Source organism: Echeneis naucrates, chromosome 13 (assembly GCF_900963305.1).
Source record: "Echeneis naucrates chromosome 13, fEcheNa1.1, whole genome shotgun sequence".
Lineage (NCBI taxonomy): Eukaryota > Metazoa > Chordata > Actinopteri > Carangiformes > Echeneidae > Echeneis > Echeneis naucrates.
In genome coordinates this window covers 2800978-2870580 of record NC_042523.1, presented here as the reverse complement: position 1 = coordinate 2870580, position 69603 = coordinate 2800978, and the positions used below count along the sequence as shown (strand labels likewise).

At 40.8% G+C, this 69603-nt stretch overlaps 5 protein-coding genes and 2 non-coding genes across 13 annotated transcripts; 5 read left to right on the top strand and 2 right to left on the bottom strand.

Moving 5' to 3' along the window:
- Positions 1–1335: 1335 nt before the first annotated feature.
- LOC115052750 (protein phosphatase 1 regulatory subunit 14A-like) lies at positions 1336–10199 on the bottom strand. Of its 4 annotated transcripts, none has more exons than XM_029517057.1 (4): positions 9880–10199; positions 2206–2286; positions 2100–2132; positions 1336–1473 (listed from the first exon to the last, which is right to left on the bottom strand). In XM_029517057.1, exons 1-4 carry the CDS (start codon positions 10078–10080, stop codon positions 1336–1338), a joined length of 453 nt encoding a protein of 150 aa, XP_029372917.1. In that variant the 5' UTR covers positions 10081–10199. The 4 variants fall into 4 exon arrangements, 2 of the variants coding, with proteins under 2 accessions (XP_029372917.1, XP_029372918.1); XR_003841389.1 differs by lacking the exons at positions 1336–1473; positions 2100–2132; positions 2206–2286; positions 9880–10199 and adding exons at positions 5458–5746; positions 5838–5939; positions 6026–6124; positions 6227–7286; XR_003841388.1 differs by lacking the exons at positions 1336–1473; positions 2100–2132; positions 2206–2286; positions 9880–10199 and adding exons at positions 5458–5746; positions 5838–5939; positions 6026–7286.
- Positions 10200–15825: 5626 nt separating this feature from the next.
- Positions 15826–24901, top strand: LOC115052741 (papilin-like). 2 transcript variants are annotated; one of them, XM_029517045.1, is made up of 10 exons: positions 15826–16380; positions 19747–19917; positions 20991–21050; positions 22267–22290; positions 22640–22801; positions 22907–22960; positions 23076–23243; positions 23325–23363; positions 23558–23651; positions 23768–24901. In XM_029517045.1, the coding sequence occupies exons 1-10, from the start codon at positions 15960–15962 to the stop codon at positions 23856–23858; spliced, it is 1284 nt and encodes a 427-aa protein (XP_029372905.1). In that variant the 5' UTR covers positions 15826–15959; the 3' UTR covers positions 23859–24901. The 2 variants fall into 2 exon arrangements, with proteins under 2 accessions (XP_029372905.1, XP_029372906.1); XM_029517046.1 differs by lacking the exon at positions 20991–21050.
- A 2265-nt stretch (positions 24902–27166) lies between these two features.
- On the top strand, positions 27167–53848 carry LOC115052735 (autophagy-related protein 16-1-like). Of its 3 annotated transcripts, XM_029517034.1 has the most exons (21): positions 27167–27334; positions 34572–34683; positions 35087–35180; positions 36839–36944; positions 37229–37302; positions 37402–37471; positions 39138–39319; positions 39385–39450; positions 39533–39619; positions 41098–41157; positions 41269–41313; positions 45387–45489; positions 46123–46228; positions 47286–47356; positions 47491–47562; positions 51306–51426; positions 51554–51659; positions 52098–52247; positions 53075–53122; positions 53214–53315; positions 53436–53848. In XM_029517034.1, exons 2-21 carry the CDS (start codon positions 34578–34580, stop codon positions 53527–53529), a joined length of 1863 nt encoding a protein of 620 aa, XP_029372894.1. In that variant the 5' UTR covers positions 27167–27334; positions 34572–34577; the 3' UTR covers positions 53530–53848. The 3 variants fall into 3 exon arrangements, with proteins under 3 accessions (XP_029372894.1, XP_029372897.1, XP_029372896.1); XM_029517037.1 differs by lacking the exon at positions 41269–41313; XM_029517036.1 differs by lacking the exon at positions 41269–41313 and having other exon boundaries at positions 45384–45489.
- LOC115053668 (small Cajal body-specific RNA 6) lies at positions 45771–46035 on the top strand. Its single transcript, XR_003841486.1, has one exon.
- LOC115053671 (small Cajal body-specific RNA 6) lies at positions 47733–48006 on the top strand. The gene has a single exon (XR_003841489.1).
- A 2201-nt stretch (positions 53849–56049) lies between the features above and the next one.
- On the top strand, positions 56050–61953 carry LOC115052744 (S-arrestin-like). Its single transcript, XM_029517051.1, has 15 exons — positions 56050–56097; positions 57147–57207; positions 57569–57613; positions 58380–58579; positions 58864–58923; positions 59280–59347; positions 59425–59560; positions 59767–59851; positions 59933–60005; positions 60101–60238; positions 60343–60420; positions 60698–60712; positions 60976–61028; positions 61341–61350; positions 61595–61953. Exons 1-15 carry the CDS (start codon positions 56050–56052, stop codon positions 61686–61688), a joined length of 1164 nt encoding a protein of 387 aa, XP_029372911.1. The 3' UTR covers positions 61689–61953.
- Positions 61954–62817: 864 nt separating this feature from the next.
- Positions 62818–65486, bottom strand: LOC115052738 (collagen alpha-1(VIII) chain-like). Its single transcript, XM_029517040.1, has 4 exons — positions 64934–65486; positions 64645–64725; positions 64470–64550; positions 62818–64390 (listed from the first exon to the last, which is right to left on the bottom strand). The coding sequence occupies exons 1-4, from the start codon at positions 65286–65288 to the stop codon at positions 63438–63440; spliced, it is 1470 nt and encodes a 489-aa protein (XP_029372900.1). The 5' UTR covers positions 65289–65486; the 3' UTR covers positions 62818–63437.
- Between the last annotated feature and the right edge of the window lie 4117 nt (positions 65487–69603).

The window sequence follows — 69603 nt, the reverse complement described above, 5'->3', positions numbered from 1 at the left end:
CCCAACCTTTTGTGTGAACATGCACTGATCTAGACAGGAAGACGTCTGGGTTCAATTAGCCAGTTGATAACTTCCTGGCACAGATAATCCAGATTACAGATGTCTGGTTAAGTGAAGCCAGATAATGGAAAGAGATCCTGGGCATGTTAATCCTGCTTCGTGCTACAAGACCCAGGACTATTGATCCTCTTCTTAATAGGGCACGGGGGAGTGGGGGGGGGCAAACAACTACAACACAGGTAAAAATCTCCATCCCTCCTGTTGAACGAAAATTGGGACTAAGAAAGGTCAGGACTAGGAGTTCACTTCTTTAACACTGAAAAAGAGACACCAGATGCTCTGATTACAATTCTCTTCTCAATCGGAGACAGAGAAAAATACAACTTAAAACCTAAGAGACAAAGTTGGCCATGATGGAGAAATCCAGTTAAGGGTGCAGGAAAGCCTTGCATGCTGCAGAGAAACAAACTGGCATCAAACAGTGGGAGAGTGGAGTTTATATAGTGAGGAAAACATTTGCTGCCATTTGGGAAGTGGAGCAGGTGTGTGATTGACTGGAGAGTGAATGATCCAGAGCTGCGTTCAGAGTTGCCAACAGCGAGCAGGCAGTAAATGAAAAAATCCAAAACTGTGGCACATTTAACTCTTTATTATACTATATTATTTTTTATGGTAAACCATCTATACCCCAGTGGTATGAATGGACCTGTTGGGTTTATTAAAATTTCTAAATTAATCCAAATTATTTCCTGGGTTTTCCTGTTGTTTCTATATTGTACCTGATCACACCCTGTCAGTGTGGTAACTAGATATATCCCACCCCGACAGGTGCCATGACAGGTAATCAATGTTAATCATGTCACCAGTGATCATAATGTTAAGTGTACATTTTTTGTGTTTGCTGAAAATTAAATAGGTTTTCATTCAGGACACATAATTCCAAAGGCTGTGATTTATTTCAAGTCATGTACAAACAATAGAGGATATTAAAATGATAGCTACAAATACAGTTAAGCAGGAGAGAGAGAGAACCAGGATTAATCATGTGACTGTGATTAATCATGTAACTCATCAGTTTGAATTAAGTCAAGCATATGATTCATTATCACTCGTCTCTTTGCATTTTGAGTTTTAGATGTAACCAGGATAATTCAGGTGGACTCAGACCTTGGCTTGTTTCACTACTGTGTGATGTTGACTGGACTAGGAATGTGTCTGTTGATATATGTGGGTGGAGTAACATGTTGGATGTACATGGAACTGTCGGGTTATGTTTTGAAGTCCAGCTCCTCCTGATCCTGGGATTTGGGGTCAGGACTGTGTATGCTTGTTGTCTCAGTGCAGCACCTCCCTGTTGGTGGATCTGGACTGAGAGGAGTAGATGTGGAGCTGAGGGAGGTCAATGCCGTCATTGTGCAGCTCCTCCTGCTTCTGCAAACCCTTAAGTTTTAACACCAGCTCATGGATGAACACCTGACAGTTGGAGAGAGTGTGTTAGAGTCCCATGCAGCCCCCACAGGTCATTACAGTCACTGGATCCTCGCTATGTGATGAACACGGCTGCATTACATTGGTGAACAGCATTACAGTTGTTACATCAGACCACAAACTCTACAGACACATCTGGGCTCGGAAAAACAGATTAGATGGAGTCTGTAAACAGGACAAGGTGTTTACATGCTGCAGCTTTTTTGTTATTATTGAAACAGCTTAAGTCTCCTCATAAGGTCTTAGTGTTTACACTTAATGCCTGTCTGTGTCTCTCATCTCCAAACCTTTTGGGTAATACTGAAGATACAAATCACCTCACAAAGACATTGATTAGTTTTGTGCTCAATAATGAACTAAACCAGTTTTTATCAATCAAAAAGAAAGATGACTTTCAGATAGCAACTATTTTCAGTAGTGGATTAATTTGCCACCATTTTTTTGTTTAGTATTTGGAGCAGCAGTACAGTGTGTGTGATTGAATCTTGAGCCCAGAGGTAACAAAAATGCACGTGTTGTCACTCAAGTTTCCTAAGCAACTGGAGAACATCTCCACTTTCAACCCTGCATGCAGACTCTGCAGAAGCTGCAGCATCAGCCTTGTTTATTACCTGGGTGCTGTTGTTACAGGAATGAAGGATGAGCTGGAAAACAGAGAAAAACACATGAGTAACAGTGAGGATGACAGACTTGCTGATTGATCACATCATTGCTGACCTGCAGCCTATGTGTCCGCTCCTCATCTGTCTTCAGGTCCAGCAGGTCATCAATGTTCACCTCCTCTGGCATCTCCTCCTCCTGAACAACATCAAACAACTTCAGATTCCTGGGGCTTTTCATCTTTGGAGGATGCTATTTTGTACACCTTCTCACACCTTCGTTCATATCCTGTGTTTGATCTGTTTTTCATAGAGACTGGCACATTTTCTGAAGTTCACTAGAGGTGAAGCACACACAGAGCTTTACAAGTTTTAAGAATGCCTTGAACACACACGGCATTCCCAGCTATCTACACCTGGCTTGACATAACCATGCCTTTTCATCCTGGCTTGGCAAACCCCTCAGGAGTTGATCAGTTAGTTCAAGGTGAGCAGCCATCACACCAATGGGGTATTGCACAAAAGTAAAACAAAGAAATCCAGGATAACAGAGCAGAGAGCGGCTTGATCTGGTGTAGTTGGCGCATCTTAGCTTTCTTGGTTGCATGTTTGCTGAGCCAGGCTATGCTGTGCTAATTGACATTTCTTTTACAAAACTCACAGTCAGAACTGTCTACATCAAGCATCTTGAGATAGAGATAGAGCTTACAGAGGTAAAAATTAAACTAAAGAAGAGAAAGCTGCAAGAAATGGAGCTTGATTTGGAAATCAAACGCAGGACCCTCAGGAAACTGGACCAGCAAATGCAGAAACTAGAAGGAGAAGTGAGTATTTCAGTGCACACTGTAAATGTAACTGTTATACAGTGTATTAATATTTGTTACTTTTGCCTTCTATTCAAGGTTCCAGACAAATGAGGACTGGCAAAAACAAAAAAACCAAACTAGAAAACATTGTGGTGTCCCTTTTTCATGAACGTGTACACCATTGATTTTGTGAAGTACTGTATTTTTGATATATAGCCTGATATAGTTTTGTGGTCTAGGAGTAGAAAGAAAGTATATTTCATAGAGCTGACTGTGCCTTGGGAGGATTTAGTTGAAGAAGCATATGAAAGGAAAAAGCTCAGGTATGCAGATTTAGGTAAGGATGCTGAGCAGCGAGGATGGAAGGTTAGGATTTGTCCAGTGGAAGTAGGATGTAGAGGGTTTGTAGCAAGATCTGCTGTTGCTTTGTTGAGGGAGTTAGGAGGAAGGAAACAGAGGGTGAGGAAAATAGTGAAGGAAATGTCAGATGAGGCAGTAAGATCTAGTCAGTGGATTTGGGTTAGAAGAGGTAATAGTAGCTGGGGGCCCAGCAGGGGGAGCTCTTAGATAGACAGACTCTAGGGAGAAACAGAGGAAGAAATCCAGGATCGGGAAGTGTATTTAAGTGGGGGTGTGGCCTGTTTGAGCCTCTTTGCCACCATGTGGTTAGTCCAGGTGAGTTGGCCTGTGTTGGTGTGTTGATTTTACTTGAATATAGGATTGTTTAGATGAGGTTAGTCGCTGAATCTGCTAGTGTAGCTTGTACTGCATCCACCTCCTGCACCCTCTATACTCTCATGCCCCCTACCCGAACCAGGGTCTGTATCCCATCCCTACTTTTATCTCCACCTCTTCTATTTCTCCCCCCTACCCGAACCAGGGTCTGTATCCCCACCCCGCTTTCACTGGTGCAATTGGTGAGAGGTTAGAGTAGTTGACAGTGGTGTTGCTTGAAATAGTTCTTTGTGTTTGTGCCTTTTCGACACCATGCGGTTAGCCTAGGAGAATTGGCCTTTGTTGGAGTGTTGGCTTTGGCTGTTCAGGTGAGTTTAGTTGCTGAATCTGCTAGTGTGCTAGTGTAGCTTGTATTGCCTCCACTTCCTGCACGCTCTATACTTTCATGCCCCCTACCCAAACCAGGGTCTGTAGCCCCACCCCGCTTTCACTGGTGCAATTGGTGAGAGGTTAGAGTAGTTGACAGTGGTGCTTGAGATAGTTCCTTTTGTGTTTGTGCCTCTTTGACACCATGCAGTTAGTATAGGTGAGCTGGCCTGGGTTGGAGTGTTGTTTGAGTATAGGACCATTTAGGTGAGTTTAGTTGCTGAATCTACTAATGCAGCTTGTATTGCCTCCACCTCCTGCACCCTCTATACTTTCATGCCCCCTACCCGAACCACGGTCTGTATCCCATCCCTACTTTTATCTCCACCTCTTCTATTTCTCCCCCCTACCCAAACCAGGGTCTGTATCCCCACCCCGCTTTCACTGGTGCAGTTGGTGATAGGTCAGAGTAGTTGACAGTCATGCTGTTTGAGATAGTTGTCTTTGTGTGAGACAACTCACACAAAGGCTGGCATGGTGATGGCTGGCATTAGGGGGTGACTCTGGGACGCCAGTGTTCACGGTCTAGCCTTCTGGAGGTGTTGTGGGCCTAACTAGACGAAACACCGGTGAAAGGAGGTTCCCACCTGATGACCCCAAAGACATGATAGCTATCACCGCTCACTGGCCTAGTTGGATATTATCTGTAGGGAACATAGAGCAGGGCGAAAGTTTGTTGCTAGGAAGGTGATCACTGAGTCTGATCCATTTTTTTTTTTCGCGCTATTAAGTGCACTTAAAATCCTTACATTTTCTCAAAAATCGGCAGTGCACCTTATGTGTGAATTCTTGTTCTGCTTTCTGACCTCGAACCAATTTTATGTGGTACACTGCGCTCAAAAATATGGCAAAATGGTGTAGTGCGACTTTGGTAAGTGACGAAGCCGCTCCGCTTGATGGATTGTCGGAGCAATCCCAGCTGACACAGGGATGTTGTGTTAATGTTGGCCCTTGGTTGGATAGGGGTTGCAATGTCAGACGTTAGATAACTTATGTAGTTCTGGCAAGCAACCATCATCCAATAATTAATTAGAATTATAATTATAATTAGACGTCAAGCCAACATTAGGTTTTTAACGTAAAAACCAATTTTCAAATCCATATCAGGAATTTGAAGGATTTGTGGAAGACGAATGATTTAAAATTAGTGTATTTTTTCTGTATTTGTCACAACTGCACAATATTCTGAGTTATTGTGAGTTAAAGTTCAACTTACCTGACTGTTTCGTTTTGCTTTACATATGTTTTATCATGCACCTGATAACACAGTGTGCCTTATGTATGAAAATAGACCCGTTCATTGATATTGCGCCTTCTAATGCGGTGTGCGTTATGGTCCGCAAAATACAGTAGAATTTAAAAGATAACCCCACACTGTCTGCTACCAATGCAAGACAAAATGCACAGACACAGCAAAAAGTAATGTGAGATTGTTTTATTAAAGATGTGTTAAATCCAAAAATTAAGTGAAAAAAATTTCAATATGTTGCTCCCTGACCAGTCTGCCATTAATGTCTTCTGGCAAAACTGGGAGCATTTTCCCAGTCAACGTCGACAGCCTCTTGGGGGTCCCCTCCTTTCTCTGTGCATGCAACAGTGACATCACAGGCCCTGTCTCGATTCAAGTCCTGGTTTTGCCATGTGCATGGTTGTAGGCCTGCTGTGGTGGGGGCTTGGTGTCCGCAAGGGGAGTCAAGAGGAATGACTCACAGGCACAGCCTTTGTCCCCCAGCAGCACACCAGAGAATTCACCTGATAATACAAGATATAATTTATAAAACTACACAGCAGAGTTAAACACTCATAATGTCCAAGGTGCTTACAAATAAAATGTGTGGCTTACCTTGTGAGACTCTTTTGTAAATTGAACTAGCCCGAAAGACTGTGGTCATGCACTGAGCCAGGCCACTTTGCCTCTAAATCACATCATCGTATCACAGATCATCTGAAAGGATAAGATGGAACCTATTTAGGTCATTTAATGCACAGAATTCATTTATGTAGGTCACAGTAACAACAAATCACTCTTACATGAACATTGATGCTGTGGAAGGATTTCCTCGTGTTCCCCTGAGGGGCATCTGATTCCGACATGGGTGCAATCCACTGCACCAATGACTTTAGGGAAAGCTGTAACAAAAAAATTGTGATTATCCAACTCTGATGGGTAAAAATTAGAAACTAATGGTTCCAAATCACCATAGTAACTTGACCGGGATAAATTTGACCTACTTATCTTGGTGTTGTGCAATACCCCTCAAATCCACCAACTGATTTTTGCAGACAACAGGGACTATAGCAGAATTTGCGTGGGATTGTCAGGATAGCTGTGATAAGGGTTAAAAATACAGAAAACTACAGTTCAGTTCAATTAACAAAAACATTAAAGCTTACTTTCCATCATCTCCCAGTGCAAAAAACGTTGGCTTGGATGCTGCGTTCACGAAAACACTGAGAAAAACTGAGAAATCCATATTCCAACTCAGACATTTCCGACTTTCGATATCATAGTGTTCACGCTACAGATTAAGTCAGAGGATAAAACATAAGCTTGGCATATTGCCACCATTTGCTGAATGCTAAAATATGTGCAGCAGGCATTTATGTTTATTTTGGAAGCAGTCATTTCCAAGTTCGACAACTCAGAGCTCACTCATTCCCAAGTTGTTAGGAATGCAGCATCACCTGCTGCTGGATCTTAAACATGTTTTCCAAGACCCACCCCCACCCTTCTTCTGATTGGCAAGTGATGTTTATTTGGTTGAGAGGGGAAGCTGTTACATTCATTCCATTGGTAGGCGAATTCAATGGACTGCTCGGACCTGAAAATATCCCGCGTCAACAAGTTGTTTTTGTTTGGGTTTTTTTATGTATGTCTTTTTTTCTTTTCTTTTTTTTTAATCGCAGTCAGAATACTTTTAGGCCTGTGTTTGTAGTAGTAGTCCCTGTCTGTCTGCCCATATATGGTCAGAATAAGTAACATTTCACCCAGTGAGACAAAGAAACTGAGAAGTCTGAGCTTGGTAATGCCGTGTCTTAGAATAAATAACTCTTGATTTTGGGTCATGGTTACTTTACATTTGAGCAATTGTTTGTGAATGTAATTATAATTTTAAATAAACATGACACTCTTGAGCTTGAATGGTTTGACATGCATCCCATTAGTGTCAAGACAAAGATAAAAAATTGCAAACCAATAACCCAGACAAGCTGAAGGTGTTGTGAAAGCTACCTGGGCTCCAATCAGGCCTCAGCACAGATACAGTTGATTCTCCATGCCACTTCACACTGATATCACTCCAAACAGGCCTCAGCAGAGACACAGCTGATCCTCCATGCCATTATGCACTGATGACATCACTCCTAATGAAGGAGCCCCAGGAAATATTGGAAACTAAGTATAATTGTCATATTAACTTTTTTTTTTAATCACACCCAGCTTTATGTCATAAAAAAAAAAACACCAAAAAAGCAGTTCACACTCAATATTTCTACCTTGCTTGATTTTGTTAACTGTATTCAAAGTGATTTGCATTTAAAGCTTCAAACTGAACGTGACTTTTATCTTTTTTAATATCAGAAATAAATAGACTGTTCTCATAGCTCAGAGGCACGATGGAAGTGCCTGCAACTTCTTTTTGAGCCTCACCCTACACCACCTGGGACCAGGACACAGAAAGGAACTCTTCACATTCCCATTGTCATGCAAACAACAGCATGTGATGAGCACATGGGGTTTGGGACAGGAAATAAACCAAAGTGAGAGAGTTGATAATCTATTAAGCACACACACACTCACATAAAACCCCCATACCTGAGAAAAATTATCATGTTCCCCTTTTCCCCCAGAGAACAGTCCATTACACATACTTTAAAGCAGTGTGTTTGTGTGTTTGTGTGTTTGTGTGTGTGTGTGTGTGTGTGTGTGTGTGTGTGTGTGTGTGTGTGTGTGTGTGAGAGAGAGAGAGAAACCCAAGAACAAAGCTGAACCAACCCCTCCCCCCTGCGTTACTCTAAACCCCCACCATTTCCTGCATTTAGTGTCTCCAAATTCAATAACTCCTCACATCTTGGGGGTTCAGGCTGATAAAGTGCACTCAGCAGGTTTAGAGACCCTTCTGGAGATGGAAGGCTCAATGAAAGGGTGCAGATTGATGGTAGGATTAAGTGTCTGTCCTGCTCTGTTTGGAGATGAGCTGGACAAACAAATCCAAATCCATGAGGGCTCCACCTAATAACTTCCAGGACATAAAGGATCTATTGTTAAAATCTTGGTTCAAATACCACAGCTCACCTCAGAGAGGTCTAGAGGAGTCCAGACCTCCAGGGCCAGAGTAGTTTTGGCAGCAAAACACAGGATTATGCATGTGTTCATAACTTTGTGTCTGATTTTTGTTTAGTGATTGTTCAGTTCAGTTGCTCATGTTTGACCTTTAAGACACACAAACAGTTGTGTATCTCTAATTACTTAAGTGTGTTACAACTGAAACAGCATCAGTCTCATATTATCACAATCACCATTAAACAAAAATCTAATGGAAAACCGCAAACCTTATGACAAAGACAGAGAACAGCAAGTCAGACTTTGATAAGTCCATATTCGTATAAGCAACTGATTCTTGTACACGCAGACATAGACACCAAGGCATAGGAACACACACACAAATAGACATACACAGATACACGCACACAGCCAGACACACAAACACGCATTCCACTGCAGCAATGCTCATGCTGTCAGACCTTGTCATTTCAGCTCTGATCCTCCACGTCACTGTTTTTTCTCCCCCATGACCCTGACATATAAGTGGTGCAGATAATAAGATGTTGGTTATTATTTCAGTAATAAGTAATTGATTATACTACTTTTACTATAACAAATGCAGGTGACAAGGTGTTAAAAAATGGGAGTGCTGTGTTCGTGTGATCATGCTAGATGGCATTATTTTCTTCTTTCAGGAATCTTGGAGTTATTTTTGATCATGACATGACAGGACAGGCTGCACGAGTATTAACAGGAAATAAAAAAAATAAAATATCTAATTTCTCCTGAGTTTGCTTTTCTTCATTGGCTGCCAGTAAAATTCAGAATAAAATTTAAAATGATCCCACTTTCATTCCCACTAACCCTCTCTCTTAATCCAAAAAGATTCTTTTGTTAGGTCTCTTTAGTAATTCTTAAAGCAGTTTGGCTTAGACCTCCTTTATATGTCAAGTGTGCTGAAGTAGCTTTGTTATGAGTTTGCTCTATATAAATAGAATTTAGAATTTTTTATTTGAATTAATATATTTACTGCAGTTACTGAGGAGCTTCCTGACAAAAGATGACAAAAACATAATATGTGTTAACATGCATCAGTCATGTGCTGTTTCTGTTCAGAGTATTAAAATGTCTTTAAATGTTTTCACAGGAGATGAACTGAGTGTTTGTGTATTTACAAATCCACTGACTAACTACTGCGAACTAACCCAGAGTATAATTTAATGCACCATAATGTTCAGTTTACAGCAGGGTGCTAATTTTTAGCTAAAATTTGGTTTACTATAGGATGCTAACCTTCAGCTACCAGCAGTTTACATCAGGATGCTGATATTTTAAACTGGTCATACAAACAAATATCCTTAAAACGTGTCCCATTTGTTGACAGTCACAATCAAATATTTCAGATTTTCACAACATTTGAAATAATAATTACAGTTTAATTATTATGAAACGTTGGTGGTTGTGGGGAGGATAGGGGTCATGAAGTAAAAAGGGTGGGGCCCTGATTCTGTAGCCTGAGCCTGATCCTGAATCCTGCTCCCTTACAGTTTGATCTCTGGTCATTTCATATGTTGGTGTGCTTGCAATTAAGAAAAAACTGTGGTCCTGGATCCGGACTCACCCGGCCTCTGTAGAGCTCGTCCAGTCCACAGTCAATCCACTTCTCCACATCCAGCCTCCTTTGCAGCTCTTTGCGATTGTATTTGACTGTGATCCGGGCCTGGCGACGCCGCAGACTGGGATCCCGTCCTCCGCCAGCGCGGCTCTGTGACTGATCATTACACGCCTTATTTACCCGCCGCCCGACTCGGTTCGCCGCCATGTGGACCGAGCAGACGAGGACAAAAATCCCCAGATATTAAATTAGTTTTTAATGAAAAACAAAATATATCAGGAGGAAAAGGGAAATTTGTTCCACTCAGAGAAAAACACCGCTGGCGAAAACAGTAATATCAGACGATTTCTTAAAAAAAAAAAAAAAAAACTTCAAATTCTTTTTTAAATTAAAAAGTAAAGAATTCACTGACTCCGGGAAATACGTGTAAAGGCAGAAATAGCGAGAAGACTGAATCCTGACCGGACTCTGAGCAGGGATGGTGCTGCTGCATTCACGTGCTGTCGGGATTATTCCAACCCACTCAGGCACCGAAGCACGTGCAGTAACGGGTCTGACATTCGGCCACAACGAAAACTTCCAGTGAACCTCAAAAAGCAGATCTGATGAGTCTCCTGTTTGACGTCACAATCAAGATTTATTTATTTTATTTGTGTGTGTGTGTGTGTGTGTGTGTGTGTGTGTGTGTGTGTGTGTGTGTGTGTGTGTGCGCGCGTGCGCGAAATATAATCAATGTTTAAGTGATCACAGCCACACATCGTCTGGTCCTGGAAGAAAAACACATAAAAACAGCTAATGAAAACCATCTTCGTTACACATCGTTCAGATTTAACGTGGTTTAACATACACTCTTATGTGATGGTTACGTTTACAAACAGAGTCCAAATGCAGCATCAGAGGTATCCCCGAGGTCCTGTTGCTCAGGATCAAAGGTCGGGGTGGTCCTGGTGGTCCTGACTCCTGAATCTTTTGGACCTGGTGATCCTGATGATCCTGATGGTCTTACTTCATGAGACTGGTGATCGATAGTTTAAGAGCTATTTTTAAAACCCATCAGAGTCAGTGGGCGGGGCTAATGCGAATCATCTAATCGATTGCTTCGGTGAAGACTGGAAGTCTTTCATAACATTGTGGCTACGCAGGATGTGCGTCAACTTTCTCTGGAGTTGGTGATAGACATTTTAACAAAGCACTTGTTGAGTTCCCAAAGTGAACTGGCGCATTCGTTTGATGAAGGATGCAGGAGACGTCCAAATCAGTTTCACATGTTTTATTATAACATCTAACAGCAAAATAGACAATATAAAAAGAGATCTTTTACAGAGCTCTGGAACAGACTATGTCTCTCTGACCAGCAGACAACTCCAGCGTCAGTTCGCGAAGTCTGGTGCTCTATCTTTCCCTGGTCCAGCTTATGTTATGGTTACACAAAGGGAATGAGGTGTGTGGGTGGAGTCCTCTTCGAGTGCACACTTCCTCCTCGTGATAACTGGCTCCACTCTCGCGATCAGCTCCTGGTGGCTGCTGACAGTCCCTGTTTTTGTGCAAAAAGAGGAAGAACAGACAAACCACAATCCCCACAATCCCAGTGTATCTTCTGCATTCTGTCAACAATTAGAAGGCCACAGTTAAATAATATATATTGTATATGGATATTTCATAAGAGATGTTTTTCAATCATGCCTGTGTATTCTATCGTCATTACGTTGCACGATTGTTATTTGATTTATGTGAGTGTCACTCTCTACTTCATCATAAGCAGTTCATTATTCTAACAATATAATCAAAGCATATAATAGTTTATAATATATATTATCCCATATACCATTGCAGTAAAAACATAAAATCAGATATCCCAGCACGGTCTAAAGCATTTACACTAAATTCATGAGTTTTCAGTTTATGAATTGCTGGTCTCATCCTGATATTACTAAACCAGCAGTAAAGGAATTTTCACTGCATCTAACCTCTCATCATTGTGCCCTAACTGACAGCTCAAGAGCGAGTGAAGTATAAATACTGAATCCGCCCTATATACAGTTCATATATATAACCTTCACAATAATACAATCAAAGGGGAACCCCTTGGGCCTTCAAGGTATTCAGTGAAGGCCTAAGAAAAAAAAAATCAACTTTAAAAATCAACTTTAAAATTTGCCTTTTGGTTGTGTGAATTCCTTACTCTGTCACTTAATGCATATTGCCAATACCCCTTTCTCCTGTAGTGATCAAGACTTCTGATTTCTCTGGTCCACAAGGCACTGATAAGATAAACATATCTGTGCCTCCTATTTCCTGGGGAACAACAAGCTTTCCTCCTAAATCCACCTGCATCTCCCAGTCACTAGTATCCTCTAAACTGCCTTGCCTCCTCATAAGCTTTTTAAAACTTGGTTATGACGCCATGTATACCGTCCTTGTGACAGACTAACTTTACAACATGACAAAATGTGCTTTAGAGTGGCAGCACCTGAACACAACTAACATAACAGGTCTCCATTTACCCAGAGTTTTAGGTTCTGGGGAGTTGGCAATACATCATATGTTGCCCCTATCAAAAATCTAAGACTACTTTCCTCCATACTCCACAGCTCCTTCCAACTGAGCTTTTTCGTCTCTATACCTTCCCAGTTCAACCACTGTCCCTGTTTAGCCTGAGCCACTGCCCTCGCACCCCTTAATATTTCCCCCTGTCTATGAACCTGCTCTACAACTACCTTCCTCTTCTCTTTGGGACCTGCTCTAATCCACACCGGTTTGCCTGGGCTAAGCCCCAAGCCTCCACGGCCATATCTGTACATTACCCACAATCTCTGTATGCCTAAGAGTTGCTTTTGATTCCTGCACTGCCATTCTTGGATTCCATTTTCTCCCCTTGGTTGGGTATGGAACCACCTTACTAAGTACCACATCTTTACTCCCATATAACAGGAGCTCTGTCCTAACCTTAGCACATTTAAACTCCTCCATTCGTCTGAATACTAGGGCCCGACCAATATGGATTTTTTGGGGACTATGCCGATACCGATTATTAGGGGGAAAAAATCTGATAACCGATTAATTGGGCAATTTTGCTCTGGTCTTATCTGGAAACATGTAGCTGCCTCAGTGAGAGCTAGCTAGTCGATTACATAATGTGTACGGTTATGTTTATTCTACCGTTACTGGCACGGCTAATATGTGTAGCAAGGGTAACTAGAAAAATTCCTTGGCAGAAATTTTGAGAGTGACTCGGGGCGCTGCTGCTGCCGGGATGTCGACTTGGCAGATGTACAGATATACTGAACCGCGTATAACTGTGTACCAGAACGCACTCATCAGACCGGTGAGACCGAGGCGTTGGGAACTGACGAAGCCCTTTGGATAAGAGGCAAAGCTTCTTTGACAAAATCCAAGTCCTGAGTTCAGTTGCTTTCCATTCAGCTGTTGGACGGATGTGACTGTGATTTGTTTGAATGAGAATATACACAGACAGGCATATGTCTTTAGACACGCAACTATTTCTTTGAGACATCTATTTGGCACATGCACCCTGTGACACTATTGTAAAAACTGACAAATGCTGTCTATCTGTTGTGTGTCTGTGTGTGTCAGCTGTGTTTCTGTTTGTCTCATTATGTGCGTTGCTGCGTGCATGTGCATATTTTTCCATATATGTGTGTGAGTACGTCTGTATATTTGTCGCTGTGTATTGCTGTAAATGTGTGTGACTGCTCTCCTATCAGAGCAGTCTGATGACATCACTGACTGCAGCTGTGTGTCTGAGCTTGGATTGCGTCATCCTTCTCACAGAGCCCATTAGAAAACAGGTTCATTTCTGTCTGCCAGCCTCTCACTCTGAGGCAATTTGTGACAAAACGGTAGCTCCTATCAGAAAACCGAGCAGACGCTGAGCGCCACAACAAGTGTCTGAAGCTGTGTGTGTATTTTGGTGTTTCTAGGATGAATGTGGACAGGGGAGCGAGTTAAAAACACATGAAAATGTGAACTCTTCTCCTTCCGGCCAGAGAAAAATACATGGGGAGTAATAGGAGAGAGGAGGGATGAGCATGTCCTTTAGAGGGGCACAGTTCAAATTTGGTTTGTCCGACAGTTAAAGTAAAGACATTTTTCAAGAGAGGACAAGAATCTCTACTACATTGGAGAAAATGAGGCGCGTACCTTAAACTATGTGGCCGTGAGGGCGATTTAAAAATAAATTTTTAGAGAATCTTCAGCTCACTCACGCACTCTAACTGAAGATTCCTCCACTCTAAGCCACCAACATTCCGTGCAATACACACACACGGGAAACTAAAACTTTCAGGAGAAATGAGGTGAGACGAGCATCACGCTTGAACAATCGCTGTTCGAAAAGTATATCAGAAAGATAAAAACACCATTTGGAAAGACAAGTTTTCCTCCGTTTTGAAGGTAAAATGGACTGTGTAGCTGGATGTATGCCAAAGTATGAGAGGTTTGAAAAAGGTGAAGATTTTTGAGGATTTTCGCCGTCTCTCATAGGAAATGAATGACTGGCGGATGACTCTGGGCGGAGCTAGCTAATTCTAACTTTAGCTTGCATATTACATCGTGCTTAAACGTTAACTCAGCGTGACAGAGACCAACACAGCGGGGAACATCGTGAAGTGGGTTGAATTGAAACTGGTTGACCAATTGTTTATTTATTTCACAAACTTGTTCATTTATCTTTTGAGGCGGACCACTCTCCCCCGTGTGTCCCTGCCGCTGCCTGCTCCAGATCAGTCACTCAGCTGTGCTGTGAGGGGGTTAGTGGAGTTTGTCATGAGGTCGGTACGCCCTCTACAGGATAAATAGCCTGATGTCGGGGGATATTTTTAAGGGGGAGAATCTTTTCAAAGTAAAACCAAGTCTTATTCCCTGCATTTTATTTCTGAAAATATCGGAGACAAACCGCGAATTTTGGCCAATGACCGATGATTCTCAAACGGGCCATAATTGGCCGATTTAATGTCTTTAACAACTCCCGAGAAAGTTGTAGCACATCCTCCGTAGCCGCAATGTTTTGAAAGACTTCCAGGCTTCACCAAAGCAATCGATTAGACTCGATTCGCATTAGCCCCGCCCATTGACTTTGTTGGGTGAGTTTGACGGATAAAATAAATTCATGAAGCACTGCAGCAGGACCACGAAATAATTAGATACATAGTGAAAAAAATTATATACGTTTTCACATGAAATGAACTGGTATTTTAATGCATTAATGACACATGTAAATATTCATTTCCCATTTCCCATTCCCATTAATTAATCGCATATAGAAGTAATTATTTAAAGATGTATATATTTCATTCTGCCTGTTGGATCCTCCATACATTTTACTGCTGCCTATCCAAAGAAAATAAATTAATGTCTGTAATGTTATTAAGCCTCTCTCTTACACAATGTGGTCCATTTAGGTCGCCGGTTGGGCTTTAATTAAATTATTTGAGAGGCTAAATCGCTTTTTGGGGCTTGTTTCTCTTGCGAGATCTGGCAACACTGACACACACAAATAACTGGGAGAAATAAAACAATACAAAAGTAGCGCTTGCAAATTGGAAGTACAGACATTACAATCTTTTCTGTGTTTGATTTATTATGTTAGGTGTCCATTTGATTTATATTTTAGATATAATATTCAGGATAAAGAAAAATAAAATTAATTAGGAAAAAACTGTAGAAATGAAAGTCCCAGTAAAGGGAAAACGGTCAAAACGTTTTAAATACTGGTCCATAAAAAAGTTAGGCAATTGTGAAGTAACACTGTTGACTCATCTCTCAACACTCACAATGAAAACAACACCAAATACCAGTTTACCGATATAATCAAAACGACCGATCATCTCGTTCGACTTCGGTGCTATTTTTTTCTCAACTTGGAAGCCTTTTCCTGTGTGAGACGTAACGTCAGGTGGGCGTGGCTGCACCTGTAGCTCAGGTAATTTTATCTGCGACAACAAAAATCCGCTGAACCAGGAAGTGGCTCATTGTTCCCGCGGAGAATCCGATTAAGGAGTTAAATTTTAAGAAACGCAATCCGGATTAAATCTATATGAAGATCCAGATCCTGTTTAAGAGGTAAAATGAGCAGACATTTCAGAGTGGGCTTTCTGATGCTCTGTGTCCTGGTCTGGTCCGGCCTGGCTATTGAGTGTGACTGGGACCAAAGCATTGATCCAGAGCAGGGTGTGGACCTGGGCGCTCAGGGCGTCGAAGTGCTCCAACTTGATGGGCCGGCGGAGGTGACGAGCCCGGAGAGCTGCCGGGCAGCGTGCTGCGGCCAGCCGGGTTGTGACCTAGCCCTGGTGGGTTACCCGGCAGACGGAAGTCCGCAGTGCCAGCTGGTGAGCTGCGGGGCCCCGGGGCGGGATGCGTGCGTACTCCAGCCTAGTTCCCAGTTCAAGGTTTATCGGAGGACCGTGAGGAGGGAGGCGGCCGATGCGAAGCCACACATCGTTCCGCTGCAGAACTTCCAGGAGCCGCCGAGCAACGAGACCAACAACAGTAAGATGTGCAACATTCGTAGAATCAATCAGTCTGTGGGGCTGATCATTGATCATATATAGGCAGTCAGTGATTAATCAAGTGAGATGAAGATGACCTGATTGATGGAGGAAATTTCCTTTTATTTTACAAAAAGTGTTACACAGTGTCATCAATGAATCCATCAATCAACCAATCAGTCAATCAATCAATGTAACTACACAGAAACCACCCAGTTCTGAATCAGGGTTTGAATCTGTCCTGATTTCTCTAAGATTAAAGTTATTTCAGCTTTAGCGTCTGCTGTTGTTCACAGCTTAGACTGATTATGGAGGAGTCACATCAGGTTTTCATAAAACAATCTTATTTGAGATAGCTTTTCAGGTTTTCTGTAGGTTTGGGCCCTGGCCCCTTCAGGCCCCACCGTACATGTCAGTGTCCAGATTTACAGATGCAAACTTCAGTTCATTTAAACAGCTGTCAAAACCTTAATAAACAATTGATGATGTGTAGTAGCCACAGCCACAAGTAGTTTTATACTTATGTAATAGAAAATGGATCAAGTCTCATCAAGTGTCTTTTATTATATAACATGATCCTTGTCAGATTTTGATCTTCCAGAAGTTTGAGAAAAGATTAAGTTTGTTCAACCTTTTGCTGTTCTTACCTGAATAGGAAGTAGACCTACAGTCTACTTCCTCTTGACACCTGAGAGCCAGAACCATGTTTGGAGCATTAGACCCTCTCAGTCTGTGCCCCACACATTTAATACAATATTTCATTAGCTCTGATTACAACCACATTTACCCTGAGTTCTAGGAATGCAGGCTGTCCTTTTTATTTGAATGTTTTTTAGTGTCAGACATATTGTGACGGCTTTTAATATGAAACATAAAGAAGTGCTGAGCTTTGTGATGACATTTGTGTTTCTGATTAAGAATCAATAACTGTCAACATAAAGAATAATATAAGTGAATGTACCTTTGTACCCATCCAAGTGGATACTGAGTCATGTCAGGAAGGAAGAAATGCTCCTCGCTCAGGAATTTACAGGGTAACTCCAGGGTTGGATCTTCAGGTCAGACCAGTCACTCTGGTTTTTATCTGTGAAAAGGACACCTGTGAGGGGAAATATGACAACACCTGAAAACCCAACACTGGAGTTCTCTGACAACTGGAAAGTTGTTCCTGCATGGAAATAGATTTAGTAATAAATAATTTCAAAACGTTTTTGTGGCCTGTAACCTGTTCACCTCAGTTAAGACAAAAAAAAGAAAGTATCAAAATGTGGTTGCACAAGTGTGTACAGCCTCTTTTAATTGGGAATGTGGCTGTGTTCAGAATTAACCAATCACATTCAAATTCATGTTAAATAGGAGTAAGTGCACACCTGCCATAATTTAAATTGCCTCTGATTATGGAGGGCCAAATAAAATATGTAAATAAATCTAATTACTTAAATTAATCACTTAAAATAGGAAATAAATACTTAAATGTTTCATTAATGCATTAAAATACCAGTTCCCTTAATGTAAGAATGTATATAATTATTTCATGGTCCTGTTGCAGTACTTAATGAATTAATTGTATCTGTCAAACTCACCCAACAAAGTCAGTGGGCGGGGCTAATGCAAATTTAGCTGAATATTGCTTTTGTTAAATCTGGAAGTCTTTCAAAACATTGCAGCTACGCAGCATGTGGTTTAACTTTCTTGGGAGTTGGTGAAAGACATTTTAGACCTTTCAGAGTATGAGGAAGTGCGACCTGCTGATCCAGAGCATGTAGTGTGTAAAGCAAAATTATTGAAGTTGTTGGTGTTTTCTGTGCATGTTCTCATTCATCCAGGTTATAGTCATATGGAACGCATCAGTCTGACTAGTCCTCACTAGTCTGATTGATGTGTTCGAAACTGAAGCCCCTGGGATAAGGAGGCAAAACGTCTTTGACAAACTTAAGTCCTAAGTCCAGTTGCATTCGATTCAGTTGTTGGTCTTACTTCTGCACTTTCCGACCAAGATATTGAATTTCAAAGAAGTACTCCACCGCTTGAGACACAACAACACATACAAGGAACGGGACAGTGAACATTTAACATACCAACTGCAGTTCTGGAGCAGTGCATTCTTTCTAGTAAACAAGCTTGTCAAACTGCAGCAATGTTCAGAATGTCAACAAAGAATATCAGGAGGTGCATGCAATAATGCGGTCTGAAGTATTTATGTTATTGGTCTTGTCCAGATATTATGCCTCACCCCCCCCCCCCCCCCCCTTTTTTTTTTTTTTTTCTTTTTCCATTTTCTTCAAGAGGTGTTCGTGTGCACAGCACTAGTTCGAAGGGAGATTCCCAAGCATTCGGTTCTCATTGTCAGAAGGTATCAGTCATGAGAAGTGTACAAAAGAATTTCTAAGGTATTAGATATACCGTGGAACACAGAGAAGCCAGTTATCATTAAGTTGAGAAAATATGGCACAACTGAAGCATTACCAAGAACTGTATGTTCTGTATAAAATGAACTGTATAAAATTGAGGAAAAATATGAGAAGAAAACTGGTTAGGGGGGCTGCAAGGGAGGCCAACAGCAGCCTTAAAGGAGCTGCAGGAATTTTTGGCAAGTATTGGGTGTCTATTACATGAGACAATATATACCCCATATTCTTCATATGTGTGGGTTATGGGGAAGGTTGGTGAGATGGAAGCCTTATGAAGAAGAACATCAAAAGTAGATGGGACAATGTATTTATGGTTTGATAAAACCAAGGTTGAACATTTTGACATAAAAACAACACCACTGATCACCAAAAGAACACCAAACGCAACCTGAAGCATGGTGGTGGCAGCATCATACATTGGGGTGCTTTTTATTCAGCTGGAACTGGGACCTTAGTCAAGGTGGCGATAATTATGAAAAATTTCTTATACCACTCAATGTTGGCACAAAACCTTAATGATTCTGCCAGAAAGATAAAGAGGAACCTCATTTTTCAGCAAAACAACAACCCAAAGCATTACACCAAAATCAACAAAAGAATGGCTTCAACGTAATATTTCCATTTTGTAAAGGCCCAGCCAGACCCCAGGCCTGAATCTTAAAACCTTTGGGGGATCTGAAGAGGGCTATGTAAAGGAGATCCCCTTGCACTCTGAAAGATTTGGAGCATTTTTGCTAAAAGGAGTAGGAAGACTGGTAGCAACTATTCTGAAGTCAAGATGTACATGCTGATACCCAAAATGAGTAAGAGTTGTAATATAATCAAAAGGTGGTTCAGCAAAGTAATAGTTTAGGGGTGTATATATTTATGCAACCACAGTATTCTAGTTTTTGATGACATCAGAGCAATCAGGGCAAAACGAGCTGTGTTCACTATTTCTCCCTCTGTGTCTTCAGTTCGCTGTCGTTTGCCAATGAAGGTTGGGTCCTGTCGGGCAGCATTTCCAAAATTCTACTATGATGTGACCAGTCAGCGTTGCCGCAGCTTCATCTATGGCGGCTGTAATGCCAATGCAAACAACTTTGAATCTCGGGAAGCATGTGAGGCCGCATGCAATGGAGTCACAGGTAACAGACCTGATCTGTGACCCTCTTTCTCTAAAGGTTGTTTTGGGATTCTCTGTTGCCTTTTATTAAAACTGACACAATTACTGAATCCCAAATAAAATGAAATCTGAATGGCCTGCGCAATCAGATTGTGGAGAAACACCAGTCTTCTTTTAGATAAACTCAAGTCATATTCCTGTTTTCCAATAAACTTACCTTTTCTCCTACAAAAACACTAGTCCTCTTCAGGAAGCTGCAATTTCAAGCTGTAAAATAAGGGAAGTTCTGAGCTGAAAAATATCAGTAGAAGCTTGTTTTGAATCTTGAGGATCAAAGTTGACAGAACCAGTTTGACAATAGTAATTTGACACCACACACACACACACACACACAATCTGTTGTGTTTTTAAACAATTGTGTCAGTGTGTGTTTTCAACTGTACAGTTAATCCAAATATATTGACCAGAAATGCCCTGGGGCCACAGAGACAGTCTGCTTGTCATTTTAATAAGCCCAACAATTTCTTTTTTTCTACTTCACCCCAGCATGTGTCTGTGTGTGACATTATTGTCTAATGACAGCTCTGCTTTTGTGTCGTGTGTGGGTGGTTGGGTGGTGTTAATGATCAGCTTCCCTGGCTGTTTATTTTAGATTTAGAAAAGCACCACAACTTGAAGTCAACTCTGTCCGTATTGGTCTGTTGTGTGTAACCGTTATGACAGCCTGTCATGCTGTCTTCACCAAGTTTTTTTTTTTTTTTTTTTTTTTCCTCCCCCCCAACCATGACACAGACATTTGTGTTTGGTGTGTGCAGAGGAAACCAGAACCATTATGACATGGTGGATCAGTGTATGAGCCACTGTAGCAAATGCAGTAAACAAGGAACTTTACCCATTTTAATATTTAGTAGCATGCTGACCCCTCAAAAATCACGAGATGACCCAGACTGGACTCAGCGTGAATGCACTGATAACTCAATATTTCCTTACTGCATCTGTCTATTATTGAATTGTGGGACATATTCGTGGTGCTGGGTCCAACTGTGTCAGTGTCTGTTGTGTCTTTTTGAAATGTGTTAAACTGTGTGTGTGTAGGTTCAGTTCTTCCTGATGAGTCCACTCGTACTCCTCCCCATGATCAGTCTTTCAATCCAAGTAAGAATCTCTCATCTTATTGATTTTGCCAGTTATTGATTACACAAATTAACTAACCAGTTATTGCCCTAGCATTTCAATGCCACTGTATCTTTATTTAATGACATCACTTCCTGTCTTGCTGCTGATCAAGGGGCCTGTATCATGAGGCTGGATTAAACATGGCCAGGATGTCTTTTTGTTATTGGGCTTCACTTACCTAGAAGTCCGCAATCCTGATAAGCATTTCACAAACAAACAGAGCCAAGGATTTCCCATCTAGATCAGTGCATGTTTGCATATAAGGTTTTGCTACATGCGACCAATTAGACCATGGAAAAAAATGCAAAAAGGTGCATATTTCACAGTGTGACTATGATACTATGATATTGAACATATGAAGACTATAAGTCCATGATTCATTCAAAAATAACGCAGGTGCAGCTGCCAGAAGACACAAAAAATGCTGGCAAAAAAATTGCTGACTCCCTCATTGCTTAAATTCCCAGGATTATAATATTAAATCCCAACATTTACCTTATGTATGTTCCATAAATTTCTGCTTTTTTTCCCCCCTCCTCACTTCTTTGATAATTTTAACCTCATTATTTAATTTCTTTCTTCAGTGGAGCAAAGCAAATTTGGAAGCAAGCCTGTTAACCACGTCTGGGAAATCAAGTGTTTTAAGTTGGTCATGAAATCTTCCCTGTCTTGAAAGCTCCTTACATTTCTATCGCCCACATCAACAGGCTGGTCTGAGAATGGGTAGAACGGGTTGCAAGAGGACTGATTGGTCAGTAGGCCATCTAATATATACCTGCTGACCTCTTCTCCTGATCTTAACCTGCTCCGGGGCAGGTTAGGCATTCCATCTAAGTTACCATGGCAATTTATCCCAATAGAAAGTAAAACGCCTTCATGAGACTGAAAACCCAGGATTAACCTGGAAGTTACCCCTGTAAAATGAAATCCAGCTTTAAGATATAGGCCTCAGATATATGTAGATATTAGATGTCAACAACCAGCACCATTCAAACTGACTTCACTTCCTGCACTAGATATTTGTCTGCCTGGATATGTTAAATTAACCAACAATACAGATTAATACTAAATTATGTTCCATAAATGATCAGCTTGAAGGAGAGAAAAAGGAAGCACTGAAGCAACAGGAAGTTTATCCTGACAACACCACCTTATTCATGTGTTCACACTAATTTTCTCTCTCTCTCTCCAACAGTGATGTCTGCTGATCAATATACTGGTAGGTTTCAGTTTTACCTTCCAACATCATCTACTGTTAATGCAGTTTTCAGAAAGCGAAACAAAGAGATCCGGACTTAAACCTAAGTTCTCATCATCACACCTAATGTCAGAGCTAATGTCTCTGTCTCTCTATATCTGTGTTGCTGTGAGGATGTGCATATTTGCGTGAAGATTTACTTGGTTTTTGTCTCATTATGAATCTGTAAATGTTTTTTCTGTCTTTCGAAAAAAAAAAAAAAAAACCTTCCAGATGTTCAGCAACTGCATGAAAACATACAGACCTAATTAATTAAAGAAACTATGAGGGCAAACTTAACACGTCTTTCTATGCCTTCATGTCCAATTAGAGAGCTGTGAAGTGGAGCCTCAGGTAGGCCCCTGCAAGGCTGCATTTCACCACTGGTACTACAACAGTAAGACCAAGAAATGTGAGCCTTTCATATTTGGAGGCTGCAGGGGAAATAAAAATAACTACATCAGCAAAGAGAGCTGCATGGAAACATGTTCAGGTAACTAATACATCGGTCCGTGGCTGTACAGGTGAGATATATCTGTCTGTCCCTTTACAGTTAGGGGTTAAGTGCTAACTACAGATGTCTTTCACTATTGGTTAGTGTCAATCCTGCCGTCCTCTGAGAGGTCCTCAGCTGATGACGACGAATACAAATGTGAGAAACTGTTCAACACAAAAATATTAATAGATGTGAAGTTCTGACAAACTAATGATGTTCCCCTCTGACTCTCCATTGTCTGTCTCTTTGCGTCATTGTCCCTCGGTATCAGATCAGTGCATGGTGACCTCTGATCCTGGTCCTTGTCGTGCTGCCTTCACCAAATTCTTTTACAACCACGACACAGACACCTGCCAGACATTTGTGTTTGGTGGTTGCAGAGGAAACCAGAACCGTTATGACACAGAACAGGACTGTATGAACCGCTGCAGCAAAGGCGGTAAAATTGAAAACTTTCGTTTGATTTCTAGAAGCAAGGTTACCCCAATTGAACTGCCCTGATGTAGTTCTTCTCTTCCAGGTTCCTTTGAAAGTCAGCCTCGTAACATCTGGTTTTCAGGTGGGTTTCATGTGAACTGTTCTATCAAACAAAACATCTTGAATTTACTGTGCTACAGACAATAATTAATAAAATTAATAAAACCATATTGAATGTCCAAATCTGCGTTTCAAAATCAGTCTTTCACACAGGCATTTCATAATAGTAGCCTCATGTATGACAAAGTGCTCTTATCTTCATTTTTTCTCCTGCAGTCACTCTGGCAGCCCTGTCGGCTCTGTTGCTGGTGACACTCGTCCTCATCTTGCTGAGACGTCGCCGTCTGTCCCGCCGTCTGTCTTCTGTTAGGTAAGATTGCCCTGTGCAACCCTAGTGTCGCAACTGACACCTGCTGAATCAGAGACACGATGAAACCATCACTAATACTTTTAATGATGTGTTTCTACTACTTGCTTGGTCTTCAGTGATAAGGAGGAGCTCCTTCCAGATCTAGATGAACAGTCCTCTGTGGAGTCTCTGACTGTCCCAGAAAGTCCCAAACCTGACAAGGCCTGAGGCAAGAGCCTGGACCCAAAGTTTGCCGAGAGTATAGAGAGTGTACTCCTGTGATATTATGACTTTTGACTTGACTATGAAATTAAGTTTGACTCATCCTCAGATGAGCTCACTTTCACCTTCTCTAACTCCACATATTAGGAGGTCATAACTCTTGTTTCATTAACTGCAAGGTGAAACACTGCCCAGTATGCGTGTATACATAGATACACACACACAAACTTGTGTTGGAGGGCTATTGCCCTGCATGTTTTAGATGTTTCTCTTCTCCAAATGATCAGCTAGGCATCTGATAAGGAAGCCACTCATTTGAATCAGTGCGCTTCAGAGCTCAGCTAACCATACCCTGACTGCAGCTCTGTACTGGAGTTCCCAAAGTCTAAAATTGCTCCTTGTAAAGTCCTGATATTTAACAGACACCTGCTCGAATTCACCTTTCTATGTTTTCTGATGTTTAAAATCTGAACACATATATATATATAATCATTTGATGTTACTGATCATACCATTTGATTATACTTTAGTTTTCATTATTAGATATGTGTGTGGCATCACTGTGGTGGGTGTGCGTGCAGTCACAGGGGACACAAGTTTTTCAGAGTGTCAGGGACAGATGTGAACACTTGCACTCCTGATTGAACTGCATTAACCTTGTGAAGGAAACTTTTGGAAACTGGTTAAAAAATAACTAATTATAAAATGATTGGAAATCAGTTATAATCAAGTGTTGATGGCAAAGAAATGTAGAACACATTAAAAAGTTTATTTCTCTAGTGATTTATTTTTTTTAGGATTTTAATTTATTCAGTTATTTTCTGGGAATAAATATGAAACATTAAGATTGTTTTTTGTTTACGTTTTTGAATCTACAGATAATTAAGCAAATTTGTCACTTTGAATTTAATGTGACGAATCAATGGCACAGTAAGTACTTCTGGTGTTACATTCTGGCCTGTGATTTTTACCTGGATTTTTAAGTAAAGTTGTCTCCTCTATTGACTCTGTTTTCTTAATAAACATTTCCATCAGTTATTTCCACCATATCCACCAGATTTGTCATTCATAAAGTAGAAGCCTAGACCCTCAATTGCATGGCGTGGAGAGACAGCGTCCTGGGTTCAGATCCAGCTGGGAACTTTTGCTGCATGTCAGTGATCTGCAATTCCAGAATGAATCGTTCAAAACTCGAGAGTCATCTTGCTGTTAACTTTTTGACTCGTCCCTGCTACCGTTAGCTTCTGCAAACAGAAGACTATTGTCACTATTGTGCGACTGTGACATTCACGAATGACACAAGTCACTGAGTAACAGATGCATCACTGTGCTCTGACAACAAGATCCATGTTTTGGATTTATCCCTTGTATAAGGTTTTGCGTAAATAAAGCGACTGTGAAATATGTTATACGTGCAACACCCAAAAAAAACTTTGTAGCACATGCATTGGTGAGTGAAACACAGCAAAAAAACAAAAACAGTTTGCAACTGTGACTTGGTTCCCTTCAAAATGTCATGAAGTTGATCATGTTCCTGTTTCAAATCAGAAGATTTAACAGTATGAAATCAATGAGTACTGGGACTGAGCAGAGTTTGTGTGTCAACTAACTCAGTGATTCAAATAACTCAAATGATCAATTCACTTTGGTGAGTGATTCATATAAACTTGAGTCAGTGAAAGGGATATTTTACAAAGAGAAAAAAAAAGTTACACTTGGAGCAGGGCAACATGGCCCATACCAGCCATAAATAACAAATTTATTGCAAAAGAGTTCAAATTGCATTGAATAAAATAGCAAAAATACAAATACAAAATATTATGATTAAATGATAGTAAAATAATGTAATATTAAAAGCCTTACAAAATATGTAATTATGAAAATGTTTGCTTTGTGTTGGGATGCCTTAATGTTAAATTTTCACAGTGCAACAACAAAAATACAGCAGCACCGCCCCATGCTTTGAAAATGGTTTGATCCACCCCATCCCTCCAACCTTTTCCTCTCGCCGGCGCTGAGCGCTTCATCTGCAGAGTGATAACAATGCCCTTCGAGAGTGTGAGGAGTAAGCACCTGGCATAAACCCAGATATGTGACATATTTCTTTACTTCTACCACTCAATACCAATACATTATTATCATCACCTGTCCTTATTTCTGCTGCATTGAGTCTCAGATCACTGTTTATGTTGTTAGGTAGGAGTTAGCTGACATATTTTTCTTGCTAAGAAACGCTACAGGTGTACAGTCAACATTGTACCTTGGGCAAGGTTGCCTCTCTTTTATTATTTTATTATTTATTATTAGTATTAGCATTATTATTTGGGAGATTTCAAGCACTTTTCTTTTTTTGAGAAGTTGATTTTTATGTATGTACTTGTATGACATAATACAGACAATTAGGGAAAAGGCTGAGACAAACATTGAAAAAGTCAATTTCTGTTAATGTGTTTTACATGTTGTGCATTGCATTCCAAATAAAAGTCTAAAAATAAGACTAGGATCCATTTTTGGTACTAACTATAGGGGGCTGTTTTACTCCACAAACATACATATATACTGTTTATATGTATAAGTATATGTTGAGGAGCTGCTCTATCAAAATGAGTTGTCTTCTTCCAGAATTTAGTAAATTTGTCCATACATATGTTCAGGGATAAAGTCTGCTTTTCTATGTTATAGATTTATTTTATGATTCCAATCCATTCCTCATTTGCTGTAGCTCAGCATTTAAATATTGTGTTAAAATGTACAAAACTGTGAAATTTATCTTGCCTGGCCGGCCAGCACTCTTGATTGCTCAGCACCCCGAAAGCTCTGATTCTAGAATCGTCCATGCCTGGATACACAATTAGTGGTGGAAGCTGCGTAGTGCATGCTTGCTGGGCTCTTGTGTCCCACAATCATTTGACAGACTCGCTAAATATGTTGCGTCTATTTAGCGCAGCTATGAAAGGAATTATAGCGTTTACCACGCTTGATATGAATGAGCCTCTCATATTTTGCAGGTATAGATATTTTCTGAAAATAAATCTACACCAAATGAGTAGCTTGTGAGTGTCAAAATGTTGATTTCACAGATTCCATCCCCATCGATTTGTAAAGGAAAAGGCGTTTTTAACTTTAAGCAACGTCGACAAAACCTTCAATAATGACATACGAAAAAACTCAGTGCAATTCATGCACCGTAAACCAAAAGAGATGTCCAATTTCACATCAAACTACAAACTTATTAAAATATCTGGTTTCCTTTAAATGACTCACTCCTTTTTCCACCCGACCATATTTTCGAGTAAGACTACCGGAAGTGAGCTGCGAAAGCCAAGATGGCGCTTAGTTGGCGCAAGTTAGCGGAAGAAGCCGATGGCGGTTAATTGCACAAACTAATCCGTTGGACATTGACAGCACTGAAGCGACAGCACCGACGTTTACGGAAAGGGGTCAGCGAAAACGAGCCGCAGCCTGGAACCCTGCTTGGTGTTGTAAGTTCCGTTATCTAATTTAAGCACCACGGCTAGCCATTCAGTTAGCATACTAACATGTCGAGTCACGGGTGTTTGTGTCCTGGGATACTGTCCGGCAATACCTTAACAGAGATACGAGATGGAGATACAGGGCGAGCAACATGACAATTCATATGTTCCCGACATAATTTAGACAGAGCCGAGATGGATGTCACAGTGTTCCTCATTCCATTATCATCAGCTAGTGGTGGTCTGCTTGTGTCGCCGGCCCTTTAACTGCTAAAGCTAACAGATACGGATATATATGAAAGTAATGATGTTTGACTGGTTTCGTGCTTTACCTGCCCTGGGTTACTCACCTGAAGAACTTAATTACCCGTTGACTCAGTGTCGAAGTCTAAATGTAATAAATATAATTAAATTAAGTGGATCCACTTCTAGTCAAAAAGATTAAAAAAAACTAAACATGCACCCCCGCGGAGAAGTTATGAAATCAAAAAACTGAAAAGAAATTGCAAGGGTGCAGAGAGGAAAACCCAATCTATTGTTCATTATGAAATACTGCATGAAAAACTCAAAATTTACAGAAATGCAGTCAGTAATAAACAGCAAGTTTAAGTCCTCCGGTGCCTATAGACACTCTGTGTGAGGACTTTGCAGACCACTTCAGAAGTGAAATTGACTCAACTAGATCTAGTCTTTCAATCCTACAAAATGTTGCTCTTAACATATCTGATTCATTGATTTTACCTGAAGAAAGAGGAAATGAGGGTGAGTTCTGTCCTGGTTGATGCAAATACTTTTTCCCAAGTAAACCAAAGCACCTGCCTCTTAGATTAACCCCCCACATCACTTTTAAAACAATTTTGTGTTTTCTTTTGCTTGAGTTTGAGGGATTATTTCTTTATTTTTTTGTTTAGTTCAATATTGTCAATTGCTGTCTTCAGATGTGCCTTCCCTGTTCCCGCAGAGCAGCGGTGGTGAGGCCCCTTCAGAAGGAGAGCAATTCAGAACCTGACATTCTTAGTAACCGGGCTGTATCCAACATACCATTTCTTATTGAAATCCTAGATAACATGTTTATTATTCAACTAAATTGTTTATTTTTTTTGTTAAATAAACAATATATTGGAGACACATCAATCAGGTTTTAGGACATTTCACAGCACTGAGACAGCCCATTCAAGTTTTTGTAATGATAATCAGATGTAACACGGACTCAGACACTTTCAGTCCTGCTTCTACTGAAAGTAAGTGCTGCTTTTTATAACATTCTGTTAGACAGGCTTAGAAACCTGGTAGACCTCTCTGGTGCTATTCTTAACTGGTTTTATTCCTTCCTCTGATCGTAGATTCTTTATAAGTATGGATACATGTGCCTCAACCCCAAAGTTCCAATTCAGGACCAAGCCTTTTTAATATAAATATGCTTCCACTTAGGGATGCCGTCAGGAGGCACGGCATACATAAATAAACATGTTAAATAAACATGTTCTTTATTTCAACTCTTGCATCTTATTGTGACCTTTGACCTGTGATTTTATTTATTTTTTTTTATTCTATTTATTATCCTCAAATTATATTGAAAATGTCCAAACAAAAACAGCCATGTCTCAGACAGTTTGGGTTTTTGAAGAACCATCCTTAAACTTGCCCAAACACTCAATGTGAATGCAAAACCTCTGCTGCTTGCTGAAAGGGCAACTCCTTGCGTTGGGAAAGACAGCATTAGCTTTCCTTAGTTTGCAGACAGTGTGAGCGTGTCTTTTCTCAGGAACCCTGTTACTGGCGGCACTTGGATAGTGATTTGCGCATATGGTTGGAGAGTCGTGTTGCACAGTGTAAAATGGGGTTCCCCCAAGGGCCACTGTCCCTGAGGTCATCCGGTACTCGCATTTTAGTTGTTCCAACGGTAAAAACAAAAAACCTATAGTGAAGCGTCTTTTCTTTTCTTAAAAAAAAAAAAAAACCTGTTCATCAGCTGTGGCAGGCAGTATGAATGCTCCTGGTGCCTTGCTGTGCTGAAGCAGTTTTACTCTGCAAAAGAGGAGTCTGACCTACTCCTCCTGTCACCCAGCGTCATTTCAGTTTTATGTCCTTTGTGTCTGGAACAGCCTACTGGAGTGCCTCCGGGTGGTAGAGAAATCGTACGTTTTTCTAAGCAGGATTAAGACCTATCTGGTACATTTTTTTTCTATATTTTGGTTTTTATGCAATTCTATATTTTATAAAAATTCGTAACTCATGAACTCTTAATTTTCATCTTGAGTTCTGTCATGTTCAGTGTTTTCCTCATCGGAGCCCTGCACACCAGGAGTTGTCTGGTCCACTTGCAGGGGTATTGTCCTTCTGGCCTACTCACCGGGGGGCCTTGCACTACAGCCTCATTGCCATGGCATGGGTGGTACCATCGGTAGTTGTGGGCTGTGGCGCCTTTTGGTGTGGAGGGCTCCCTAAGAGAGCGTTTCATCACCTGGTTCCTCAGTGCCCTGTCATTTTTACTAGTGTGTAACTGTTGTATGCTTTTAACTTTTTCTTTTTTTTTTTCCCTCTCTTTTCTTCTTCCCTTTAATCTGTGAAGCACTTTGTGTTGCTGATCTGTATAAAAAGTGCTATATAAATAAAGTTTGATTTTATATAATCAAAAATCAATGGAAAACAAGTTAGCCAACTATTGTCATAATGTCTGTCCTGGATCTGTCCACCAAGCAAAGCTGCACAGCCACTTTTAGTTTTAGTTAGTAGTTGGTAGAGAGGCTGACAGGACAGTTAGAGGGCAGAACAGAATGGAGCATAGGTCCCTGGCCAGATACGAACCAGGGATGCTGCAATTACCCAACACATATTTGGCCACCAGCATTCCTCAGCAGTTTTTATTAAAATGACAATAATAATTGAGCTGCGGCATGATTGTTTGGTTTGTTTGTTTTTTAATCTGATTGTCTAGCACATGTTTTACTTTGCAGGTAGGTCCTCTCTTTTCTCTTTCTTGTGTTTTGTTTGACTGGTTATTTGTTGACTAGGGTTACTAAGGCATGGTGCTTGGATGCAGTCTGTCATACTCTCTGACCTAGCAAAGGTGTCATTCAGCCAGATGGAAGTATGGACAAAAGATTTATGGATTCTGTCTTGTAGCTGAAGTTATTTCTCTATCCTGTCAAAGTTCCGCATCCTACAGTGCATTAATTCTCCACAACAGTCTTGAGTGAGACTGATATCAAACATAGAGCCAACCTTTTTAAGCAACTTGTGCGTTCTCCTTTTTTTTTTTTTTTTCTTTGACAGCAATCACCATCATTAAAACAGGGCATGTGCCAACTCTGCCTGATAAAACGTGTGGAATTTCACTGCATCCATCAAAGGATATGAGCTTCCTCAGAAAATGCAGCCATCTTTACACCTTCTGTTAGATGGCATTTTGAGGGACTTGCCCAGCACACTGCACATGTAACCTAACCTCGTTAATCTGAAGGGCACCACTGAAGGTCATTGGTCTGTAATGAGTTAATTTGGCCAGGTGTTTAATTTTACATACCAGAAAAAGATATGAATTGGAGCCTTCTGGTTTTCAGACTAGAGTCAAAGTCCCTCTAAACTTTGAATACAGTTGGAAAGTGAAAGTGTCACTTTGACAGGTTCTTCCAGACCTTGGCAAAGTGGTGATACATCCAAATAACTTCTTCTTGCGTACAATTGTTTGAACTGGTGATTTTGGAATCTGCAGTTGTTTAGAAATGGCTGCAAAAGACTTTCAACTTGTGTAAATTAGGGATACACCAAAATGAAAATTCTTGGTCGAGACCGGAAACTAGGGCCGAAAACCAAAACACCAAAAGAAATGATTATGTGAATTATTAGAACCATTGCATTTAAGGCTATGACTGTGTACTAACCTCACTAAAATCAAGGCATTGCAATTTAAAGAATAAATCAATTACAAAAGTATGAAAATATTTATTTAGCATTGACGTTACAACAATGCACAATATAAATTAAAATTCAAAACAAAATGCATTCTCATATTCAGAATGGCAATCAGGATGTTTGGATTTCAGGTGATGAATTTGAACCCAACGTGGAGAAACTTTTGCAGATACACCCTCTCTTGAAATTTCAGCATTGCATGTTTTGCAAATCGCTATCCTTAGGTCTTTCTCAGTGATATTGACTTGCTTGCGTCATCACAATTCTGTTTCAGCCGTGTTGTTTTGGTGATTTAGGTCTTTCAGCCAAAAACCGAAAATGCCCTTTTGGGCCATTTTCAGTGCATCCCAAGTGTAAATCTACTGTTCTCATTAGAGTTCCTTGGACTTTACCGTTATTCTGAGTATAGGTCAATCCAGTGAGTGCTGTCACATTCTTTTTATACTGGCAAGGGGAAACTACCAGCTGTAGTCAATCATGATTACTAAAGAAGAGACGTTAATATAGCTTGGCCTTGTCAAGTTAAGACATTATACAGACTTTACCAGCACTTATTTAAAGATTTACTTGTGCACCAAATTCTTGTTTTTAAAAATCATTGAAAATGTACATTGTATAATCATGCCCTGGAAAAGAATGATTCAAATACATAATTAAAATAATGAAATTAATGACATTCATGTCTGTGTGTGAGTGTACACATACACATAGATGGATAGGTATTGATTGATTTACAACCCCCTCTTGTTTCAAACAAATAAGAATTGGAACAAATTACAAACTGGTGTTGGCAAACCAATGGAGCACAAATGATGGCTTAACAACTGGTCTGAACACTGAAGAGGCAGATGGGTCATGTCTGTTAAAACACAATCTTAGGATGTAGCTTTTCTTTTCTACCAGTACCTATTTAAACGGGTCGGTCTGCGTAAAACTGTAACAGCAAAGTCACAGTGTGGAGAGGTAGTTCCATTGGATGAAAGACATACTGCATTCAAGACTGAAACGGAAGAAAGGTTCAGTGATTCAGAATAGACCTAAAAGTTCAATGAAACTCTCCGTACATAAATATAAAGACAATAATAAAAAGGAGTAGTGTAGTACCAGACAGCAAAAGCACACGTTCAGGCCACATCCAAAGAAAATTTAAAGTGTGTCTTGACTTCATCAGTTTGTTAAGCTGACCAGTTTAACTTAGCTATTCCAATTGGAAACTGGACAGCGACCTAAGTTTAAGAAAAAAAAAAATTGTTTCTCATCTCAGAAGATGACAGGAAGTTAGTATCTACAATTATTTAGTTAGGAGAGATGGTTTCCATCCCACCGTGGACGGGGCTGCTCTCATTTCTAGGAATATGGCCGATTTTTATTAGAAATCCAAAACCCTGACAATCCCGAGTTGAGACCAGGAGACAGAGCTGCAGTTTAACACGCTCCTCTGCGCCTCAGTCAGAGTGGTCACCTGCCGAGAATAGAATAGAGTCTCTGTCTATGTTTAGGTCTGTGTCTGTCTGTCATTTGTCTGTCCCCCGACTACCTTAATTTAGAAAAGTTAATAAACCCAAATTAAACAGAAGAGGAGCTAAAAACAATTACTTAACTGAAATTAAAACAGCCACAAAGTCAGCCTCAAATAACACTGCGATCAAATGTGGACTGTTGAACATTCGATCATTATCATCAAAATGTCTACTAGTAAATGATCTCATTGCTGATCATCATATTGATTTATTTTGTATAACTGAAATGTGGCTGCAGCAGGATGAGTATGTTAGCATTAATGAAGCTACACCCCCAACTCATATTAATTTTCATATCCCTTGTACCACAGGTCGAGGAGGGGGGGTGGCTGCAATATTTCAGACAAGCCTATTAATCAACCCCAGACCAAAATCTGGCTGCCAGTCTTTTGAAAGCCCCACTCTTAGTCTTTCCCACTCAGACTGGAAAGGTGAAAAACCAGTTCTGTTAGTTTCAGTGTACCGTCCACCTGGTCCGTACTCAGAATTCCTATCAGAGTTTTCTGAGTTTATATCAGAGTTAGTACTCAGTACAGATAAAATCATTACACTGGGAGATTGCAATACACATTAATGAACCCACTAACTTCTACAATCATATTCTTGATCTTGTTCTAACATATGGCCTTTAAAGCAGACATCAACAAAATTATAAAGAAATTGGCGTTCCAGTAAGTCAGAAGTCTCTCACAGAGCCTGGAAAACACATTAAAAAAAGCTCTCAGCAGCGCTAGAAGAAAATATTACTCAGCACTTATAGAAGAAAACAAGAACAACCCCAGCCTCTTTAAAGAGATCTTTTATTAAATTGAGCCATTCACTCTAGATTTGATTAATCTGACTTTATTTCTTGGTTATGTACCTCAGGCACTTAAGACTGCGGTCATCAAACCCCAGCTTAAAAAGCCTAATCTTGATCCAGATGTTTTGGCAAACTATAGACCCATATCAAACCTTCCATTTATTTCTAAAATCAGAGAAAGCTGTAGCAAAACAACTACAAGACCATCTGGATGTGAACAGTTTGAACAGTTTCAGTCAGGATTTAGAGCCCATCATAGCACAGAAACAGCACTGGTTAAAGTCTCCAATGACATTCTAATGGCTTCAGATAATGGATCAGCCTCCATACTTCTCCTTCTAGATCTTAGTGCTGCATTCAACACCATAGATCATAATATTTTACTACAGAGACTGGAACATGAAATTGGAATTAAAGGAACTGCACTAAGGTGGTTCAAATCCTACTTATCAGATAGACATCAGTTTGTTCATGTTAACAACAGCTCCTCATGTACTTTAGTCAGTCATGGAGTCCCGCAGGGTTCAGTACTTGGACCAATCCTCTTTACGCTTTATCTGCTTCCTCTAGGCAACATTATCAGGAAATACAGCATCAACTTCCACTGCTATGCAGACGACACTCAGTTGTACCTATCAATGAAGCCAAATGAAGTCACTCAGATAGTCAGACTGCAGACATGCCTTGAAGAAATAAAATTCTGGATGCCTGAAAATTTTTTAGTTCTCAACTCTGACAAAACAGAAGTTATTGTACTTGGCCCTAAGCACCTCAGAAAAATACTATCTAATCATCTCGTCAGTCTGGATGGCATCACTTTGGCTTCCAGCTATGTAACTTGCCTTGATGTAACTTTGTTATGATTTGGCGCTATACAAATAAATCTGATTTGATTTGATACTGCTATTATTTAGTTATTCTGCTTTACCAAAAACTGCAGTCTGTTCCAAGTCCAAGGCTCTGAAACAAATTCTCCTGTCAGTTTCCTAATGTGTGTTTTGTGTTTTAGGTGGTGATGGCGGAGTGGCGGGTGGAGTGTACGTGGAAGAAACATATCTCAGAGCAGTTGAAGCTCAGAGACCGAGTGCAGAGACAAGCATTTGAGGAGGTCATCCATCAATGTGGGTCTATCATACCTTACTCAGATTGACAGTCGCATATAAATTAGCAAACATTTCAATATCTTTCTAGCTTCACTCAGTTCAGTTTGCATTTAGAACCATTGACTACAGAAATAGCTCCATGTTAGCTGGAGACTACAAAGGTGGCAGTGGACAAAGGTGCTGTGGAGACATTAATTCTGTATCATCTAACATCATCTTAATGTCCTCATTAGGAGCAAAGTCATTAACCGCTGTCAGGCAGGTGAATTAAGAGAGTTCCTGTTGTGGGTTCTGTCCGGGAGTGATTGAAAAATGTCTCAAATTGATGAGTCGTGTTTGCCCTGATCTTCAGCCTGTTGTTGACAAAGCTGTGGTCCAGCTCCAGCGAGAGTGATAAATGACTGAGCTTTGTTTGTTTCAGATAACCGCCTGCTCGAGAAGTCAGACCTGCAGGCTGTCCTGTCGGAGAGATACCAGACTGACAAATATGATGTCCAGAGAGGATATGAGGCCAGGTGAGATATAGGCAGTTGTTGAACTCTTAACTTGTGTCCATTCATTGCTACTCGCAAGTGTGACATTTTTAACCTAATGGGGATTCACAATCTTGATTGCTAGCTTGGCCCCCAGTTCCACTGCTAGGAATCTTGGAGTCATTTTTTTATCAGGACATCTCTTTTGTCCCTACATAAACAAAAAATGGATGAAAAAACCATGGCTATCAAAGGGTTCAGAGAAAGCATGTAAAAATAAAAACAAACTTTATAGAAATTTTATCAAATGTAGAACGAATGCGGCTGAGACTAAATACAAAGTAAATAAGAATAAATTAGTATTAATAATGAGATGGGCTAAGAAAGATTATTATAATAAAAATTCACAGTCACAAAAGTTATTCCACTGTTCCAAACAGGAGATAAACAAGCTTCACTAATTAGACTGGTGTATTTGCTTTCACAGTTTTCAAAACTGCTTGAAAAACTTTTTCCTCATAAATTAGATCTTTTTTTTTGGGGGGGGGGATTAATAATTTGATTTGATACTGAAGATCATCATTAATTGATAAATTACGTTCATATGGTATGAGGAATGGTTCTAGATTGGTTGAGCAGCTATCTTCACAATAGGCAGCAATATGTACAGTTGACAGATATGAGAAAATGAAGCAAAGACTGCACACCAGCCACAGCTCCAGAAAATACATTTCATTATCCCCAAAGAAGTGAGTAGTAACATTTCGGGTCAAAAGACCCCTCCTCAGGTCAAGTCTGACTATGTAAGCATTAATGACTATCAAATGACTGAGAGTGAGAGTTTTTTTTTCTTCCCATTTATTTTGGTCATATCAACATTGTTGTTTCTTTATGTATTAATTGTATACTTCATGTTGTGAAAAATCTGTCGGTAAGCTGATCATCAAATGTAGTTTCCTGAATTCTGCGCAGGTAATTATATATAGGTATATGAACCTGAGCCAGGTTCTGCCCTAGGTTTCTGCCTCTTAAAGGAAGTTTTTCTTAGCCACTGTTACGAAGTGCTTGATTGAAGGATTTGTTGGGTCTCTACACAGAGCTGGTCAAGACCAAACTCTTTTTGGAGTTGTTAAAGTGCCTTTATGTAATTTTGTTATGATTTGGCGCTATATAAATAAATGTGATTTCTGATTTAATGTAAACACATAATGACTGAACAGATTATTAATGAAAATGATGAGCCATGTATTATCTGAGGTTAAATAAAAAGGTCAGATCCTCTGCCCTAATGTGTGGCGTTGAGCACAGGTTCTCAGACTATCGCAGTCTATCTGTGTTTTCTTTGAGAACAACCATCTCTGTCTGTGCCTCTTTCTCACACTTGTATCATTTGCAGCTTTTTTGTTTAGTTTTGGTTTGGTCCCCCCCCCCCATGTGCCATTAAATTAAGCACACAAACTTATTTTTAAAGAGGGAAAGACCCAATGATGAGACTGCCAAAAAAAAAAAAATGTTTAAAAGAAAATTCCAAGAGTCTTACATAAATTATGGATTCATCACAAGAGAAGATTCACATATTCTATATTGTGATGTAGTAGAAAAAAACATGCATATATGGTTGTAGTTGCATTATATCATATATGCAATAATTCTGTTTTGCACTTCTTATCCTTCCTGCCCTCAACCGTCCTGTCTTTCAGTTCGAGTGCGGACTCAAGTCGTAGTGATGCTATGCAGCAGGAAATGGCTCAGATGAGAATCAAACACCAAGAGGAGCTGACAGAACTGCATAAGAAGAGAGGAGAGGTGAGTCACCTTAATAACCTTAACAATACTTATACAACATGTCATCAATGAGGCCTGTCCTTATCAAATCAAATTCCTATGTCACTGCTGTGATACATTAAGCCAGAGGAAATTTTCATTCAATTTGTGAGTTAGTTTGACATTTAGGTTGTTCCCCAATAAGAAAAGTTCAGGATCTCCACGTCTTATTTGGAGAAAGGTTGTGAAGTTTCAGGTCATTGAAGTGCTGACTTTTGGTCCTGGAAAAATTTGTATGCTTGACTGTTTTTGTTTCTGTCCTGCAGCTGGCTCAGAGCGTGATTGAACTCAACAACCAGATTCAACAGAAGGACAAAGAAATCCAGCGCAATGAGGCCAAGTCAGTTCCTTTTTTGTGTGCGTCTCATCCTGAAATGAGGCTGGATTGCCAGCAGAGGGTGACCTCTCTGAGGAACATAAACTTGACTATGTTTTTCAGAATGCTCGATTATCAGCAGCAGATCTCCAAACTGGAGGAAGATTGTCGTGAGCTGAGGAGCTACCTGCAGGTAGGACTGTAAAAATGGGACACATCTGAGGTTGCACAAAGAATTCTGGGAAAAGAAAGACTACAGAAATTTTACTTTAATGACACTTGGAAGTGGATGAGGCAGGTCCAGGGTCATTAAATTCACCCAAATCAAATCAAATGTATATAGCGTCCATCATGGGGACAGAGGAAATGAGGGAAAGGTCGAGTGGATGGGTAAGGGGCATGAGAGCAGGAGGAGAGAGAATACTATCACAATACAAGCTAAAGCATTAAGATGTAGAGGAATAAAGCCTTGTGCCACTAAATTTACCTTATTAAGTATTAGCAAGTTAAAAAAAATACAGGTGATAGAAATAATCACTTATAGTAATGATTACAGCAGCAGGAACATATTAACAAGTTTGATAGTTTTTAAGAACATGGTAAAAGCTGAAAGAAACACTGATGTACACACCTTTACAGAGTGCAGTACAAAGACTGCTGACAAAAAAAATTTAAATGAATGATGCTCTATATGTACCTTGTTATGATTTGGTGCTATACAAAAAAATCTGATTTGAATGATTGTGCAACATGATCCATCACAGCTGCACGTTCTTTCAACTGACACTTAGCAGTATATACTGAATTATTTAATATTTCCACCTATTCAACTTCATTATCTCTCACTGTGTATGTAATGTTATTGACCTATTTATTTTTGACCTATTGACCTATTTACATTTTTCTATCTGTATGTATGTATGTATGTACATATTCTTGTGATATTTTGATCTTGCTCTTTACTGTTATACCAAGCGTGAATAACCAAATTTCCCAAGGATTTAAAGCATTTCTGATTCTAATTTCCTGATGTATCATAAAGCTCTCTGCCTGAGATGTCAAGTGTCCTTCGAAACAACAAACCCCTCCATTATTTGTCACTATGTGGATGAACTGCAGTGTTCTTGTTTAGGCCTCTTCACAGTTGTGATGTATCCCAGTATGCGGCTTTGTAGGACAGAAAACCTGTTAACCTGAATTTACTTTGAAGGCTCCATATCCTGCTTCATGGTAGAGGTCCCAGATCTCCCACCAGAAAGTCCTGTATCCCACATTTTTTTCTGGATACCACCATGACAAACAGCAGTGGAATGATGACATTGTGGCTGTTAATGTCATCACTGGTCAGATTTGACTGAGGTCCAGAAAAAATTACAGTGTCTGACTTTGTGTTAATATATGATCCTCATCTGGATCGGTCAGGGATTTGGATCAGATTCTTTTCTAGTCTTCAATGATGGTCCGTATTAGAGATTTGATGGTCAGTGATATAGGTTGACGAACAGTAAAAGGTCTGATTACTCATAATCCTTCCAAGAGCCCCTGCATTCTGGTCCCAACATGCCCAAGTGGTGCAGTGCAGACTGTTCATCGATGATCCTACAGGCTTGGTGTGATAACTGATATCAACTAGAACTGGTCAGCATGAGGAGGAAGAGACTGATCTCAAGTTTTCTACGTGAGACCTTGTGTCAGAGAACAAGAGACAGTTTAGTCCAGACCAGCTCAGAGAGTCAGGCCAAACCAGAGGCCATCAGATGTTGACAGTATATTTTCTTGGTGAAATGTATAGTGGTCCATGAAAGTCTTCAGGAACCCAAAATAATTTCTTTTTTTTTTTTGTGTGTGTGTCCCTGCAGGACCTGGAGAGAGCCAACCAGACCCTGAAGGATGAGTATGATGCCCTGCAGATCACCTTCTCTGCTCTGGAAGAGAAGCTAAGGAAGACTACAGAGGACAACCAGGAGCTGGTGTCTCGATGGATGGCAGAGAAAGCTCTGGAGGCCAATAGGCTTAATGCTGAGAATGAGAAGGACAGCAGGTAGACTTTGAAGAGGTCTCTAATCTTCTGGCTGATAAGCTCCTGACTCTTATCTGACGTTTCAGACGCAGACAGGCCAAACTGCAGAAAGAGCTGGCTGATGCTGCCAAAGAACCTCTGCCCATTGATCCGTCAGTAGATTCATCCTCTTCCTTCTGTTTCACTTATTTTGTGCCAGGTGAGTTGGTACTGATTTGTTATGCTTATCCTCAGGGAAGACGACATTGAGGTTCTGGCTGAGGATGGAGGAAAAGGCGGAGGAGAGACCTCACCAAGCAAAACACTCAGTAGAACCCCCAGGTGAGGAGTCAGATTTCAGAAACTGGCCAAACTGGCGACAGGACGCAAACACAGTGGGAGGTCACTTGGACCTCTAGAAATGTTTTTGTCTTTTAGGGTTCTAACCACGTAGAAATACATGGTGTCCATGAAGTAGCTTTACAACTTAAAAAATGTATTGCAAATGAACAGACAAATATGTGGAAATTATTACAAAATGAGGAGTAGATGTTGACCCTCATTTAATACATCTTTACAGGGGCACCATTAGTTGCACGAAGCACATCAAGACGGTACTCGATTTCTTGCCATGTTCGCTGTAGCATAGCCTCATCAATGGTCGCAATGGCATCAGTGATCTTTTGCTTTAGGTCAGTGATGTCCCATATCTTTGTTACTCAACATACACAGTATCTTTAACATGACCCTATAGAAAGAAGTCCAGGGGAGTAATATCTGGCGAATGAGGTGGCCAGGAAATCAGAGTATCCCTTCCAAGTGTTAGGGTTAGTATTTTACCACTGCCTATTTCATCAACAGGGTACTTGAAATACACAAATGCAATGTGACTTAAAAACTTTGACAACCACTGAGTATATACAACAAGATGTGTATACTCAGATTAAGATATTAAGGTATCTTGTTTTGTTTTGTTTTTTTTTTTATTAGAAAGAGACTTAATGGACGCCCTGTAGAACTCTATTATTTTTGGTCAGTAAAATTATTGCAGTGCTGATGATGATTATTTTTAGTGTTTGCTATTTGCTAGATAAAGCCTTTAATTATAAATGAGTACGATTTGGCAGCAGTGCTTAACCAATTATTGGTTGTGACCTGGTGTAATGATACCAAAAACTCACAATACAATAATGTCAAAATCAGGGCTGGGTGATACAACCCCCCCAATTGTGACATTGTCAGAAACCAGAAATCTAAACTAAAATCCCTGATTTATAAATTTTTTCACACCAAAGTTGATTTGCAATTTTAATCATTGTTTATTTTTCTTCTTAAAAAACAAACTAAAACTGACAAAGAAAATATTCAAAACAACTTTTGCTTATGTTTTTAGATTTTACCATCTGGGATTTAAACAAAATCCCCTAGGGGTTAAAATGGCAGTTTTTATTTCTTATATCTGAACCAGTGTATTTTGCATCATCAGCAAAGTTTACATCCAACCTAATGCCTTTGTTGTCTTTGTTACGCAGTCTTTCTGCCCATTTTCTCTCTGTTCACCTAGAGACTTTTCTTGTCAGGTTGTGTCCTTTGTTGCATCTGCAGCTTCTTTGCACAGTGCGAAAACACACATTTTGCACAAAAAAAAAAAAAAAAATATATATATATATATATATATAGAGACTGGATGTGGATCCTTGTCTTCACCAAATGTCTACAGGGGTTGCCTCCAACCCTGCAATCCTTTATCCCCGGACCCATTAGCAATATCAAAAATGGATAGATGGATCTTGACTAAATTTATATTTCTGTTTGTGCAGTAAGAAAATATCCCAGCCGCCTCCTGGTGGTTTACTCGACTCCATCTCCAACATCTTTGGGTATGTACTTGTACTACTAAAGCATCTGGTCTGCCTCTTCCTTGGTCTCTGGGGGGTCTTCACTGTCCATTTTGTGATTGAAAATCTGTCTATCTTCCTGTCTGTCTGCAGAGTGTCTGAATGTGTTCAGCCTGGACTCGTCTCACCACACTCCAGGTGAAAGACTGTGCGTGCGTGTGTGCATGCGAGAGAGCAGCCGAGTGCCAGTCTGTGTGTTTGCGTTTTTAAATGGGTTGTGTCTGAAATCCTATTCACTCCTATTGGTGGTGTCATAGCCAGTTAGTGTCTCATTCAAAGGCCTATCTTGTCAGCTGCTTTTACATTCAAAATTTCTGGGATGATTCCTGTATTATTATTATTATTATTATTATTATTATTGTTGTTGTTGTTATCTGAGACTGGGGAGTAGTTAGTCTAAGTTTATTATAGTGACAAAATAAAAACAGAGATGTGGATTGTAATATTTTGCAAATTTTTCATGATTCATGCTCAATACAATGATCAGGTAGATCAAGACAGAAACATCAAATCAGCTCTAGGACAACCAAAGCACATGTGTAACTTTCTGAAGTTTTCTTTAGTTATTATGGTTCACAGCAGGGCTAGGTGATTTGGGGAAAATATCTAACTAAAATTTTTCCAACATATTGCAATTGTGGTTTGAATTGCAGTTTAATTTTATTTCTATTGAAGCGAGAGATGTGTTGTTTGTTGTAGGTAATCAGACTAATTGCTGTCTCCATTGTTACAATGCCCATACTGACAATTACACAGGGCACGTTTTTATAGTTGGGGTTATTAAACAAAGAGGCACTGCAAAGGGGAGATTTATTTTGTTTTTGTTTGTTTGCTGGGGGGGGGGGTGATTCCATTCACTTAAAAATGTATAATCAGTTTTTCTTAAAAATGTAATGCTAATCTAAAAACAAAGGAGGAAAGGAGGAGTGTGGGGGGAGGTCAGAGGACTGCAGCACACTTCTGTCGTGCAGTCTGCCATGACAGAGTGCCCCCTGAACCCTGGTCTGTCTCCCAAGGTGTGGTGCATTAAAATCGTGTGTAGGCTGTGTATGGTGTACCTAACTGTGGCTGTGATAAGTAATGTAATGGCAATCTTAATGCATCACACCGCATCCAGGGTCATAGGTGGGGCTTGAACAAGCACAGGAGAAGCAACACTTAGTCATGGCATGGCTTGAAGTGGCCTGCTCTTCTGCGGTTGGGTGGCGCATGAGGCCGACAGCCCGGGGGCCCTACGGCAAACAGTTCAGCTGGGTACCTGGGCTCTTCTGTGTCCTCGTGGATGAGCTTTTTCTCGTGGCACTGTGTAGTGATGGGTCCATGACAGCTCCCTGGTGGCCTAGCCGACGCTAGCCGGTGTGTGATGGCTTGCTGCTTACTCTCTCCCTTCTGTTAGGGGCTTAGGAGGTTTCCTCCTCCTGCAGTCTCCTTGGTTTGTATGCGTTGGGGGTCCAGGTATGGGGCCATGGCCCCCTGCTCCTGCAGCCCTTGCACCTTTGGGCACTTTGTCGGTGTCTGCGTGCAGAGGCATTGTTGGGGTACGGGATGTGAGATGCCAGTGGCGGATGTGGATGGCTGCTCGAGAGTCATCTGACTCGTATATCATAATTCCTCCTTCCTTTGTTAACTCGTTCACTGACTCATCCCTGCCACTAGCTACGTTAACATGCAAAAAATCAATCTGATTACATTAAATTAGAACTTTAATGTTTACAAGTAAACCCTAAAAAAAAAAATAAATAAATAAATCCAATCATGACAAGTCTTTAGATGCATCTCATATTTTAATAAATGATTTTGATATGCACAGAATTGTCTAACATTTGGGGAGCAGCTACTTTCAAAGTAAACAAACATAGCTTGTTTTGGGGTTTTTTTTTTTTATTTATTTAAGGCTCTGCACTGTGTTCTTCAGATAGTACTTTTACTTCTGTTTCAATAATTTTCAGTTCTTTTAATATTTCAAGTAATGTATTTGTGTCCAATACAGACCAGTGCTGTTTAACTCCCGCCATGTCTTCTCCTAGCTGTAACACATGGCTGGCGTAACAGACATACGCAGTTAAGATAATTTCTACTTAGTGTTTACATGAGCAATCGGTTCAATGATTGGCATAGCCCACCCATCTCAATCGGAAGCAAATTTTGATCCGAACAAATTGATCAGGTCAGAATGTTCCAATTGGCATGTTTACATGAAACATTTTTATACTGTCAGGCTTTTAATCCCATTTCTTGTGTCTATGTAAACATAGCTGCTGTCATCTTACTAAAAATAGGAGACCAGACAAAGTGTGACGATTATGCAACTGAGACTGCAGGGACTGAAGTGGATCAGTATATTAGCCCTGTGGGGAAAAGCAGCAGCTCTGGTTTGCCGTTTAACTCAGTTTCCCTCTCTGAGTTGAAAGTGTGCTGTGCTACTCCGGAGGAACTGCAGTAGAAGGAAATTATTCACAATATCAATCAACCATTCATTCAGTCATTCACTCTCAGACCTACGGGCAATTTAGAGTCATCACTTAAGCTAAACATGCTTGTCTTTGGACGGCAGGAGGAAACTCACACAGGCATGGGGAGACCATGCAAACTCCACACAGCAAGGCCCCAGGCCGAGAAACTGAACTCCCTGAGACCTTCTTGTTGTGGGGTAACAGCACTACCCACTCTGCCACCGTGCTGCCCACCAATCAACCAATCAAACTTTATTTATATGGCACTTTCTAAACAAAGAAATGTTGCAAAAAGTGGTGTACACACTAAAAAAATAAACACACACGCACACATCCACTCATACAGAGACACTTGGATAAAAACAGGACATTATGTTTAACTCACAAAGGAAATTAGTATGCTAAATAAAAAATGTTCTTGAAGTTAATATTTTTCCTGTTTTCAAATCAGTGGTTTTAACAATAATGAAATCATTAGGGACTAGGACCAGGACTTTGTGGAGCTGTGTATGCACTGAATCAGTGACTCAAATGACTGATTCACTTTGGTGAGTGATTAGTGACAGATTCCAGTGAGTCAGTGAAAGGATTCGAATTTCTCATCACTAGTCTGTAGCGGTCTCTCGCGCGATTGTTTCCATAGAACTGGTGCTTGTTTCTCTCGCGAGATCTGGCAACACTGCGCTCTTTGTGTTGGAAAAACAAGATGTCTAACACGCCGCTAAGTCTGAAGTCCAAAGTTTTTTGAAGGAGTTTGGATTTTCTAAGATAAAGAAACACTGCATTAGATCAATTTTAATGCTCAAAGACTGCAAAACTGCATGGCAATGATGGGAAGTATCACAAACCTCAACACTGCGTTAGTGAGGCGACATGGAGAAACTTTAGATGAGGAGGCTAGTACAGCTAGCACAAAGACGGATATTCAGGACTTCTTCCAGCCAAAACTCCACAGGAGCCAAGGTAATGACCGCTTCAATAGCCCGTTTCATTGATTTGAAAACCTTACGCCACATACTGTTGTGGATAATATGGACTTTTGGGATTTGATTAAAACACGGGCGATGTAAAATAATTGTCTACTTTGAACAAGGACCTGTATGATAACCCATCGAACCAAACTGAATCTTTCCGTTTTAAAATGTGTCTGACTTACGCGCGCTTTAACTCTCAATTTCACGCTGCCCAAACAGTTCTCACGCAAACTATAGCTTTATGTTTGTACCGTCATAAGTGAGCATACAGTAAAACCTATATTTGAAAAGACGGACACCCGTCGCGCTCCTTCGCAGCTTGTCTTTTCGCTCAGCATTTCACGTGTGCTCAACTCTTTTGGCCCAGGGTATGGAAAAGTAGTGAAACGCCAACTAGTCAGAGACCTGGAGGGAAGAAGGGGCCTGATTGCCTGCTTATCATTAAGTAGTTATAGTCAAGTCATTAAACCTTTACATTCTTAGCAGCTGCAACCTTTTTAAAACCAAATTCACTTTGAATGTCTGTATAATGTGTAATTAAAATGTTTCTTTTCCCCCCTTTTTAATTATAAATTTAATATGCGATTAAGAATTGGCAAGAGAATGGAATCATCTACAAAGAAAAATGAGTCACAGACATTTATTGACTGAACAGTGTCCTCAAACTAGAACTCCTCCTTCCTTCATTCATTCAGATGTAACATCTGTTGTTGCTTATGTTGTCATAGAGCTGCCAAGTGACCTCATGATTTCTTGAAACTGACAGAAGTATTTCTCCCAGCAGACGCCGAACCACCAACTCTTTCAGCAGCTCACCTGAGAACACAGAGGCACCCTCAGGAGGGTGCGCAGAGGTTCGAGTCCCATCCACAGCCCTGCATGTGTTTGTAAGTAGCTCAGATTCTTCACCAACAGGTATGAAAGTTTGACTGTTAGTTGGACAAGTTGAGAATTGCTAGCTGGGAAATGCCACATGACTTTTGGGTGGTGTCATTAAATTTCAGCACGCCTCAAGTAAATGGTCACAACCTGCTCCTGCAGCACCTGTAAATGGCCACACCCCCACACAACCTGAATTAACTGCCGCCTGTTGTTTGTTCTGCTGATGATTAGATTATTTTGTCTGTGCATTTCCCAGCTGTAGAACAGGAACTTAGCTTAGGCCAAAGGTCAGTGATGAACAGTAAAAGGTCTGATTACCCACAATCCTCTTCTGCAGCCCTCTGGCTCCCAGCAGCCCCTGCTCTCTGTCCCTACCATGCTCTAGGTGTGCATTGGTAGTTTGAGGGGCAGCTGACAGGAAGTGACATCACATCAAAAGCCTGTATAGAGATCTTATGGGCTGTTTGTGGTACCTGACAACCGATGAGCAAGGAGTGTCAGGCTGAGAAGCAAGGAGGAGGGGAATGATCTCAAGTTTTCAACCTGAGACCGCGAGAAAATATTGTGATTTTTATTTTTATTTTTAATTTTTTTCTCTCTTCTCCATTGTTAAACCCTGTGTGTTTTCTTGTGTTCAGGAGGCCCATGATGGGGAGGTGAATGCGGTCAGGTTTAGTCCCGGCTCTCGCCTCCTCGCTACAGGAGGGATGGACCGGAGGGTGAAGCTGTGGGAGGTTGTGTCAGGTGACGTCTCCATGTTGTCATTCTTAAACACAACACTCAGGGTTTATCTGGTCCTATTTTGGGTATACAAGAAGCTGACAGCCAGGACTCTCAGCGAGACTTTTTGAATTTTTTGTGACTGGAGAGTCTTAAGTAGAAAGATGGCAGATCGCAATCAATGGATAGTAATATCTTCACACAGATATCCATATTTTCTGTTCCCATAAGGTTACCATAATTTCCGGATTATAAATTGCAACGTTTTTCACACACTTTGAACCCTGCAGCTAATTTATGAATTTTTACAGGTAACGAGCTTCATGCCACCAGTGCATTAAGTGTCATATCAGACCAATGAAATTACCGAACAGGCCACATTGGAGCAATGAAATTGAATTAAATTAAATGCACCAACACTAAATTCTTTAGATAGATTAAAAACTCTATTATTAAATAAATTCTATAGATTTAGATTTAGTCAGCTGTCAAGTTAAAGTCGATCGATCTGGCGAAAAGGTGAAATCTTTCTAACATAATTCCTGCCAGATGCCATTTCCTTCCATATTTCCGACACCTGTGGCTTATAAACAAGTGCGGCCTATACATGTACAAAACTGTTTCTCTTTAAATTTAGCGCGTGCAGCTTATATTCAGGTGTGCTCTATAGTCCGGAAATTACGGTAATATGAGATAGGAATAATCCATGGAAATGACAACATAATCAGGTCAACCACTGTCTCTTTGAGCTCTGTGGATCCAGTCATCTGCAGCCAGCTGACTCGTATGTTCATATTTCACTCGGAGTTGATCTATCGATCTGTTTAGCTTATGTCTTTACAAAGTTAGAAACGCTGTTGTGTGCACATGATCATTTTACCCATAAACCGATCTCCTGGTTTAAAAACATACTCATTTTAGAAAGAAATGCAGAATAGTCTTATGTGAGATACATTCAGAGAAGCATAAACATGTAGGCGCTGCACCGCTGACATTTCTATTATTTTTGCTCTTATTGTTCATTGTTTATGATCGAAACATTTTACTGAATCAAACCATCTGTATGCATCTTCTCTTTCAGGTCACTGTGAGCCGAAAGGAGCTCTGACAGGCAGTAATGCAGGAATCACCAGCATAGACTACGACAGTGCTGTAAGTTTGGATCTGCTCTTGCACTGGTTTCAGTGTTCAGTGGACGTGTGTGTTTTTGTTTTGTTTTTTTCACTGGGCCATTGCCTGATTTAGTTACTGTCTGCTCCTGCTGTGATATTTTGTGGTATCTTCAGGGTTCATACCTGCTCGCTGCCTCGAATGACTTTGCCAGTCGGATCTGGACTGTGGATGACTACAGACTGCGGGTGAGTGTGAATAGGGTTGCAGTGGCGGACCGACTTGATGCTTAATTCGGAGATGTTGTTAGTTTAAGCCTGACTTAGTCAGATTAGCTGTGCTTTAATTAACATTGTAGATGTAATATCTCTCAGATTTGTAAATTGTCTTATTGATGTCTGTTCAGCTTTTGCACGCTGGTCAGTGATGTGATGTAAAAGGTCTGAATCTCAGCTCCTCCCTCAGCTGCCATTTTACCTCCCAGCAGCCCCCTGCTTTTTGCTGCTATCATGCTATAGTGGTGCAGTGGTGGTCACAGGAGCTGCTGCCAGACAGGAAGTTACATCAAAACGAGTCTGTACAGAGATCCTATAGGCTCAGTGTGATGACTGACATCCGACAGAACCAATAGATAGAAGTATAAGGCAGAGGGGGAGTGATCTGAGAGATGATCTCACTCTGCTGCTGAGACCAGAGGAAATGACTGAATATAAATGCTGTAGGCAGAGAAGTAACAAACCCATCCTGTCACACTGAGAAACACTTGATCCAGAGCAAAACACTAAACTTAAATGAACTCAGATTTAAGGAGGAACCAAAACAGGAACTTTATGACTGAGATGCCTTAAGTCTGATTAGCTCATTAGTTTCATTCAGCTTAATTTACACTTCTAACCTCTGCATAATATTGAAGATTTATGCTTTGCTTTTGTATAATATTGCCTAAGGGAACCATATATAGGGTGAAAAGGATTGGTCCAAGTACAGAACTCTGTAACTTCATGACTGACTAAAGTGTGTAAGGAAGAGCCATTGTTAACATGAACCGAAGCAAGCCTCATGGTGTTAATCATCTGCCCTCTTGCATGAGTTCAGCATTGCCTATCCTATGTGGATTTAACATGCATAAACCATCCTATCTGGACTTAATTTTGTATTGTCTGTCCATAACCAAGTAATTTTCAGTTTAATTGCTGTTTTATTATTTGGTTTACAAAGCTAGACAGCTAACATGTACAATGTTGTCCAAATAGCAATCAGCCAACAAATGACAAGTGCATCTTAAGTTGCCTTTTGCTTGCTGTGTCTATGAGCAATAAAGTGTGGAAATTGATACTGGGGTCCTGGTACCTGTATTCTCAGTGATACACCAGAGCAAATGCCCATCCCAGGAACTACTTAATACAGTCCAACATATTATCTTCACTTCAGGACAATTGTCCACACCATTAGAATGTCATTTGTAACTTTTACCAGTGCTGTTTCTGTGCTATGATGTACTCTGAAACCTGACTGAAACTCCTCAAATACGCTATTCCTATTCCTATGTTCATATCCTTTGCTTGTAACTATTTTTTTTTTTCAAGAACTTTGGAAATGAAATGTTAGATTTGGGTCTACAATTAGCCAAAACATATTCATCAAGCTGAGGGATGTGTTTTTGTTTTTGTTTTTTCCCGAGGAGAGTTTTAATAACAGCAATCTTGAAAGGCTGTGGTACATACTCAAGAGAAAAGACCAATGATCAGATCCAGAATGCACATGTTAATTAGTAGAAAACTGTCTTTAAATACCCTGGTAGATACCAGATCTAAACGACAAGTTGATGGTTTTGATGATGAGTGTAGAAAGTAGCTTAGAGATTTAAAGGTGAAAGATTCCAAATACAAAGCAGGCACTCCTGTTGATTGAGAAGCTGCTGCATTTCTTAATGTTCTACTGCCAATTGTTGGTAAAACCTGTGGCTCTGGTTGTTAGGATTTTATTAGTAAAAAGCCCATAAAATCGTCACTGCTAAGAGTTAGAGAAATCAGTGGTTCCACTGCGCTATTATTCTCTGTTAGCCTGTCTACAGGCTTTCTTTGACAGAGAAGCCGCACAATCAAGATTTGAACACAATGAGGTCATAGGGCTATTGACAAGGTCATCGATCTGTGTAGGGGTCAAGTCCTCAATTAAATTTAGACATAGCAGTTTAGCAAATGATGACTGAATATTCTCCTTAAATTTGCCACTAGCATTTTCAGATAAACATCTGCTATAGCTGAATTTATTCCCAGCTACTGTGCAGTGAATTACTGTGAATCAAATGTTTTCAGTAGTGGTACGAAATGTATGAAAGTTAACATGAGTGGGGGATGTACATTCATTTATACTAACATACTCATCATGCTGCAGCAGGTTTCAGTGATACAGAATAAATCCATAATATGATCAGTGATCAGATTATTAACTAACATGAATTTGGATGATAATGATCTAATAGTCAATACTCCACATTAAATTTTTTGTAAGATATAGATACAAATTGGTTTTATTTTCAGTTAAGTTCTCGTTTTTAGTTCTTTTTTGTTTACTTTTTCATTAATAGATTCATTAAATGAAGGAGGTCGGGGCATAGACACTTTCTGTAGACATGCTTCTATTCTGGGCAGACAACTGCTCTGACTGAGGGGAAGAGGAGAGTGTTAAGCTGCAGCTCTGCATCCTGGACTGGAGTCAGGTTTAAATCTCGGGATTAAATCTTTTTTATCAACTTCAGTCCTAATCAAAAAAGCCAAATATTGAATAAAATGTATTAAAACTTGCATAATGTCAATGATTTTTAATGAAAAAACACTCAGTTCATACTTATTTTCCATATTCATTCAGTTATCTTTTACCGCTTATCCGCTTCCGTCGTGGTGGGTGCTGCAGCCAATCTGCATTAATTTTTGTCCCGTGTCATATTTTAAATTTACTACTCCATATGTCTCAGTTGAAATCTATTATAAATAAGGTCTGTAAATAAAGCTTTATTCAGACTTCATTTGTATCTGGACATACAAAAACATGTCCACTTCCAAAGGGTAGTAAATTAAAATTACTTCGGACGGTTTTAACCCCTAAAATACAAAACACATTGTTTGCAATGTTTGCTTGAACCAGTCGATGATGATTAGAATGGTACAGAGATGACAGTAGTACTCATATTCTATACTTAAGTAGAAGTACAGATACATGTTTAAAACAAAAAAAAAACCTAATACTCCTAATACCTAAAAAAGGTAAAAGCAGAGGTACTGATTCAACTGTTTTACTCAAGTAAAAGAAAGTAAGTACAGGCTCTTAAATGTACTTTCAAAGTAAAAGCAAAAATGAATTTTTGCCGTTAATGAAACGCAATACATCCTTTGATAATTTCTGCTACAGTACAAGTTCTCGGTTCTCTCTCTACCGTCCCCTCACTCACTCGACTTCTTCCCGTGATTACCTATCCCCACCTCTTCTTCCCACTGTAGTTTGTCACATCTTTTACGTCTTGTTATCTGTGGCGGTTTAAAAAAAAAAAAGCGAGCCTATTCTTACAATGTAAGGAGTAGAAAGTACATATTTTTGTCTATAAATGTAGGGCGTAAAAGTAAAAATGTTGCAAATGTTGCAAAAATCTACCTAAGTACAGTAACAAAGTATTTTTACTTTGTTACTTGTCACCTCTAGAATGGTACCACCTCTACCTCAATTAGAGCCAGGAAAACCTTGTAAAGGGATTTTTTTTTCCTCCACTGTCACCAAGTGCTTGCTATTGGAGGGATTTGTTGGGTCTCTTTAATTCCATGAAGAGTTTGGTCTAGACCTGCTCTACGTGTAAAGTGCCTTGATGTAATTGATTGATTTTGTGCTATAGAAATATTATTTGATGTATAGTGTGTGTGCGTGTGCGTGTGTGCGTGTGCGTGTGTGCCTGTGCGTGCGTGCGTGCCTCCTGTGCGCCTGTCCGTCCCCCCTCCAGCACACCCTCACAGGTCACAGTGGAAAGGTTCTGTCGGCTCGTTTCCTATTGGACAATGCTCGAATCGTCTCTGGGAGCTACGACCGAACGCTCAAACTGTGGGACCTCCGCAGCAAAGTCTGTATGTGATTGGGGTTTATTTATTTATTTACTATTTTGTTTGTTTTTTAAATTGTCACATGTCAGTGGCCTGCCCCCTGCAGACTGGCTGCTGTTGATTTCTATCACCTGCTCTGTCTGCTATGCAGGTATGAAGACAGTGTTTGCTGGGTCCAGCTGTAACGACATTGTCTGTACAGAGCAGTGCGTCATGAGTGGTCATTTTGATAAGAAAGTTCGATTCTGGGACATTAGGTGAGTGTTTTTATGAAGAAATTAGCTTGATGAAGCAGCTGAGACCAAGACTACATTGATCAGAACATCCTTGCTTTTTGTCTACCTGGTTCTCTTCAGTCCAGTCCAGACCAGATCACTAAAGGTTCACTTACTGCTCCAGAGCTTTTAACTCATGGTCTTAATAAGATGGGAGTTTGCTCATGTCAAAAATGTTTGTGTTTTTTTTGGTTCCCCCCCCCCCTCCCGAGACGAATATTCATATTGAACCAATTGTAGTAAATGATAAATTTCAAACCGGATAAAATATTAATATTTATTATTAAGAATATTGAATTTAGTTTTACATTTCAATATAGGTGTTGGTAATAATAAAATTTCTCTTGATCTCTGACACTCATCCTCTTTGTATCGTTTGTGCTCTCCTGTGTTTTCTTTTTTTTTGTGTTGGGTTGCCAGAGCGGAGAGTATCGTGCGGGAGCTGGAGTTGCTGGGCAGAGTCACATCTCTAGACCTGAACCATGATCGAACTGAGCTGCTCACCTGCTCCAGAGATGACTTGATCAAGATCATCGACCTGCGCAGCAGCTCAGTCCGACAGACATTCAGGTGAGTTCATCATGATGTCTCTTGTTTCAGGTGGTCAGACCTTCAATCATTTTCTAGATCCATATTAAAATGTCACCAAGTCTCCACAAATTCAAAATCAGCACAACCTCAGGGAACTGTATGCGTCATCCAATATGGATTGGATGTTACAGAAAACGGGGAAAAATAAAAATTGGATATGTAATATTTTCTAGGTTTAAAAAAAAAAAAACTCATCCATAATCATTATAGTATAATACTTAGAACATAGAAAGTTCCACTCGTGTGTTCGAGATCTGATTTGAGTTGTGCTTATTCTGTTCCCCAGGAATAATGAAAAATCAGCTCTGAAGTCTCATGCTCTAGTTATGCCTATCTATCTATGATAACACTGTTTTATTTATAGAGAGCTTTTACCAATGCTTAAGGATGCTCCACAGGAACAAAATAAATAAAAAATATTAAGTGATCATTATCACATTATGGAGGGATTTGTGAAGTGAGTTCTAGAGAGTGGGGGGAAATTGAGAAGACCTTGTTGCCCCACCTGTGATTAATGCACAGAAGTACAGAAGCAAAGAGAGAGTCCAGAGTCAGACTGATCACAATCTGAACTAACTTCACGACAGTTTCAGTCAGTCAGTGTCACACATGGCAACTCAGGGATGTTTGAAAGAGCTGGTTCTTCAGTCTAAGGAGAGAAGACAGGAAGAATCAGGGAGGAATAATGGTTCAAAGACCAGCTGATGACACAAGAGGAGTCACTTTCAGTGGGCTGCAAAGGGTTAACAAGTTGATGACATGTGATCCAGATTTGATCCAGGTAAACTAACTGTTTGTATGTTCAGTGCTCAGGGTTTCAAGTGTGGTGCTGACTGGACCAGAGTAACTTTCAGGTTGGTTCAACATTGTGTCCTCAGACACGCTATCCATAATGTTATGATGTTTGAAGATGAACTCAGTGATAAATTACTCCTGTTTTTTCAGTCCAGACGGCTGCTACGTGGCTGGAGGATCAGCTGATGGAGCTCTGTACATCTGGAACGTCCTGACAGGGAAAGTGGACAGAACTCTGGACCGAAACCACAAGTAAGAAACAATCACTGTGGGTCAGAGTTTAAATAAAAAGGTTTTTGATTTGACTTTGAAGCATCAGTTCACTGATGGATGATGCCCTAACCCTTACCTCATCTTCTGTCCTGTCTGCAGCTCAGCCATCAACTCAGTGTCCTGGTCCCCATCAGGAGCCTACGTGGTCAGTGTGGAGAAAGGCAGTAAGGCCATCTTATGGTCTGACATGTGACTGGCTGAACTGTTTCCCAGCTGGACACCAATGGAGACAAGAGACTCTGTCCAGTGAGAGAAAAGTTTATCAGCAGCTGAATGATGACCCATCTGGTTGTTGAGCTGTGCAGCTGTGGACAGATGTATATCAGAAAATGAGACACTGATCTGCCTTCATGTTGAACATAAAAACAGCCTGAATCAAATGTTTACTGGTTCTTTGGTTCAGCTCAGACAGTGTTGATGTTCTTCACTGAAAAAGCTGCCCTCAAACAGTTTATGGGGAGACAGATTTGATTGTGAAGGAGGATTTCAATAAAGTCTTCAGGAACAGCTGATGGAGAGCAGAACATCTGCAGCTGAGCTGTTAAGGAAAACATTTCATCTGTGTGCGTGTCTGATGCAGTAAAACACTAACATGCAGTTGGCAGATGTCTTCAGCTCAGACAAACGATTCAGCAGGTAATCGGTTAAATAAATCTCTGAGCACTTTGATAAGAAACCACTGAGCTATTCAGAGTAGAAAAGGAGAAAATAAAGACATGTCTGTGCTTCACTTGTCTTTGTGTATTTAGCACCATATTTGTTTATTTCTCACAAACTTTTTTGTAAATTCTGCTTTTTTCCTTCACCTGAAACACCGCAATCCTTTCCCTGGGGAATCAGTCTAATAGTTGCTGTGTTCAGGGACCTCAAGGCCCCACCCACTCCAAGTGCTTAGGCGTGTAAGCTGCTGATGCCAGCACACAGACTGCTGAGTCTGACTGATGAGAATTTATCGGCTCAGAGACTCTTCCTACAGAGGGGCATATCACACTAACAACCTGAGAGGAGATGGTTTCACTGATCTGAGGAGTAAAATCAAGTCAAATGAAGGATCAGCAGTATCTGTTGTGCCTCCTTTAAAACACTAACTGTAAACAGCAGTCTATATTTTAAACTCATGAGGCCACTGCTGCAGGCATTTATTTCACTGTGAAGATAGCTAGTTACTATTGATCCCATGACTTTAAGAGGAGTCCCTCAGCTAGTAGGGGGCAGTGACAGGTGAACGTTTCAATTAAATCCAAGATGTCCAAACTAGAAAAAAGAAACTCACAATTTTCCTTCTTTTAGAGTAGCTGTACCTCTTAGTGGGTGCTGTGTGGCACCAAACAGAATTTACTGCATTTCTACATTGATAGAAGAGCTGTAGACCACAAAAGCACATATCTTCTGCTTGTACATCAGGTGTTGACCACATTGATATCATTGGTATGACTCAGGAGTACCTTCCTGTTGATAGGTGCTGCTGTGACTGACTTCATATTAGTATGTAAATATATTCAGTTGAATATGTTTGTGAGATGCACTAAATCTCACTGCACCACCAGAGCCACTCTGTAGACATCCTGTTTCCACAATGAAGCATCACTAAGGTTTTTGAGTGTCGTCTCACAAAGTTTGGGGTCAATTGAACAAAGTCGTTCACATTAATTCTTAGTTCATTAAAATGTGTCCAAAGACACACCAGGAAAGGAAGTATGGACAGTTCCAGGTGAAATGCAGGGTAAACTGAGGCTCAGTGGGTGGTGCCAATAAACCCACAGAATCTTTAAATCTTCACCAGATCACCCTCTCATTTTCTACCACATATCCATCAGGTTTGCTGGGATGCTTCAGCCAATCCCATCCATTGGGTCACCCTGGACAGGCTGATATGAAAAAAGTATTACAAAAAACAAATGAATAAAATCAACGTGAGTTGCGTCAAGGGGTCTCAGGGTGGCCCCACCTGCCCAGACCTTTTAGAGGACGTGGTTGCCTCAAACTTTTCCATGGGAATGGCTCTGATAGCAGAGGAAGGTTCTGAGTCAGACTCGGTTTTTATATCTGAAACTGCTGTCTGAGTGTTCATGTTGCTGCGTATCTACAGGATTATCTGTGTGTGTGTGAGTGTTTTAAGTCAGTAATGATCACCATGCTGACCAGGCTGTGTGTGTAGATTATAAATGCAGCTCAGTGAGTCTGATCATCTGAAAGCTGCTGCTGAGCACCATCATCATTATCAGTGCTGTTGCAGGTCAGTGTTTGTTTTTCCACTGTTTTCTATTTTATCCTGATCCAGTGTTTCCTCCTGCCATGGGAACATTGGAGAACTGAGTCCCGCTCACTCAGTCTCTGCTGCTGTCAGAAAGATTTGGGGGTTTGAGGGTTTGAATTCTGGCTTTGATAAATTACCTGAACTGAAATTTCTTTAAAGAACCACACACAGTGAAGCTGCAACATATTTCTCATAAAAATAATATCAACTTTAATTTATTAACACTCACTTTCTGTTTCATTTGTTTACACAAGTGAATCAAAATAACATTATCATAGTGAATGTGACAAAGCAACTGGAGATGACTCAAATATACTTTTGTGAAATAAATGACTATGAAATGTGAAGTGGCTTTAAATACACCACTTCAGACAAAACCATTCAAAGCTGTTGAGTGAATGAATCCATGTTAATGTATTGGTGTTCGTGTGTTGCAGGTCCTGAGAAGACATCACCATGAGTCCAAAACACGTTGTCTTCAAAAAGGTTTCCCGCGACAAATCGGTGAGTCCAGCTCAGCCTGTGGTCAAACACTGGTGTCTGTATCTCAACAATCAAAGATCATATTTTCCCAGAATATTCATGCAAACCACCAACATGATAAGTTAATTGCTCTAATGATGGTTTAATTTCTTTTTCTGGTCATACAAGTGCACCTAAAAAAAATTTTGTGGGAAAAAAGTTAAACTTTATTCTAGATTGGGGACACAGTGAAATATTTCATCCAAGTTTTAATTTGGATGATACAGCTCATGAAAATCAAAAGTTCAGTATCTCAGTATCAATATCAGAATATTCATTTGGATTGTGGTTAAATGACCATTCACACAGTATAAATAGCAGGGATCTGGCAGGAGCGACTCCCTCAGCAGGATTCAGCACAGCAGAGAGACAGCTACTACTAACTGGTCCTGATGGTCCAGCTAACTGTTCTGACTGTATTACTGGTCCAGACAGTCCAGCCAGCTGGTCTGACACCACTCCAATCAGGCCTTAGGACTGATGCGGCTGATCCTCCACACCAGCAAACACTGATGACATCACTCCCGCTGAAGGAGTCTAAAACTGAACTGATCTGAGTCTTGTCTGAGATAAATCATAAATGAGACGAAGAACAGACTCTTCAGAAAAGAAACTTCTCTGTGATGTAAATCATTTTGATTGGCAGAAATACTTGAGATTATGGAGTTCTAACTGTGATTATCCAGATTAAAACCTGTAATTTAAGACTTGAAATATTTCACTCTTCAGGAAAAAAATTCCAGCCTCAGCAAATTTAACCTTTGCAATTAAACTACTACTTTTTTGCCGTGCACTGGCACTTTGTATTGATGGATGTTCAAAAATGATGAGAAACACTCTGCACATGCAGGAAAAAATGTTATAATCTTCATTTATTTCAAAATTTATAGATTTTACACATATGTACATGTTGACCAGCTTTGGGTGAGGTCTAAGAGTTTGGGTCATGCCAGGTAAATAAGATGGAGGAAGTGGTACCAAAGTACCTCTGAGCCAGGTTCCAGTCCTTCTGACCCCGCCTCCCTCCTCAGGTGGCGGTCTACATGGCCAAGAGGGACTTTATGGATTACTGTGACTTTGTGGATCCAGTTGGTGAGTTCTGAGAGAAACAAACTGAACCTGGAAATCAGTTTCATTCTGGTTGCTACATGGATCTGCAATTAGCTTATGAGCTAATAATACAACAGTCCGTCAGTCTTGAAGATGTTGGATGGGACTTTTTTCTCTATTGATAGAATTTGGCTAACAGTTTGTCCTGCTTCCAGTCTTGGTGCTAAGCTAGTGTTGTTTCTTTAAACCTTATGGTGGGGAACATTAGGTTCCAGCTGCAGACAGATGATCTGGACTTAAGTGTCTTTACTCCTTTTTTCACTGGTCAATAACTCACTAAGATCCTCTGACAAGACTTAGATCAGCTTCCAGACTCAGGTGACGTGACTGTTTCCTCTCTCAGACGGAGTCATCCTGATTGACCCGGTGCAGCTCAAAGGAAAGAAAGGTTAGTGTGCCATTCTTATTCATCTGTTTTTTGTTGAATTGAAAACAGATTTTTTTGCTAGTATTCGATTCACAGTCAAATTGGTATCCCCTTTTATCACCTTCTCTGCATTTTCATACTGGAGTAAAATTATGTCAGTTACTCTGTGATTATGGTTTTTCTCAGGCACTACAGAGGAATAGTGGTTTGCGCTGTTTAGTTGCAGCAAGAACTTTGTGGGTTCAGTTCCCTTTCTGTGCAGAGTTTGCATGTTCTCTGTGTGGGTTTCCTCCCACCATCCAAAGACTTCATGTTTGGGTTAATTTGCGAGTCTAAATTGTCCGTAGGTCTGAATGTGAGTGTGAGTGGTTGTTGGTCTCTGTCTGTCTGTGTTTGTTGGCCCTGTGATGGACTGGTGACCTGTCCAGGATGTACCTGGCCCTCACCCAGTGTGAGCTGGGATTGGCTCCAGTTTGCCCCGCAACCTGGAAATGGATAAGCGGTAGAAGATGAATGAATGTTTTTTCTCAGCTTCCTTATGTCCAAAGGGACTGGACATGACTGAACTTGCCAGCATTAAGACCCAGTCTTAGTGAAAGAAATCTATGGTCAGAGAAAGAAATGTGACATTAGTGTCTTAAACCAAAATGTTTAATTACGTGACAGAATGACTGACATAAAAGACTTTAACGTAACATTTAATGCTTGTCTTGTCGTGGCCATTGGTGGCACTGCATCTTTCCGAATGTGTGTCATTCCTGTCAATGCAATCTGTTTGTGTGTCTAGTGTATGTGATGCTGTCATGCACGTTCCGGTACGGCCACCAGGACATGGATGTAATGGGTGTGGCTTTCAAGAGGGACCTGTTCATGGTGACTCGACAGGTTTATCCTGAGCTTCAGGACAAGGAGAAACTGACTCACACTAAGATCCAGCAGAAACTGTTGAGGAAGTTAGGAGAGAACGCCTTCCCCTTCTTCTTTGAGGTGAGGAACTCCCAGGTGACTGCAGGAAGTCCAGTTCAGATGCTGGACATGATGCTGGACAGATTCACAGATGAGTTAATTTTAGTCGACGGGCAAGATTAGTCAGTCACTGCATGGATGGACTCTGCTATGATAATTCAATGTTTCCATGAAACAAAGCTAAAACTTGATTACTTGTGACCAGAGGCCCATCCACCTACATTTCTGCTTCTCAGAGCATGAACCGACTCAGACACTGAAGTGACAACGAGCTGCTCTGCACTGATATGGTGTCTCTATTTCAGTTTCCAGACAACCTCCCGTGTTCAGTGTGCCTGCAGCCTGGACCATTAGACGTGGGGAAGGTAACTTGTCTTCAGGGAGTCAAAACAGAATTCTGTTTAACTGTTAAGACAGAATGCTGTTTTAACCTCATGTCACTATGTCACTGCATCTTCTTCTTCAGACATCCCCCTTCTCTGTAGAGACTGACGTCCTCTTGTTCGGTACAGACAGATGTCCCATAGTTTTGTAGGGACAGATGTCGTTTTGAGGCAGATGTCCAGAGACCTGTTCTCTCTGTGACTCTGCTGCCATTCAAACTGAAATCGAAAGTTTTTTGAAAGTTTATTTGATTCAACTTTTAAGTTGAAATTTTGAGGTGGACATCAATGTCCTGGTTCTTCCAGGGAACTCAGGTGTTCTTGTCTCTGTGTGGCAGAAATGTGCTGTCGAGTTTGAGGTGAAAGCTTTCAGTGGAGAAAATCGGGACGATAGGATTGACAAACAGTGAGTCTGGAGACAGTTGGACCAAATCCAGTGGATTTGACCTTGTAATGTAAGTAACTCTATATCTATCCTCTCAGGAGCTCAGTTTGTCTCAGTATCCGCAAAATCCATTTCACCCCAGAGGACAGTAAAGTGGTTCCAGTGGCTGAAACATCCTTGGAGTTACTAATGTCTGAGAAACCTCTGCATGTCAAAATGAGTCTGCCCAAGGAGGTAAGACAGTCTTCTGTCCTGAAGCTCCCCATAATTGTCTCATATTTCTTACTGCCTCGTCTGACTTTACCTGTCTCAGCTGCCTGTATTTGTCTCAGCTGAGTGTACTTGTCTTACTTATCTCTGTCTGTCCCACCTGTCTCTCTGTCCTGCCTCTTCTGTCTGTTCTCCTGTCTGTCTCTCCTGCGTGTCTCTCCTGTCTTCAGACATTTTACCACGGTGAACCAGTGAAAGTGACTGTTGAGATCACAAACTCTTCCAGCAGGAACGTCAAAGACATTAGTGTGTCAGGTGAGGTGACGATGTGTGTTGTTACTGTGTGTTTGGTGATGTTGGAGACATCTAAGGACATTCACACGCCTCTGTCTTTAGTGGAGCAGGTGACAAACATCATCCTTTACTCCAACGACAAATATATCAAGTCAGTGGCCAAAGAGGAGACAGAGTGAGTCTGACACACACACACACACACACACACACACACACACACACTATTTTGTGTACCTACACATATATATGTGTGTGTGTGTGTGTACACAGTGACACTGTCCCCTCGGGTACCAGTCTCAGGAAGGACTACACACTGTATCCTCTGCTGGCTCACAACAAAGACCGAAGAGGGCTCGCTCTGGACGGACGTCTCAAACATGAGGACACTAACCTGGCTTCATCCACCATGTGAGACTGACACCTGAATATATAGACACATACACAAATGTACATGAAATACACTGTGATAAGCCTCTTCTTTCTGTCTCACTGTCGCTCTGTCCCTGTCCCAGTGTGAAGCAGGAGGTGCTTAGGGAGGTCCAGGGGATCCTAGTGTCCTATAAAGTTGTAGTTCGGATGATGGCATCTGGGTGAGTCTGTCACTTGGATAAGCGATTTCCTTAGGTGGGTCAGAGGTCAGAGGGGAGAGGTCACAGAAAACTGCTGTTCAGACATCAGCAAATTTACAGCCAGCATCACATAATGGAACTGGAACACCATCATAGTGACATCACAGTGAGGTCACTGACCAGATGAACAGCATGTACAGTGTAAACATTTGAAGTCAAAGTTTGTTGCCTGTTTATAAACTGAATTTTTCAAACAAATAGTCTGAAACAATGTCTGTTCTCTCTCATGCAACAACAGGACCATTGGATCCAGGTCTCTGTCTGTTTCTCTGTCTTAATGTCACTGTCTTTGTCTCTGTCCCAGTGTGTCTTTATCTGTCTTTCTGCATGACTGTACTCTGTCACTGTCTGTATATCATTCTCTGTGTCACTCTGTCCAACTTAATCTCTATCTCTCTGTTGTTGTGTGAGTCTTACTGTTCTTGTCTTTGTCTCTGCCCCAGTGAGTCTGTGTCTCTATTTCTTTGTCTGTGTGTCTCTTACTTGATTGTATGTGTGTGTGTGTGTTTATTACAGTGAGGTGTATCTTGAGGTTCCTTTCCGACTGATGCATCCTAAACCTGAAGCAGGTGGGGGCCCACACACACACACACACACACACACACATCAGTCATCTTCATTGTCCAAATGTCCAATCAAAAGCTGAGCTTCGTTTTGCTAAGCAGCTTAGCAGGAATATTCTTTTTGTGTTATGCAACAAATTGCTTAACACACACACACAAACACACACTCGCTAGTAGTTGTACTGAATGTTTTTCCTATAATCATATTTTGCTTATTGAGTCAGTGTCTCATTGAAGGAAATTCTGTAACTTATCTGGATCGATAATGTATTTCTTTCTCTCCGTAACTTGCCCTTGTGTCATCTAATCCATCTTCAGCCAAGGAGAGGTGAGACCAGCAACGGCCAGCACACACAATACAGATGCAAACAGAAAGAGCCAGACTGAGGCACAATGAGAGAGAGAAGCTTTGCCTAAGTCATCTGTTGTGCTGTCCTACTCACAGTTTTTGTCTCTGTCCCGCTGCCCATCCTCTCTGTCTCTCCCCCTTTGTCCCTCTGTCCCTTGTCCCTTTGTATCTATCCACCAATCTCTCTGTCTTTGTCTTTCTGTCCCCCTGTCCTATCCCACAGTGAATCAGATGATATGGTCTTTGAGGAGTTTAAACGGGCCTACCTGAAAGGTGTGGTTTACGGAGACGATGATGAATCTCCCACTGAGGCCTGAAAGGTCCACAGATTGGACATTGTCCCTCACTCTCCAGATCTAAAGACCATTGTTCCTAATGTTAGTGATGTGAGTGATGAATCACTGCTACATAGAAACTGTCTAGATCCTTTACTGCTGTCGAGCACTGACCTCTGTCTGACCTTAAAACAGCACATTGGTTTCAACAGATGACTCCACCATTTAATCATGTCTACATTTATTACAAAGGGGTCTGAGGTCACAGGTCATCATTCAAACTGACTCAGTCAAAGAAGCAAAAGAATTTGCACATAGTTTATTATAATGGGCTTCCTGTTTGAGAATAAAACAAAATGTGTTTGGGAGAAATCTGTGTTTTCAATGGTGTTCTAAAACACGGTGGGTCAAAGAGGATGGGTGCTTTACCACTGTCAGTATTCAACAGTGAAGCAATCATTGGATATCAAGGGCCAGATTCACAAAACTTTCTTAAGAAATAAATCTGATTAAGTGGCATTTTTGAGGAGAGGAGAGGTGGAGAGTGAGACTGAGGAGAGGAGTTTGATGCCGCTGTAATTCAATCTGTGTTGGAGCCCCACTGTTAGTCAGACTGGGTTTCTCATTGTAATGAGGTTAAACCAACATGGTATTCTGTTTCACAGTGACACCTCTCAGATCTCTGTAGACAATGGCTCCTCTCAGATTTCAGCTCTTGTTATTGGGGTAACTGGCTTTACATGTCACACCTACAGCTGCTGAGGGAAACAAGCCCAGAGTCATAGCCGAAGATGTAAAATGTCTCCAGTGAAAATTCACAACTCCAGATAATGCGCAATCTGACTATGATCAACTTTCTGTGACTTAGGAAGCTCCAGTTCATCCTCAGATCTCAGATGAGACATTGGATTTTTTGTGGCTGCTTATGGTTTATGGAGTCCTCTCCATTAGGGCTTGATGGACTCCTCTTTGTTCTATTGTTGTACAATGGGGAAATTCAGAGAGGGGAGGGTGACCTCTCTGAAGTTTTACATTTTACACTGCAGCTATAAGATCAGTGCTGGAGAATCATCAGATGACTTGATGTCTTTAAAGCTCCAATATAGATAGGAAATCTCTGCAGTTTACACAGACAAAGAGGAAATGAGAGATAAGGGATTCACGCTCGGGATTTTATTACAGCAGAGGCAAAGAGTTAATAGGAAACAGAACTGGGGCACCAAACAAACAGGTTACATTCTCATGACGAACATCAAGATGAAGCATGAAGCTACTGTCAAAAATAAAATTAGAGACAGATTCAAAAGTAAAAAAAAAAAAAAAACAATTCAACTGAAGTGAGTTGGTAGCAATGATTTTCTTCTCTGTGGAACAGGAAGCTTCTTCTCTAAGTCGGTGACCAGGAAGAGTCCTTAGCACAAAGTCAGAGCAAAGTGGGGTCTTAATGAGACATTTACTTCAAACAGCATCTTGGTCTCTGGACATTCAGGACTAGATGCAGTTTATTGACAGGTTGTACAAACTGTGAATCACTTGCGTTCAGTGCTTGGATGTTCATAGTAATCACGTAAAACCATCGTAGAGGTGGAAAGGGGGTCTAAATTCTGGGAAGTTTGCTGGTTGTACATAATGTATTCCTACTGTTACTGTTTTGGTTGAGTTCATTGTTGATTTGTTGGTGGTTGGGACTGATCTACTCCCCAGTTTGTGCGTGTTGTGTGATTTTTTATTTATTTTTTTTTAGATCACACTGATGCAGCCAATATCATTTATTTAGCACCTTCTGGATGACTAAGGCTCATTTATAGATCTTCCAATAGCAGGTGATGCAGGAGCAGTCGAGGATTCAGGTATTTCTCCCCAGCTGTATCCACCCTCAGGTACCATCAATGGGGGCATGGGGGCTCTAAGTAAGGCCACGTCACATGTGTCTGGATGGAGCAAAAAACCAGAGAAGGTGCTGCTGGCCTCAGTCCCAGCATACATGCCGTTAGTGACTGAATCCTTCACCTGTATCCACACCCTGTCCCCTCGGACCAGGTGAAGGATTATTGAATGGGAGGTGGTTCCTAACACTTTGGGGTCTGTGGTTTTAACAACTGGCAGGAAATTATGAAAGAGGCCAACTTTGAGGACTCGCTCATGGACAGTGAGGTGATAGTTGAAGACATAGGTGCCATTGATGGGGGCTGTGTAGAGACCATTGCTGGGGTTGTAGCTCCCCTGGATGTTGTAGTGGACGTAAGGGAAGACCACAGGGCTGTTTGGTGGGGGGTAACTGGACGCCAGGCCTGCAGCAAATGCAGACTGAATAGTGGGCATGCAGGGACCAGGAGGACCCATTAACCCAATAGGCCCCAGGTCGCCCTTATCCCCCTGTGGACCCCTCTGGCCTGCAGGCCCTGTGTACCCCTGGTGCCCCTTGTCTCCCTTGTCCCCCTTCTGCCCTGGATCCCCATCTAAGCCGTCTGTACAGTTACACTCCCCCATTTGCCCTGGTTCTCCCTTCTCACCAACCGATCCAGGGTCACCAGGGTGACCCAGATCACCCATATCACCCTTAAGACCTCTGGGTCCTGGCATCCCTTTTGCGCCCGGCAAACCTCTAGGTCCTGCAGGACCAGGTAACCCTGGGGTTCCAGGGAAGCTATGGCCGTGTTCACAGAGATCTGGACAGACTCCGTCATCTCCTTTAGGACCCTGAGGCCCTGGATGACCTGCCAGACCTTGATCACCTTTGTCACCTGCAGGTCAACAAAAACCAGTTCAGGAACTGGCCCCGAACTAAGGTGCCAGAAATGTGTAAATATGTATGTTCTTCACCTTTGAAACCTCGTTCTCCCTTGGGTCCCACCAGTCCTGGGGGACCTCGCTGTCCCTTCTCACCATCATCTCCTTTCTGTCCTGAGGGTCACACACACCAACAACAATCAGCAGCAGAAACAGTCCAACTAATATTTGGCAGTAAAAAACATAATAACTCGGGGAAACATTTTACCTTTGATCCCTGGTCTGCCCTGAGGACCTGGAGGACCTCTGAACCCTGATAACCCCCTTCTCCCAGGACTACCTGGACTACCTGGTGGTACAAAAGATTAATCTTGCATCCCTGAAAATGATTCTTCATTTCATTACCACGGGATACAGTCCCGTGGTAATGAAATCAGGATCAGCATCAGAGTTCAGTACACTGAAGCAATACCATAACTATTATAATTTAATTAATTTATATTCTAGTTCTGGTCCATAACTGTTGGATCTCTTATTCAGCATGGTTTATTTTTTACCAGGCAATCCCCTGTCTCCATGGTCTCCTTTGGGGCCCTGGCTGCTCTGACAGTGTGTACAGAGACAGAACCAGGGGATCTGGTCACTGGACATGGAGACCAGGCCCTGCAGTAGCATCTGGCAGTAGGTTTCCAGGGTCCCAGCTGGCCCAGGGCCATCCATAGGTGGGTGGGGGAGTGTAGGAGGAAATTCAGATGGGTGCTCCCAACGATCCAAGGACAGTGGATCAGGCATCGCCACAACAATGGGGAGGGACAGCACCATCAACAGGAAGTAAAGAGGAAAGGTCTGCATGGTTGGTCTGCAGAGATGTGTTAAAGGTTTAACTCTCCTGCTTCTCACCATCACCACCATTTTTTTCCTGATTTAAAATCAACTCAGAGACCAGATCCAACAGTAAACCGGGTGTAGGTGTATTATTATACTGATCTACTGTTAAATTACTTTGGCAGATCCTTTAATTTAATATGTTTCAAATATATGAAATATATGCAATAGTTGCTGACTTCTTATTTTCTTTTTTTCTTATTTTTTTTGGTTGGTTGCCTGGGGTTTTGTTTTGTTTTGTTTTTGCTCCCATTCTTAAAGGGATATCATCATCAAGTAAATATACAACAATACAATAAAACATTTTTATTGGAATGAAATTCTAAGAATATTGTAGTTACAATTAACCAATCCATCAGTTTGTATATTAACTAGTGATCAAAATAAAAACATTAAAAACAACACAAAGCTGTGATTGTGACTAAGTCTGATGAAAACCAGTGGTTGATGTTTGTATCAAAACAATTACAAATAGTAATTATTCTCTAAGCTTTTCTCATTTTTTTTATTAATGATAAATTAAAGTAAATTATGATTATTGATATTAATATTGTTCAAATATATATTAAATATATTCCCACTTGTATTTAATAATATACAACAGTTAGTTCCGACCAAGTAATTTGATTGGACAGGAGACATTCCATGAGTGCTGATACAGAGTACAGTCGCACTGGGACTTTTTACTGACACTCTCACCCCGTTGTTCTAATAACGTTACACCAGTTAACTATGTTGGATTGTGGCAAACCTTGCATCGCAAATATGAACATATTTCCACAAATAACATTTGATCTAAATTATGAATGGTCATCAGACCCAGAGGAGGAAGAAGGGAAGGAAAAAGGCCTGGATACATAAGCACAAACCAAGTGTGCTGATGTGACATCAGCCGACCTCGACAAATTAGAGAAGAGCAAAAATCAAGCTAACACTGTAATGCAGACAACCTCGGCTCTGAACTGCCTTGGGACTTGGCTGAATCTCAGAAATATCCATTTAAATGGAAACATTCAGATAAAATAGTAGAGGTAATATGCAGACACAGTTGCAAGCATGTGAAAAGCTAGGAAATGTTTATGTGTTGCCTGGCAACAGCCTTGTCTCCCTTCCAGTTGCGGAGCTATTTGTGTTGGCGGAGCCAAATAAATGATTAGATAAACAAACAAATCACAATCTCTTATCACTCATTACTGTTAACTAAGAACATGCGCTCGTAGAATTTTTGTATAAAAGCAATATCACACTCAAGATGCTGTTGATATTGTTTAAATAAAGGCAAAATACTAAATGTGTAATTTAATTTAAATCTATTATTTATATATTCACTTGTTTTTTTTCTATTTGTTGCTTTTTCATATTCCCAATTTAATTTCTCCACATTTCACAGATTTGTAATTTCATGATCATGAGATATGTCAACTCTCAGTTACTCACCGACTGTTAGATCCTTCAATTAGACTGACATCTGGGATCTCACTTGTCAGACTCACACTTGCTAATAAAAAACCTGGACCCCGCCCACCTCAGCACTTACTGCCCCTCCCACACAGTCACGGGCTTTGTGTCTTTGTTGAGTGAGAACTAGGCCTGTGTTTCTGTGTTGTTTTGAATGCACATTTTGACCTCATTATAATAATAATACACATAGGTGTCACATCACAATGTATGAGCACATACACTTTTCTCCATGAAAAGTGTAGTCTGAGTCAGGATACCAGTCTTTTTTGATTTCCATTGATTTGCAACAGATCAACAGTCTCCAAAACGCCTAGTCCTCTCTGCCAAACAATATCATCACCACGATACCAACATCAACATTATCCCTGAGGTCAAAAGGAAACATGTTGCCATTTTCAATCACCAATTATCTTCTCTAGGTATGTTGCATGCATCATGCCTTTTTGCTCTATACAACATCAGGAGAATCACTTCTGACCTGAATCCGACCTTCACCCAGACCCTGGTCCAGCTCTTGGTTATCTCTCACTTTGGCTGTGGCAGATCTTCTGTTTTGTTCAATCTCACAGATGGTCCAAAATCCAGCAGTAGTTTGGTCTTCAATCGTCCCAAAAGACCGCATCACTTCACTGCTCTACACTACACTCTCTCCCCTAGTCCCTGAATCGAATCCAAGTCCTTAAAGCTCCTTTGGAAACCTTTCGGTCTGAACGATTGACTTAACCTCACCAGTCAGTGCTAAACTCCTTTTCAGCCACTGTTTTCATCCATGAATCCAGTTAATCTCGGTCCAGACTGTTTTGTTCTGTGGTTTACAGAACAATCATTTCCCATTGTTACTTTTTCTCCTAAAAACGCACTGCAAATCATTAAAAGTGCACATTTAGTCATATTAGGCTTTAATCATTACTTATGTTTTCTTTACATTTATTGTTGCATCCTTTTCTCCAGCTCTCATTCTCTTTCCATCCCTCCCTCCTGTATGCTCTATCTCACCGACTCACTCTGTCTCTCTCAACCCAACCAGTCAAGGCAGCTGCCCTCCCTAAGTCCGGTTCTGGTTTCTGCCTCTTAAAAAAGGTTTTTGCCAATGTCACCAACTGAGGCAGCATAGCAGCATAGTTGTTACTCTGTTACCAAACAACAAGGAGGTTGTGGGTTTGGTTCCCGGGTCTGGGGGAATTCTTGTGCAGTGTTTGGATGTTCTCACCGTGCTTGTGTGGGTTTCCTCCCACCATCCAAAGACATCATGTTTAGATTAACTGGGGACTCTGAATTGTCCGTAGGTCTGCGTGTGAGTGTCAGTGGTTGTTCATTTTTGTCTGTTGACCCTGAGATGGACTGGTGACTGAGAGTGAGTCTGAGACAAGATACAAATCAGAGTGTTTATATGACTTTGAGTCTGGATGTGCACCTCTGAATTTACATCTTATTCTGGTTCTGGATAGGAGTCTGGGAGTCTGTGAATATCAGTCTGTTGCACCTAGCGCTAGATTCAACAGGTGCAACAGACTGATTACTGACACTGAATTTAATTTAATCACTGTCCATCTACTTTGGTCACCTCGCAATGGTTAGTGGGCATAGATGGACAGTGATTAAATTAAATCCAGTGTCAGTATCAGTCAATGCTTTTCAAGTTTAATAACCTGAGTCCTGTGAATCCAGAAAATCACCTGCACAGAGAAAGAGTCTATAGGAGCAACTTAATTAGTGCAGAGTCCTGGGAAATAGGGTGGGAGGACTTATGTGTGTCACGCTTGGAGTGATGTGGTCATATAGGTCACCTGAGTTAGGCAATCCACCTGAGTATTTGAACTCAGACCTGCAGTTAGGAACAGACCTCACATCCCAAGGCTGAAAAGGAATAAGAGATGGAGCCTGAATCAATTGAGAAAGGTGCTTGCTTCAGTGTCAGTGCGACTTTTGTGTCTTTGTCAGAACTTTTATGTCTTATGTCTGAATTTATTTTTTTTTTTTTGTTCATCGATTATTCAGTCAATTAATCAACTGTCACAGTTTCACTGTGAGCCCAGCTCAGCCCAAAACAGAAAACAGTTGCTGTCATCGCAAACAGTGTGTGATAAAGGGCTTGTTGTTTCAGGTTTAGAGGAACTGTGGACATGTTCAAGCTTGATTCTGTCATACACTCTTCTTACACTCTTCATCTTCTACCACTTATCCTTTCCTAGGTCACAGGGGCTGCTGCAGCCAATCCTGTCTCAGACTCACTCACATAAGATCAAATAAAATTTATTTATACAGGGCCAAATCATAACAGAGTTAAATTAAGGCACAAACTCTTTATAGAGTTATTATAGAAAACTAGCAGATCCCTGACATTCATTCATTCATCTTCTACTGGGTTTCTGGGTCACAGGGGGTGCTGGAGCCAATCCCAGCTCATATTGGGCGAGGGTGGGGTACATCCTGGACAGGTCACCAGTCCATCACAGGGCCAACATACAGAGACAGACAGAGACTAACAACCACTCACACTCACAGTCGGACCTACAGACAATTTGGAGTCACCAATTAACCCAAACATGATGTCTTTTGTTGGTGGTGGGAGGAAACCAGCATACCAAGAGAAAACCCACGCAAGCATGGAAAGAGCATAGAAACTCCGCACTGAAAAGCTCCAGGCTGTACCAACTGAACCTGCAACCTTCTTGTTGTTGGGGAACAGCACAAACTGCTATTAAAACCTAAACTCACATTAGAACGTCACCATTACCTCCTGAGTGTCTTCTTGGAAAACTATGTCACTTCCTGTCAGTGAGTTGACTATGATTTATATTTATAGAGACTAGGAGCCTTTAACAGGTGTATGTGTAGGTCAATGTGACTTAAACTAAATCTCACACCCTCAAATTCACCT

What these genes read in the sequence shown, in the direction of transcription:
- LOC115052750 (XM_029517057.1), bottom strand. Translation starts at nt 10,080, where the DNA reads ATGGCGGCGAACCGAGTCGGGCGGCGGGTAAATAAGGCGTGTAATGAT. An exon ending in AGCGGACACATAGGCTGCAG is followed by an intron (nt 2,133 to 2,205) that starts GTCAGCAATGAT and finishes TCTGTTTTCCAG; the next exon opens with CTCATCCTTCATTCCTGTAA. An exon ending in CCTGTAACAACAGCACCCAG is followed by an intron (nt 1,474 to 2,099) that starts GTAATAAACAAG and finishes TCCAACTGTCAG; the next exon opens with GTGTTCATCCATGAGCTGGT.
- LOC115052741 (XM_029517045.1), top strand. Translation starts at nt 15,960, where the DNA reads ATGAGCAGACATTTCAGAGTGGGCTTTCTGATGCTCTGTGTCCTGGTC. An exon ending in CGCATGCAATGGAGTCACAG is followed by an intron (nt 19,918 to 20,990) that starts GTAACAGACCTG and finishes GTGTGTGTGTAG; the next exon opens with GTTCAGTTCTTCCTGATGAG. An exon ending in CTGCATGGAAACATGTTCAG is followed by an intron (nt 22,802 to 22,906) that starts GTAACTAATACA and finishes ACTATTGGTTAG; the next exon opens with TGTCAATCCTGCCGTCCTCT.
- LOC115052735 (XM_029517034.1), top strand. Translation starts at nt 34,578, where the DNA reads ATGGCGGAGTGGCGGGTGGAGTGTACGTGGAAGAAACATATCTCAGAG. An exon ending in GGACCTCCGCAGCAAAGTCT is followed by an intron (nt 51,427 to 51,553) that starts GTATGTGATTGG and finishes TCTGCTATGCAG; the next exon opens with GTATGAAGACAGTGTTTGCT. An exon ending in TCAGTCCGACAGACATTCAG is followed by an intron (nt 52,248 to 53,074) that starts GTGAGTTCATCA and finishes TTGTATGTTCAG; the next exon opens with TGCTCAGGGTTTCAAGTGTG.
- LOC115052744 (XM_029517051.1), top strand. Translation starts at nt 56,050, where the DNA reads ATGAGTCCAAAACACGTTGTCTTCAAAAAGGTTTCCCGCGACAAATCG. An exon ending in AAATGAGTCTGCCCAAGGAG is followed by an intron (nt 59,561 to 59,766) that starts GTAAGACAGTCT and finishes TCCTGTCTTCAG; the next exon opens with ACATTTTACCACGGTGAACC. An exon ending in CAAAGACATTAGTGTGTCAG is followed by an intron (nt 59,852 to 59,932) that starts GTGAGGTGACGA and finishes CTCTGTCTTTAG; the next exon opens with TGGAGCAGGTGACAAACATC.
- LOC115052738 (XM_029517040.1), bottom strand. Translation starts at nt 65,288, where the DNA reads ATGGTGGTGATGGTGAGAAGCAGGAGAGTTAAACCTTTAACACATCTC. An exon ending in GGGCAGACCAGGGATCAAAG is followed by an intron (nt 64,551 to 64,644) that starts GTAAAATGTTTC and finishes TGTGACCCTCAG; the next exon opens with GACAGAAAGGAGATGATGGT. An exon ending in GGGAGAACGAGGTTTCAAAG is followed by an intron (nt 64,391 to 64,469) that starts GTGAAGAACATA and finishes GTTGACCTGCAG; the next exon opens with GTGACAAAGGTGATCAAGGT.